The sequence below is a fragment of the Bombina bombina genome, chromosome 5 (assembly GCF_027579735.1).
Source record: "Bombina bombina isolate aBomBom1 chromosome 5, aBomBom1.pri, whole genome shotgun sequence".
Classification (NCBI taxonomy): Eukaryota; Metazoa; Chordata; class Amphibia; order Anura; family Bombinatoridae; genus Bombina; species Bombina bombina.
Window position 1 is genome coordinate 1058033895 of NC_069503.1, and position 72089 is coordinate 1058105983.

Below are 72089 nucleotides of genomic sequence, written 5' to 3' on the forward strand. Positions count from 1 at the left end.
AAATCCTAAAATAGCTATAATATAATTATAATTTATATTGTAGCTATATTAGGGTTTATTTTACAGGTAAGTATTTAGCTTTAAATAGGAATAATTTATTTAATAAGAGTTAATTTATTTCGTTAGATTTAAATTATATTTAACTTAGGGGGGTGTTAGTGTTAGGGTTAGACTTAGCTTTAGGGGTTAATCAATTTATTACAGTAGCGGCGAGATTCGGTCAGCAGATTAGGGGTTAATAATTGAAGTTAGGTGTCGGCGATATTAGGGAGGGCAGATTAGGGGTTAATACTATTTATTATAGGGTTATTGAGGTGGGAGTGAGGCGGATTAGGGGTTAATAACTTTATTATAGTAGCGGTGCGGTCCGCTGGGCAGATTAGGGGTTAATAAGTGTAGGCAGGTGGAGGCGACGTTGAGGAGGGCAGATTAGGGGTTAATAAATATAATATAGGGGTCGGCAGTGTTAGGGGCAGCAGATTAGGGGTACATAGCTATAATGTAGGTGGCGGTGGTGTATGGAACGGCAGATTAGGGGTTAATAATAATATGCAGGGGTCAGCGATAGCGGGGGCGGCAGATTAGGGGTTAATAAATATAATATAGGGGTCGGTGGTGTTCGGGGCAGCAGATTAGGGGTACATAGGGATAACGTAGTTGGCGGCAGTGTACGGAGCAGAAGATTAGGGGTTAAAAAATTTAAATATAGTGGCGGCGATGTGGGGGGACCTCGGTTTAGGGGTACATAGGTAGTTTATGGGTGTTAGTGTACTTTAAAGCACAGTAGTTAAGAGCTTTATAAACCGGCTCACTTCAGCCACGACTCTACCGGCGTTAGAAAGATCCCATTGAAAAGATAGGATTCGCAATTGACGTAAGGGGATCTGCGGTATGGAAAAGTCGTGGCTGGAAAATGAGCGTTAGACCCTTTAATGACTGGCTCCAAATACCAGCGGTAGCCCAAAACCAGTGTTAGGAGCCTCTAACGCTGGTTTTGACGGCTACCGCCCAACTCTAAATCTAGGCCTAAGATAGCTACAATATAACTAATAGTTACATTGTAGCTATCTCAGGGTTTATTTTTATTTTACAGGCAAATTTGTATTTATTTTAACTAGGTACAATAGTTATGAAATAGTTATTAACTATTTAATAACTACCTATTTAAAATAAAGACAAATTTACCTGTAAAATAAACCCTAACCTAAGTTAAAATTACACCTAACACTACACTATCATTAAATTAATTTCCTAATTTCCTTAAATTAAATACAATTAAATTAAATAAACTAAAGTACGAAAAAAACCCCCACTAAATTACAAAAAAATAATAAAATAATTTTTTTAAACTAATTACACTTAATCTAATCCCCCTAATAAAATAAAAAAAGCCCCCCAAAATAATAAAAATCCCTACCCTATACTAAATTACAAATATCCCTTAAAAGGGCCTTTTGCGGGGCATTACCCCAAAGTAATCAGTTCTTTTACCTGTAAAAAAAAATACAATACCCCCCAACATTAAAACCCACCACCAACACACCCAACCCTCCTTAATAAAACCTAACACTAACCCCCTGAACATCATCCTACCTTGAGATGTCTTCACCCAACCGGGCAGAAGTGGTCATCCAGAGGGGCAGAAGTCTTCATCCGATCCAGGCAGAAGAGGACCTCCAGACAGGCAGAAGTCTTCATCCAGGTGGCATCTTCTATCTTCATCCATCCCGAGCGGAGCGGGTCCATCTTCAAGCCAGCCGACACGGAGCATCCTCTTCCAACGACATCCAAATGAAGAATGAAGGTTCCTTTAAATGACATCATCCAAGATGGCATCCCTTGAATTCCGATTGGCTGATAGGATTCTATCAGCCAATCAGAATTTAGGTAGGAAAAATCCTATTGACTGATGCAATCAGCCAATAGGATTGAAGTTCAATCCTATTGGCTGATCAAATCAGCCAATAGAATTGAGCTTGCATTCTATTGGCTGTTCCAATCAGCCAATAGAATGCAAGCTCAATCCTATTGGCTGATTGCATCAGCCAATAGGATTTTTCCTACCTTAATTCCGATTGGCTGATAGAATCCTATCAGCCAATCGGAATTCAAGGGACGCCATCTTGGATGATGTCATTTAAAGGAACCTTCATTCTTCATTTGGATATCGTTGGAAGAGGATGCTCCGCGTCGGCTTGCTTGAAGATGGACCTGCTCCGCTCCGGATGGATGAAGACAGAAGATGTTATACATTTGCAAGAGCACTAGCTAGCAGCACTATTTCCTGCCATGTAGTGCTCCAGATGCCTACCTAGGTAATGCTTCAACACAGAATATCATGAAAACAAAGCAAATTTAATAATAAAAGTAAATTGGAAACTTTTTTTAAATAGTATGTTCTGTCTGAATTACAAAAGAAAATGTTTGGGTTTCATATCCATTTAATGAGACTATAATCAAAGGAAGGGCAGGACTACACATTAAATGACACTAGATAGTAGTATAGTCAGAGCATGGTATATAGTGGAGGGGAAATGGATAACATTATGGTGTTAACAAAATCTAAAAAATCATTTCAAGGCTTTTCTGTTGTCTTAAAATAGATAAATATGTAAGCTGATTAAAAAGGCTATCTGAATGCATTAACTTAGCTTGCTGCAATTGATATTCAGTGGTTAAATTCCACCTTCCACTTGCCTTATTTGGAGTAAGTAGCCAATCCAGACGTATGACTGGAGTATACTAGTCTGCAGGGGCGGAACTACCATTGGTGCAGTAGGTGCAGTGGCACCGGGACCCAAATGCTGGAGGGGGCCCATAGCAGTAAGTCTACACATACGCATGTGCAAAAAGTGTAGTTTCCTAATACAGGGAAGCATTGTATTAGTGCAGGTTCTATCTATCAACAAAATCATAATACAGAACATCATGTATATTATTATTATTATTATTGCTTACTATTGAGTTACCTTTTGGGGGACCAAAACAATTTTTGCACTAGGTCCCTCTGTTGAGTAGGTCGGCTACTGCTAGTCTCTGCATTGTGCATTTTCAGTTCTCAGAAATGGAAACCCACCAAACTTACAGGAAAGGGGAGAAAATAAATAATGACATTGTATTGCCAAGTTTTTTTATGCATCATTAAAAATTTTAAATGAAAATTTCAAAGTGTTTTATGTCTTTTTTAAATTGACATAAAACCCCAAAAAATATTTCATGAATCGGATAGAACTTACAGTTTTTAGTAACTTTCCAGTGTACTTCTATTATAAAATATTCTTTTATTTTCTTGTTATCCTTTGTTGAAAAGCATGAAGGTAAGTTTAGGATTGTGCACATGTCTGCAGCACTATATGGCAGTAGTTTTGCAACAATGTTATACATTAGCAAGAGCACTAGATGGCAGCACTATTTCCAGTCATGTAGTACTAATGTTATACATTAGCAAGAGCACTAGATGGCAGCACTATTTCCTGTCATGTAGTACTAATGTTATACATTAGCAAGAGCACTAGATGGCAGCACTATTTCCTGTCATGTAGTACTAATGTTATACATTAGCAAGAGCACTAGATGGCAGCACTATTTCCTGTCATGTAGTACCAATCTTATACATTAGCAAGAGCACTAGATGGCAGCACTATTTCCTGTTATGTAGTACTAATGTTATACATTAGCAAAAGCACTATATGGCAGCACTATTTCCTGTCATGTAGTACTAATGTTATACATTAGCAAGTGCACTAGAGGGCAGCACTATTTCCTGTTATGTAGTACTAATGCTATACATTAGCAAGAGCACTAGAGGGCTGCACTATTTCCTGTCATGTAGTACTAATGTTATACATTAGCAAGAGCACTAGAGGGCTGCCCTATTTCCTGTCATGTAGTTCTAATGTTATACATTAGCAAGAGCACTAGATGGCAGCACTACTTCCTGTCATGTAGTACTAATGTTATACATTAGCAAGAACACTAGAGGGCTGCACTATTTCCTGTCATGTAGTACTAATGTTATACATTAGCAAGAGCACTAGATGGCAGCACTATTTCCTGTCATGTAGTTCTAATGTTATACATTAGCAAGTGCACTAGATGGCAGCACTATTTCCTGTCATGTAGTACTAATGTTATACATTAGCAAGTGCACTAGATGGCAGCACTATTTCCAGTCATGTAGTGCCCCAGACATGTGGACGCTACCTACCTAGGTATCTTTTCAACAAAGAATACAATTTTCTTTCATGATTTGGATAGAACATACAATTTTAAAGTGATTGTAAACTGTAATGAATTAAAGCCCAGTATCTAAAAATAATTTTAAAAACATGGGCACTTTAATTTATTAAACTTTACAAAGACGCTTCTTTTTCAAAATATTTACCATTTCGTTATGGTAAAGATACCGCCAATACTCCGCCTGCATCACCTTCGGTAATTTAGCATATCGATGACAAATCCGACTTCCTCCAATCGTTGCGTGCCCCACGAGCTGGACACCAAAGATGCCCCACAACGATTGGAGAAAGCAGGATTCGTCATCGATATCCTCAATACAGAAGGAGATGCGTGCGGAGTATCGGCGGTATGTTTACCGTAATGAAATGGAAAATATTTTTAAAAAGAAGCATCTTTGTAAAGTTTATTTAATTAAAGTGCCCATGGTTTTAAGATTATTTTTAAATACTGGGCTTTAATTTATTAAACATTGTATGTTCTATCCAAATCATGAAAGAAAATTTTGAGGTGTCCTATCCCTTTAATACCTCAATTCTCATACAAGGGATAAAGTTAATTAGTATCTGCTTCTTTAATACATGACTCAATTTGACTGTTCATTGTAATCACTTTACAGTTTATTCTTTTCATCAGATGCTATTTTGTGGCTCAAGCAAGCCATATCAATTACAGATTGGAGTTTCTTAATGCTGGTATTGTAAAATGATATGCAGTTCTGTGATGTAACTAAACATTTAATTTTATCGTCTTCCATGATAACTTCTTAATATGCATTTAAATACTGCATGATTATATGTTCACACATGGGATTTGAACATACATAAATATATATATATATATATATATATATATATATATATATATATATATATACTGTATATACACTAAATGCAAGGACATATAATCACATAACTGCATATAATGCATATAATAAATGTATAATTTGAATTTGGACAAAGAAATATGATTTGGCTGCAGTTTTTCCCGTTTTTATTATGTTTTGGCAGAAAATGTTAACCTTTGTTGACCTTTTGTACAAAGCTGAGCTAAACTTTACTTACATTTAGTAGAAGCTAAACTGGTGGAATGAAATACAGAGTAATAATTAAAATACACCCTTTATCACAGTCCTTTATCACAGTCCAAGCTATATAGGCAGTGCACCAACACAGACTTGGAATACGTTTTTTCTTGCAAAAGAGACTAGACTTTTTTTATACATTATATCCATGTGTTGACTTACATTTGAAAATGACATCACCACAAGCAGCATAACAAAGGAATATCAGTGTTTATTTCATTTGACTAGCAATCTGCAAGTTATGATAAACAAACATAATCAAAATACAGATGTGGTCTACTGACCCCACTCAAGTCTACAAACTTGACAAAACAATACATTTTATATTTCTTCTGTTTAAAAAAAAAAAAAAAACTTTCTAAATACCTGTCCTTGTCTGTTACTAAACAAGTTCAGCACCTTTGCCAAAAAGGTTAGCAAGTGCCTTTTTCGTGTGTGCTGCTTCAAGGAATATGAAACGCTTTTGATGGCCACAACGAGTTTTTTAAGTGTTGCAAACTTCTGTGTGAGGGTGATATTCTTGTTTTGTAATTTGCAATTTCCCTTTAAAGGGGCAGTAAACTTACTGAGCGGGTCTGGTTTTTTAGCGCATCCCGGCAGCACTGTCTAGTCACAGTGTGCCCAGTTGCGTCATTAAACTGAATGTAGCTCGCTCCTGCTACTAGACCAGAGCAACTAGACAGTGTTGCCGGGATGCGCTTAGGAAAAAACAGATACGCTCAGTAGAGAAAGGAGCAGTGTTCTGGAAAAATGAACTTTTAAATAAAAATTCTCTGCAATTCTTTAATGTACTGTATAAATCTGCCACTAAGCCAATGTTATATAATTCTGCACTATGTGCAGAATTATATAACATTAGTTTGTAAGTTTACTGCCCCTGTAATAAAGAAGATACAGGAAGTGAATTTAGAAAGCAGAAAAATTTAGTTTTTGTGTTTTTTCAGAAGATCAGCCGTATATCTCAATCTATGTGTTTTCTAACAGAGCTGACTTAGAAAGTGTAATAAATGCAAGGTTATCAGTATTAGTTACAAATGGTATCTGAAACTACACTTGACACCGAAAACTATTGGTCATTAAGACTGTCAAATTGAATAGTCTATTTAGTAGTAAGTGATCCCCTGTTTACGGGAAATACACTAACAGATCTAGGGGCCGATTTATCAAATGTCCGTCAACATTTAATATTGCACAAGCAGTTCTAGTGAACTACTTGTGGCATGCCGCCCCCTGCAGATTTGCGGCCAATAGGGGTGTCAATCAGCTAGATTGATGTCCGCAGCCTCAATGGTGGTGGACCAGTTAAGGAGTCTTAAGACCGCTGCTTCATAATGGCTGTTTCCGGGGAGCCTGAAGGCTCACGCGGAAACAGGGGCATTAGAGGCCATTCAGCCCTAGATAAATCGGCCCCCTAGACTTTACTTTTTTTATGTTTTCAATCTAAATCTGTAATTATAGCTTCTTAAACTAAGGACAGGGCAAGCAATAGAGAAGACAAGCTTATAATTACTAGAGGCGCATTAACAGTTACACGCAATCGATAATGGGTTTATCGCAGCTGTTTGCGTGCATCAAATTTTCCACTTGTATTACAAGTTGAAAATAAGCGTGATCACTTGAGAGCAATTGAAGTTAACGTATGTAGGGTTAGCATGACCTCAGAGCTATGGTTAACTGTTTCGTGAAACAAAAAAGTGTCACAAAACACAATTAAAAATACATTATATATACATATAAGGTCAATGGGATTTAACATATATATATATATATATATATATATATATATACTGTATATATATATATATATATATATATATATATGTGTGTGTGTATTTATATTATATGACATATTCAAGCTTCACATTACATGTCTATCATGTATTTTATTTGTAATTCAGCTTCAGGCTCTTCACTGGTTTCACAGCAGAAGCAGATGTTGAGTGGAATGTATTCCACTCAACATCTGTAGAATCTGTCGGACCTTTATAAATAAAGAATAATAATAATAATAATAATATTCCCTGAATAACCACAAGTCCCAAGATAAGATAACTAAACTTCCTAGAAAAGTAGCATAATTACCACAGGGCAAAGATTTCCATTAGAAAGCCAGGTTGACTGGACAACACAGACGGGTACTGGGAGAGGACTGAGCTTCAGCAGGTATTTGAATTGTTGAGCCAGAGCTGGAGTTAGTAAATGGTAGAGCTCACTCAGGAAATGGCTATTTTTGTATTCTTTATTAGTAAAAATAAAATTTGTGACATGACCAGAGCCAGTGTAATACAGCCCATCTCCTCTGCATTATCTTACAGGGTTCATGCTAAGTATAGTACCTCCTTACAAAATATCTCAGCTACATTTATAATGGGTTAGTGTTTGGTCAACCAATAAAGGGCTAGATTAAAAGTGGAGTGCTAATTTATTGCACGCCAGTAAACGGGCAAATTCTGCCGTTTATGGGTGCGCGATAAATAACCAGCCATTACAAGTGGCTGGTTAATGCTACCGCCCATAACAAGTGGCTGGTTAATGCTACCGCAAGCTCGTTGTAGCAATTAGTGCTCCTTAAATTAACCAGAGTTCCTGGGTGCTGTTATGTCCTGTCCACTGCTGCTTGGTAAGTGCTTAGCGGTTTAGGGATATTTGATTTACCGCTGCACTGTCCTGTCCACTGCTGCTTGGTCACACTGCTGCTTGGTAAGTGCTTAGCGGTTTAGGGATATTTGATTTACAGCTGCACTGAACGCATCAAGCAACCTGACACACAACCTGAGTGAATACTATATCTGTGCTCCGTTACAAAGTGGCTGTATGGAGGAATCACAGCTATTCAAATGTTGCAATTACTAGTGTGACTGGGTTTTCAAGCAATATTATATTGGCATCTTCAAAAGAAATACAAATTGCATGTTAAAAGGAATGTGCTTATATCAATGTCCACTGCTTTAGAAAGGGGATCCCCAATAGAATTATAGTTCAGTCTTGGATTCCAATTTTGGGTCTTTAATTTGGGACTTTGAGTTTTCTGGGACTATTTGCTTTATTTCTCAGATGGCATTAATTCAAGGGGCCCCTTGCAACAAAATAACATAAGTTAGTGTTGTTTTTTTGTTAAACACAATTATTGCTGCAGGTTCTTGTATTAATTATTAACAAATACAATATTACAAAAACTAAAATAAAAGTAACTATAAATGTGACACATATGTTACATTATTTCAGTTGGATCTTTCAATTCCTTAATTTTAACCACCAAGAGACAAAAAGTGAAGAAAACAGTTTAATCCTTTTTATTGTCAACAAATATACTAATTTAGTACCTTCACACTCCTGAGCTCAGACTAAGCTCAATATCTCAGATACACCAGATTATACTGTTTCAGGTAAGACTGAAACTTCAATATAGAGATATTTTTTTTAAAGATTTTAAGACAATAAAATACAAACAGCAGCAAAATATAGGGGAAGGAGCAATACTTCTGGGCAAATCTAGTTTGTGTAATGTCACCGGACTTGGCAATAGTCCAGTACATGTTCACGCAGACCAGCAAGTATCACCCTTCACAGTGTGTTGTATCACATTAATTAACATAGACAATGCAAATGACAAAACTATATTATGGGTGAGATTACAAGTGAAGTACAGTCCTGTGTAAAGAATAATGCACAACTTCGTATTACAGATGGCTACATATTTTAATCAAATCATCTTAAAGGGACATGAAACATAACATATTGGGTAAGCCAATAACAAGAGGCACATCTGTGCAACTACCAATCAGAAGTTAGATGTCAGTAGGAATGCCATCAGCTTAGCGCTAGAGCACTATCCAACATGCAAATGTTAACGATCTATTGACTATAATTAGTGATAAAAATAATGTTGGACTTGTATGTGTGCACTATTAATTGCGCTCAAGCAATGTTAATACACAATAGTTATAATATTTTTGCACTCCACTTGTAATCTTGACATAAGACTTTTAAAAACAAAGGTTCTTAGAAGGTGAGCATGCTTATCATACCATTTCAAAGGTCATATAATTCAATTTCTGTTTTCATTAGAAGAATCAGAAACTTTGAAGACATAAAGAAAATATAACTGGAAGAAATTGCTTGTGAATTAAGTATAAGTTAATGATGGGTATGGGTCAATATCCTTGTGAATAGGTTAAATCCAAACTTATTATTATTTACTATAAATCATATTGTTATATAGGAAATTAGACAGGTGCCACGGGTGAAATTTTCTGTTCACTCGAATCTTTTGTTCCGAATATTCAAAATACTTCACATTTCTAATATTCGGCGCCTGTGCTGTTCGGTATTATTCTCATTTTAAACAAATACAGGCCATTTGTGGAACATTAACATTCGTTTGAGTTAAATTAATTAATATATTACATTGTTACAAGTGTAAAAGTTCACCTGGAGCGACTAAAATACTTACCTAACGGCTAGATTACGAATTTTTGTCGGTAATGGTGTGCGGTGCTAACAAGCCTTTTTTTTCTCACCGCTCACTTAAGACAATTGGTATTACGATCTAAGAGGAACAGAATAGAGGGCACCACATAGTGCAGATCATAAACAGCTTTAAATGGAGAGGGGTAAAATAAGTGAAATCCTACTCACACAGAGTAAAGCACAGATGTGCAGTACCAGCAGTCCGGAAACCACACGTCGTCTGGTAGACCAGCAGAAGATATCACCAATGGGAGTCCTCGTCTCACCAGGGAGAGTCCAGAGATACCCAGAAATGAGTGGTCAGAATATGCCAATGGAGCAGGAGTCAGTGGGAATCCACCAGCAGGTCCAGAGGTGCAATGCAACGTGTGACAAGAGTCCAGGGAATATTTCACCAAGGACAAATATAGTGAGTCAGCAGCAGATGGAGAGTTAAAAAAGGATTAAAATTTATTATAATGATAAAAACAACAGCAATGCGTTTCTCAGTGCTACACACTGTTTCATCAGGCTATACAAACAAACTCTCAGCTGCCATATTTAAAACTAAATTAGCCCAATCATGAATCAGAAAAAAGCACACCCCAAAAAAGGAACATACCAAAATGACAATGGGAGGGGGGGGGGTTTAAACAATTCACATGAATACAAATAATATATTTGAGAGAACTAGTGTTGTGATTATATAGATATAAATAAATAAGGACCAACTTAATCAATTTCTAAAGACAACAGATCGCTAATGTGTGTATATTTGTTAATGAATTATGTCAGTGTATTAGTTTGGTTTATTGTAGTCATCAGGGAACCCTGGAGCTACCAGGTAATGGTATGTTCCATTGTTCATAGATAACGTTTAATTAGAAGCATATAGTTTTTACTCAATAATGGTACTTGTTTTGTATTGCCAATCAGCTGATACAGCCAGATTCAGGAAGACATGTACTTATTATACAGAAATAATTAACCAGTTTATACGAGTGTTTAGTAAAAGGGTGTTGCAATCAGATGGTGTCAACAAAGAGGAGGGGATTGCAAAGCAGGATCGCCATAATATGAAAGTGCCGGAAATATCATAAACACAAAATACACAGACCTCAGATTATGCTCACAGAGGCTGAAGGACCCAACGTGAGTTAAATATTTGACCGATCAGTCCCGTGATGTAATGGAACCATAACATTGTAATGTGCGAAAGGCTCCTTGTTGCCATACCTACGGGGGTATGTACAGCTCATACAGAGCTGATGATGTCAGTAAAGGGGGCGTGACGATGCACGCAATAAGTGAAACAGTATCTAAATCATTAGTACCAACTTGTCAAACAGGAAGAAGATTTAATCTCCCTTGAGTGACTAGTGTTAGGCGATATGATATAAGCAGAATACTATGTCTGCGGGTTCTGGTATGCGAGATCATGAGAAAATAAGGAAAGGGGGGAGTGTCAACGTGACGTGTATTGTGTACACAGAGGGGCGTGAGTCAACATGCCTGATATATAAAATATATAGTGATGATATACACATAAAGAGCTTAAACGTCACAATTGGGCATAATCATATGTACGTAAGTGATGTTGATATTTACACTGATGACTGTGCACAATAAGCTATATGGAGATTCAGAGTGTGGCTGGGGGTCATAAGAGGGAAGTGATAATACCCATAATAGTGAGGGTGTGTGTGAGTATTAACCAATGAGTGGAACCCTGTCTATTGAAAGGGATAAATAGAAGTGCCATAATGAATGGAAAGTGTATAAAAAGATGTGTAAGAAAGATTTCATAACTGAAATGGAGCTGTAAGTGTCAAGGAACAGAAAAGATGTGAAATAGAGGACACTATTGTGAATAGATCAGTGTCGATCTGTATATAAATGACTAAAGTAGTGAGAAGATATGAAAAGAGAATGGGATGAGGGACTTAAAGGGAGAGACCTATCGGATCATCTGTGGCATTAGTCATCAGCAAAGGGGTGGTCCCAATGTGCAATAAAGGATATAAAGATATAAATGAAAATGACGCTATGGGGATATAAGGGCATAAATCCCCATATCATATAAAGTGATAAATGCCATGGTGGATATATATAATAGATAATAGAAGATATATATATAAATACACAAGGTGGTGTATTGGAATAGTGGCAGTGAAGGAGTATTACCTATATATACAGTGGATGATATGAGGATGCCCATCAAGGGCATATAGCAGATGAAGTGAAAGGGATGGGACAAGGGGTACCTATTGGGAGAGTGGAAGTTACAATTACACCTAACACTACACTATCATTAAATTAATTACATAAAATACCTACAATTAATTACAATTAAATTAAATAAACTAAATTACAAAAAACAACAAACACTAAATTACAGAAAATAAAAAAGGAATTACAGATATTTTAAACTAATTACACCTAATCTAATCCCCCTAATAAAATAAAAAGCACCCCCAAAATAAAAAAATCCCTACCTTATACTAAATTACAAATAGCCCTTAAAAGGGCCTTTTGCGGGGCATTGCCCCAAAGAAATCAGCTCTTTTACCTGTAAATATACCCCCCTAAAATTAAAGGGACACTGAACCCAAAATTTTTCTTTTGTGATTCAGATAGAGCATGCAATTTTAAGCAACTTTCTAATTTACTCACATTATCAATTTTTCTTTGTTCTCTTGCTATCTTTATTTAAAAAAGAAGGCATCTAAGCTTTTTTTGGTTCAGACTCTGGACAGAGGTTTTTGATTGGTGGATGAATTTATCCACCAATCAGCAAGGACAACCTAGGTTGTTTACCAAAAATGGGCCGGCATCTAAACTTACATTCTTGCATTTCAAATAAAGATTCCAAGAGAATGAAGAAAATTTGATAATAGGAGTAAATTAGAAAGTTGCTTAAAATGTCATGCTCTATCTGCATCACGAAAGAAAAAATTTGGGTTCAGTGTCCCTTTAAAGCCCACCACCCACACACCCAACCCTACTCTAAAACCCACCCAATCCCCCCTTAATAAAACCTAACACTACCCCCTTGAAGATCACCCTACCTTGAGACGTCTTCACCCAGCCGGGCACAGAAGTGGACTTCCAGAGGGGCAGAAGTCTTCATCTGATCCAGCCAGAAGAGGACATCCAGACCGGCAGAAATCTTCATCCAGAACAGCCAATAGAATGCAAGCTCAATCCTATTGGCTGATTGGATCAGCCAATAGGATTGAACTTCAATTATATTAGCTGATTGCATCAGCAAATAGGATTTTTCCTACCTTAATTCCGATTGGCTGATAGGAATAAACCCTAAGATGACTATAATGTAATTATTAGTTATATTGTAGTATTTAGTTTTAAATAGGAATAATTTATTTAATTGTAGTTAGTTTATATCGTTTTATTAAATTATATTTAAGTTAGGGGGGGTTAGGGTTAGGGTTAGACTTAGGTTTAGGGGTTAATAAATTTAGTATAGTGGCGGCGACATTGGGGGCGGCAGATTAGGTGTTAATAAATGTAGGTAGGTGGGGGCGATGTTAGGGATGGCAGATTAGGGGTTAATAATATTTAACTAGTGTTTGCGAGGCGGGAGTGTGACGGTTTAGGGGTTAATACATTTATTAAAGTGGCGCAATGTCCGGTCGGCAGATTAGGGGTTAAATAATTTTATTATAGTGCTTGCAATGTGGGGGGGGCCTCGGTTTAGGGGTTAATAGGTAGTTTATGGGTGTTAGTGTACTTTTTAGGACTTTAGTTAAGAGCTTTATGTTCCGGCGTTAGCCCATAAAACTCTTAACTACTAACTTTTAAATGCGGTAGGAGTCTTGGAGGTTGAGGGTGTACCGCTCACTTTTTCCAGCGATCGTAATACCGGCGTTAGGCAAATCCCATTAAAAAGATAGGATGCGCAATTGACGTAAGGGGATTTGCGGTATGCTAAAATCACGGAAAAAAAGTGAGCGGTACACCTGTACTTGCCAGACTCGTAATACCAGCGGGCATTAAAAAGCAGCATTAGGACCCCTTAACGCTGCTTTTTAAGCCTAACGCAAGACTCGTAATCTAGGCGTAAGTGTGCTGAAAAGCTGCGCAAACCCACTCCTCTTCTTCACAGAGCCCTGGCCTTTCATTAAAGTACCTTCTTTTTTTGTGCCGATCCTGGGACCCACTGCTTTAACCTTCCTGTGAGAGCGGCCGGGGCTCTGTGAAGAAGAGGAACGGGTTAGCACGGCTCTCCAGTGCGCTTAGGTAAGTATTTTTTAATTATTTAAAGGAAACCAATTAATACTGCCAAATTCGTCATTATTCTTTCATTGAGGCATATTTAACAAATGTCTGTCGAACCTGATCCGACAGTGCAGATCAAGTCCGACAGACATCGCTGAATGCGGAGAGCAATACGCTCTCCATATTCAGCATTGCACCAGCAGCTCACAAGAGCCAATGGGCCGCCAGCAGGGGGTGTCAATCAACCCGATCGGGTTGAATTCCGGCGATTCCTGTCCACCTGCGTCTTTGTGACCGCTGCTTCATAACTGCAGTTTCTGCGAGTCTGAAGACTCGCTAGAAACATGGGACCTCAAGCTCCATTCAGAGCTTGATAGATAGGCCCCATTCTCTTTACATTTCATGATGCATTCATTCGGATATTCGACATGTTAAAACTAGACGAATATTTGCGTTTCCTTAACAAATATGCATTCATTACTAAACAAATGCACGTCTATATGAAATAGTATAAAAGTGCTCATATGAGAAAAAAAAATCACTTTGACCTTAACTATGCAGTCCTGAAACCTTACCACCATTTAACCCTAACCAAAATATCTGCACATTAACCCTACCCACAAACCTTCTTATAAATAATCTTCAGAAATTTGCTTTTATCACTTTGCTTCCAGGCAGATTCTGTTGCTTCTTTTCTCATAACACTCTTCTATACACCCATTAGACTTAGTTCCTTTCCCTTCCCATGTCCTTTCTCTACATATTTGTCTTGTTAAATAATTGTCCTATTATTCACAGTCAATGATACTCCCCACAGAAGGGACACTAAACCCAAACATTTTCTTCCATGATTCAGATAGAGAATACAAATTTAAACAGCATTCCAATTTACTTCTATTATTGATTTTGCTTAATTTTTTAGATATCCTTTGGGTGAGCCAATCACACAAGGCTTCTATGTGCATCAACCAATCAGCAGCTACTGAGCCTATCTAGATATGCTTTTCAGCAAAGAATATTAAGAGAATAAAACTAATTAGATTATAGAAGCAAATTAGAAAGTTGTTTAAAAAGGCATACTCTTTCTAAATCATGAAAGAAAAAATATGGGTTTCATGTCCCTTTAATACCTCTATCAATAATTACATTCTACTTTTGATCACCACTATTGATGTTGATGTGAATCTCTTTGACAATAAAGGGCTTCATTTCAATCAGTGGGAATGTGCAAACAAAAACATCATATAGTTGCAAGAGAGTCTGGAGGGAGGGGCAAGAGGAAGCAAATGCACCAATTGGATTTTTGATATTTATATTCACTAATAAATACAATTTTTAATATTATATTCAACAAGCAACTCTGTCTTCTTGCACATTTTGACACTGATATTTTTGGTGGTGCATCTTATGTTCCCCTCTCCCCAAAGAAACATTTCTGCAGACTCACGTGTGTGGCAGAACAGGTGTTTGTTTTTATCAATTTAAAAAATTCTAATCATTGTTAAGTTTCAAATTTCTATACATTTTATTTCCTGTAAATAAAATTATATTTTCACATAAATTAGGTTGACATTCATGGTGTATTTCTAGGAATGTCACATTATGGAATAAGTTGCAATGAATCAAAAACATATGGAACAGAGAGAATAAAATACAGACAGGACATAGTGGCTAACCAACAATCATCATTGCGGGAATAGCCTGACCTAAAATTTGTGAAAGAGGAGAGACTAGTGATGGAGGGTATTTGAGTTGTGTGCATTGCTGATTAAACATTCATTACATGCATGGCAGGTGTCCTTTTTTAAGCACCTAATTCTCTTTAGGTGCCCTGAGTGACACACGTCTCCCAGGATGATGAGAACTCCTAAACCACCATAAAAGTACAGCCTTCCAGAGTAGATGGAAAGGAAATTAACCATTAAAATTGCCCTCTCAGAACCACCAAAAAACGTTCAATATGTAGAGTCATTATGCTGGGAAGCCCTTCTTTTGGATGAAAACTCCCAAAAGCCAGAAAATGAATACAGGCAGTGTCCTTGTAAAGTACTATTAAAAAAACAAAGGAGAGAATTTTACCAAAAATACTAGACTACATATAAGCCCACCAATACATTTTACCTTTTACCATCCCCAATATAAGGAATAGAAGTATATATCACAGAACTTGCTTGTACATTCAAATGTATACAAAGCAGGGCAGAGCTTAAAGAAGGTAAATAAAGATAAGATAAAGAAATTAAACTTAATTTTTATTGTCCTTAGTAAAATATATTGGCCTAATTTAAAAGTGGAATGGTATTTTGCCCACAATCTTGTAATTCCAGTCTGTACATTTAGAAATTACATTTTTGTGAGAATGAAATGACCCATTAATTTCAATGGTAGAAATCAAGTGTCAGAAAAGCCTCTGCATTTTTTATACAAGATATTATCTCGTACTGTTTCCCGACCAAATCCAAATTAAAAACATGTTTTTTCAATAAACAGAAAAATGTGTATTAAACAGCTTTACAGCATGCAAATGACACAACATACACACATGTACTGTATACCCATAGGGCCAGATTTCAAGGGGCACACTAAATTTAGGGTTACCACTCGTATTACAGGTTAAAAGTAGATTATTAGGTTGCAAGCAAAACCCAATGCGCTCTAGCTCAAGAATTCAGATATCGCGACAATTTTAACTTAATTTCCCCTTGACTTTAATGTATTGCATTTTAAGGGGAAAAAACCAAAAAACATTTATCGCTTGTGCACTAACCTGACACCTTGTTAAAGCTACAGTGCTAACATTTTAAGGTAGTTAAGAATATTTTATATTCCAATGTTCTTCACATAGAAGAACATTTTATTTTTATTTTTAAATATATATTTCTTTTTAATCTGATTTATATATATATATATATATATATATATATATATATATATATATATATATATATATGCAGTCAGAAATGAAGTGCACTCACCGGGTCTTTGTTCAAAATTTTAATGCCAAATTGTGAACGTTTTCATGGGGGTTAGCCCCCTCCTCAGACATACAGCAAGTAAAGACAAACAGACTTACCCCAAACACCAGCCACCATTAAAAACAAAACTGCTGTGTCCCGCGATTTCCCGGGTAGAGGCACCACCCACATGTGACTTCATCATCCCAGGCAATGCGAGATTACGGCTGTGATAACAAAATGAGAAAAACAAAAAATCTTACAACAGTTCAGGAATAAATGTATACATCCCGCAATAGCACATAACTTCCATAGCTACTATCTAGTGCCAAGTATAGCTTGTTAAGGAGCTTCCTCCAGCCTAGAGGTGTTTACAATCTAAAGATCCCACATTGGTTACCATGGCAACCGCAATAACAACTGGTAGACTGCTCACCAATAGAAGGTAGTCGTATTCTTTCTTGACTCATCAGCTGTCAAAATAAAGACAAATAGGCTTAACTACAGTATACAATAGTTGTCACTCCCTTGTTACCATAGTAAGAGGACTAGCAATAATAAGGCTGCAAACCAGTAGGTAGAAAAAGGAAAACAATATACAGAGGTGCAAGATGGAAAAAACACACAATATTCTGTACAAATGAACTAAGAACTGATACTCTCCTTTAGACCGCAGCCTTCTTGCAGTCTCTCCCTTGTGACTGTGTATAGATAGATAGTAGTAGTAAATGGCGCTGGTCTATTGAATGATTTCCTCTAGTAAGTGAAGAGAAAAAAGGCTTGATGCAGATATTAAAGCCAATTAATATGGGTGCAGTATACTCACTCCATAAGATGAATCTTTACAGCTGAAAGGGAACGTAGCGTCAGATGGCAAGAGTCCACAGGTTCCTGGAGTCAAATACTGAATTTTCAGGTTTATCCAAAAGTGGACTATAAATGACAAAAGTATCCAGTGTATAATTGAAAAAAATGTAGTAACTTACTCCAGAAATAAGGAGATTCCAGCAAAGCACAGCAAAACAAGATCTTGACAATCTTTCAACAAAGGATAAAAGGTTTTATTTTCTCAACGCGTCTCAACGTATTACATGTCTTTCTCAAGAGCATACATTAAAATAAGTAAAACAGGTAAGTAAAACCAATACTTTTTTTCTAAAAAGTTTTTTTCTAACTTTGACCCCCAAAATCTGTTACACATCTACAACCACCAAAAAACACCTGTCACGCTCGGCTGCTGGGAAGCTCTGCAGTCCTCTCTGTGTGCTTGATTGACAGGTGTCTGAGCCACCCCTTCCTAATGATGTCACAACCAGGCTTTCTATTCTGGGCTTCCTGTTTCTCCAGTGCCGGTTTGTTTGTTTAACTTTGTGGCTTCTGTTAGGAATTCGCTTTGGAATCTCTCTAACTGCTGCTTTTCTGTTGCCAATCTCTTCAAGGACTTACTATGCTGGATTAACCTTCAACCTCCTGATTACCTGTCTCCAAACAATGCAAGTACTGTTTGTTTTGTGAAACTTTCAAACTGCCTGTTTACCTGCTGCAAATTCTGACTACTCTGTGTACTGCAAAACTATTCAAATACTGTTATTTCTGTGAAACCTTCAATCTGCATGTTTACCTGTTTCCAAACTCTGCAAATACAATTATTCAGTGTAAACCTTCAAACTGCTTGATATCCTGTTGCCAATCTCAACAAGTACTGATTAATCTGTGTTAACCTTCAAACTACCAGATTACCTGTTGCTATCTCTGCAAGTTCTGACAACACAGTGTTAACCTTCAAACTACCTGATTACATGTTGTTAACTCTGCAAGTTCTGACTACACAGTGTTAACCCTCAAACTGCCTGATTACCTGTTGCATACTCTGCAAAGACTGTCTACACAGTGTTAACCCTCAAACTGCCTGATTACCTGTTGCACACTCGGCAAAGACTGTCTTCACAGTGTTAACCCTCAAACTGCCTGATTACCTGTTGCATACTCTGCAAAGACTGTCTACACAGTGTTAACCCTTAAACTGCCTCATAACAAATTACCTACTCCTGCATTATTAACTGTTTCCTGTTTTACCCTTCTTCTGTCTGAGTATAAGTGGACAATCCCTGCTCTCCTGATTCTGTGGAAGACATTTCCTGAAACCAGTTCCTTATTCAGAAGTCTATCTGGCTGATATCTTGAATTACTTTGGCACAGGCTAACCCTGCTCCATATTGTGAGTACATTGTTTTTTGGAGGTTGTCGTGGGGTCACGTCCGGGATTAAACTCAGAGTGCAAGGGTGTTGTTTAAGTTCGCCCTAGCATTTGGGTCTTCTTCTGGACATTTCCTAACCTGACAGTACAAACGGCCCATAATATGGACCCTGATGAGTTATCCAGGGCTGTGGCTCTACAAGGGCAACTTCTAGCAAATCATTCTGCTCATTTGCAATCTTTGGATTCCAAGCTTGACCAGATTACTGCTCTGCTACATAACCTCTCCGCTCCTTCTCAAGCTACGGCGACTCCTGCTGCCACTGATTCTAGCACCAATGCTGTCTTTAATCCACCTCAAACTGTTGGACAGAATAAACCACAAATCCCACTTCCAGATAAATATGACGGTAATCCTGAAGAATGCCGTGGATTCCTTAATCAGTGTCGTTTACACTTCAGAAACAATCCTCACGTTTTGTCCAATTCTACTTCCAAAATCACCTTTATTATTTCCCTCATGAAGGGTAAGGCTCTAGCCTGGGTGTCCCCTCTTTTAGAGAAGAATGATTCGTTACTACAGGATATGGATTTATTTGTGTCCATTTTTTCTTCTGTTTTTGACAAGCCTGGGAGGTCTGCAGCTGCTGAGGCAGGATTGTTGGATCTGAGACAGGGATCCCTTTCGGTAGCTCAATATGCTATTGAATTCAGGACTTTAGCCGCAGAAACTGATTGGAACCATGGAGCCTTACGGACAGCCTTTCGCAAAGGACTTTGCGAACGCCTTAAGGATGAACTTGTATTTCGGGAACTCCCCGATTCATTGGAGGGTCTTATCAATTTATGTATTACTCTTGACGCCCGGCATTCTGAACGTCTTCAGGAGAGAGATAGGAATCGGAGATCCTTTGTTAAATCTTCTTTTCGTCCTCCTATTCAAACCTCAAGTCTTTCTAATAATAATTCCGAATCTCCTGAGTCTGTGGAACCCATGGAAGTAGGAGCTATTAAATTGTCAGAAGCTGAACGCCATAGAAGGCGTACTCTTGGGTTATGTCTGTATTGTGGTACCAAAGGACATTTACTGAAGGACTGTCCTATCCGGCCAGTAAAAGCCAAGGCTTAACTTTTGATAGAGGGACAGAGTTAAGCCAGAATCCCATGTCTTCCCTCAATTCTAAACTTTTTGTTCCTGTAACTATCTCTTTTGGAAACACCAAGTTTCAAGCTCAAGCTCTCATTGATTCTGGATCTGCTGGAGTATTCATTGATTCAAACTTTGCTGACTCTCTCAGGATTCCTCTTCAAGCCAAGAAACAATTAATTAAGGTAACTACTGTCAGTGGACAGCCTGTAGGTACTGGTATCATACAACATTCTACCATTCCTCTTCTTTTGACTGTCGGCATACTTCATTCTGAAATTATTCGTTTTGATGTCATCTCTTCTCCCCACATACCATTGATTCTGGGGTTACCTTGGTTGCAGCTTCATGATCCAGTTTTCTCATGGTCTAAAGGAGAATGTATTTCCTGGGGAACTACCTGTTTCAAACATTGCCTGCAAAATCCCTCTAAACCATCTTGTCCTGTCGTAGCTATGGTGGAAGTTCCTGAATCATTGCCTAATTACTATCATGCCTTTTGTGATGTGTTTTCTAAAAAGAGGCTGAGACGTTACCTCCACACCGGATATTTGACTGTCCTATTGAATTGTATTCAGGGGCTCCTCTACCTAAGGGAAGGACCTATCCCCTCTCTCGTCAAGAAAATGTCTCTCTTGAGGAATACATAAAGGACAACTTAGCCAGAGGATTTAATCGTCCTTCCTCTTCACCTGTGGGTGCTGTTTTTTTCTTCATTGGGAAAAAAGATGGAGGTCTTCGTCCCTGTATTGATTATCAAGCCTTGAATCAGATTACTGTCAAAAACAGCTATCCTCTGCCGCTCATTTCTGAGTTATTCGATCGTCTTCAAGGTGCTTCTATTTTTTCCAAGTTAGATCTCCGTGGGGCCTACAATCTGGTCAGAATCCGTAAAGGAGACGAATGGAAGACGGCATTTAACACTAAATTTGGTCACTACGAGTATCTAGTAATGCCATTCGGATTGTGCAATGCCCCAGCAGTATTTCAGCACTTTGTTAACAAAATCTTCAGAGATTATCTAAATCAATTTGTTATCATTTACCTCGATGACATTCTGATCTATTCAAAAACATTACAGGAACATGTACATCATGTAAGACTGGTACTTCAGAGGTTACGAGACAATTCCCTGTTCGCTAAATTGGAGAAATGCTCTTTTCATCAGAGTTCCATCCCCTTTTGTGGTATATTATTTCTGAATCAGGTTTTGAGATGGATCCTGCTAAACTGTCGGCTATCAAGGACTGGCCCAGACCAACTACTCTCAAATCCCTGCAGAGGTTTCTTGGCTTTGCCAATTACTATAGAAAGTTTATAAAGAACTTTGCTGACATCACGTCTCCACTCACTTCTCTTACTAAGAAAGGGCAAAATTGTAAGAACTGGTCCTCTTAGGCAGTACAGGAAAACGCTAAAATCAGCATTTTCTTCTGCACCTCTCCTCAGTCATCCAATTCCTGATCTCCAGTTTATTTTGGAGGTTGACACTTCTTTTATAGCAGCTGGAGCTGTTCTCTCCCAACGTGATCCGACTACCAGCAAGATACATCCTGTGGCGTTCTTTTCAAAAAAATTCAATCCTGCCGAGTTAAATTATGATGTGGGCAATAAGGAGCTTTTGGCTATAAAATTAGCTTTGGATGAATGGAGGCATTGGTTAGAGGGTACCAGTCAACCTTTTTTCATTCTGACAGATCACAAGAATCTTTTATACCTCCAAACAGCTACACGTCTCAATCCTCGTCAGGCTCGGTGGGCCTTGTTCTTCTCCAGTTTTAATTTTGTACTTTCCTATGTTCCTGGTTCAAAAAATTCCAAGGCAGATGCTTTATCTAGACAGTTCCAATCTTCTGAACCTTCTCCATTGGATTCAGAACCTATACTACGTCCAGTCAAAGTTTTGGCTCAACTATCCTCTTTTCCAGTACAGGCTTTACATGCTGCTCAAGTCCGGGTACCATCTTCTTGCAAACTACCTTCTGGTATCCTGTATGTACCCAAAGGATTACGTCTTAAGCTTCTACGTTGGGCTCATGACAACATTTCAGCAGGTCATCCTGGAATAACCAATACATTGTGGAAACTGAAGCAGCATGTTTGGTGGTCCACTATGAGGAGGGATGTTAAGGATTATATTGCTGCTTGTAGTTCTTGTGCTTCGAACAAACAATCTTCTCATCGACCGAAGAGGGTGGTCTATTGCACCCTCTTCCTATTCCTCATTACTTATCCATGGACTTTGTTACAGATCTTCCTGTTTCTGCTGGAAATACAACCATTTGGGTAGTGGTGGATCGGTTCTCCAAGTCTGCTCATTTCATACCTCTTCCAGGCTTGCCTTCAACTCAAAGACTTTCTGAACTCTTTGTTCTACATATATCTCGTTTACATGGTTTTCCCACTGACATAGTCTCAGATCGTGGAGTCCAATTTGTTTCCAAATTTTGGAGATCTTTTTGTAAGCACTTCGGAATCAACATATCACTTTCTACTGCACACCATCCTCAATCCAACGGACAGACTGAGCGTGTAAATCGAGCCTTGGAATCTTTTCTTAGACATTATGTAGACCATCACCACTCCAACTGGTCTCAGTTATTGCCTTTGGCAGAATTAGCTCACAACTCATGTTATAACGCCTCATTACAGACCTCTCCCTTTAAGGCAGCTTATGGATTTGAACCTAGAACCTTTCCTATGATTACCAGTTCTACTGAAGTCCCTGGAGCAGATCGTATAGTAAAAAATCTCAGTAATTACTGGCAACTCATTCGTCAAAATCTACTCTCTTCTTCCTTAAGACATAAGAAATATGCTGATCGCAGAAGGTGCAAGGCTCCTTTACTTTGTACTGGAGACAGAGTATTTTTTTCCACCAGATTAATACGTCTAAAACAACCTTGTACCAAGTTGGGTCCTAAGTACATTGGACCTTTTCAAATTGTTTCCAGAGTTTGTTCTTCTGCATACCACCTGGCCTTACCCAAGACTCTCAAGATCCATCCAGTGTTTCATGTCTCCCTACTCAAGCCAGTCATCTACAATCGGTACTCTATCAAGAGTAAACCACCTCCTCCACTTTCCGTAGAGGGAACTTGTGAGTTTGAAGTCAGCCAGATTCTCGATTCCAAGCTACGGGGCAATCGGCTATACTACCTGGTCCATTGGAAGGGTTATCCTATCTCTGAACGATCTTGGGAACCGGCCTCTCATGTTCATGCTCCAGCTCTTGTCAAGTCTTTTCACAAGAAATACCCTGCCAGGCCCGGTCAGGTCAGGAGGGGGCACTGTCACGCTCGGCTGCTGGGAAGCTCTGCAGTCCTCTCTGTGTGCTTGATTGACAGGTGTCTGAGCCACCCCTTCCTGATGATGTTACAACCAGGATTTTTATTCCGGGCTTCCTGTTTCTCCAGTGCCCATTTGTTTGTTTAACTTTGTGGCTTCTGTTAGGAATTCGCTTTGGAATCTCTCTAACTGCTGCTTTTCTGTTGCCAATCTCTTCAAGGACTTACTATGCTGGATTAACCTTCAACCTCCTGATTACCTGTCTCCAAACAATGCAAGTACTGTTTGTTTTGTGAAACTTTCAAACTGCCTGTTTACCTGCTGCAAATTCTGACTACTCTGTGTACTGCCAAACTATTCAAATACTGTTATTTCTGTGAAACCTTCAATCTGCATGTTTACCTGTTTCCAAACTCTGCAAATACAATTATTCAGTGTAAACCTTCAAACTGCTTGATATCCTATTGCCAATCTCAACCTCAAACTGCCTGATTACCTGTTGCATACTCGGCAAAGACTGTCTTCACAGTGTTAACCCTCAAACTGCCTGATTACCTGTTGCATACTCTGCAAAGACTGTCTACACAGTGTTAACCCTCAAACTGCCTCGTAACGTTTTACCCTTCTTCTGTCTGAGTATAAGTGGACAATCCCTGCTCTCCTGATTCTGTGGAAGACATTTCCTGAAACCAGTTCCTTATTCAGAAGTCTATCTGGCTGATATCTTGAATTACTTTGGCACAGGCTAACCCTGCTCCATATTGTGAGTACATTGTTTTTTGGAGGTTGTCGTGGGGTCACGTCCTGGATTAAACTCAGAGTGCAAGGGTGTTGTTTAAGTTCGCCCTAGCATTTGGGTCTTCTTCTGGACATTTCCTAACCTGACAACACCCATTTTAAATAGTTCCTAAATTTTGTCCTGAGTTTAGAAATACCCAATGTTTACATGTTCTTAGCTTTTTTTGCAAGTTATAGGGCAATAAGTACAAGTAATACTTTGCTATTTCCAAACATTTTTTTTTTTTTCAAAATTAGCGATAGTTACATTTGAACACTGATATCTGTCAGGAATCCCTGAATAACCCTTCACATGTATATATTTTTTTTTTAGTGGACAACCCAAAGTTTTTATTCTAGGTCCATTTCGGTATATTTCATGCCACCATTTCACCGCCAAATGCGATCAAATAAAAAAAATCGTTAACTTTTTCACAATTTTAGGTTTCTCACTGAAATTATTTACAAACAGTTAGTGCAATTATCTGGGATCCCCTTTGTTCAGAAATAGCAGACATATATGGCTTTGGCATTGCTTTTTGGTAATTAGAAGGCCACTAAATGCCGCTATGCACCACACTTGTATTATGTCCAGCACTTAAGGGGTCAATTAGGTAGCTTGTAGGGTTAATTTTATCTTTAGTGTAGAGATCAGCCTCCCCCCTGACACATCCCACCCCTGATCTCTCCCTAACTCCCCTCAAACAGATCTCTTCCCTCCCCCACCTCACAATTGTCACCGCCATCTTAAAGGGACAGTATACTGTAAAATAGTTTTCCCCTTAATGTGTTTACAATTGCTTTTTTTACCAACTGCAGAGTAAAAAATGTACGAAAATTAGCTTTTTAAGGTTTATTTCTGTATATTAAAGCTCTGATTTTGTGTTTTGAAGCCACAACCTAATAAAATGGGTTGAGCTTGTAGGTATAATCAGATCTCATTACTTTATCACATTGTGATCATATACCTGCTTCTTTATCTTATATCTGTCCATAAAACAATCACCAGTACTTGGAGAGAACAATGGAAAATTAACATTTTATTACCTTATCTCTGCTATAGCCCACTGGTAGTGTCATTTCTTCTGCTGGCTGTGTTTAAAAAGCTTATCTATAGCTTGGACCTGCGGCCACAAACTTTCAGAATAGGTGGGGATACCACATGCTAAATCAACTATTTCAAATGCCAATATAAGGGTAAAGGAGCTACTTGTAAACAATTTAATACACTCCAGCAGGTAAAGTGGATCATTGGGAACAAATTAAAGGGTAGAACATTTTTGAGTAAACTGTCCCTTTAAGTACTGGCAGAAAGTCTCCCAGTATTAAAATAAAAGGCTTTTTTGTATTTTATAGATATACTGTAGTGTTGGATCCCCCCTTAGCCCCCAACGTCCCTGATCCCCCAAACAGCTTTTTAACCCTCCCCCCTCTACCTAGTTGCAGCCATCTTGGGTACTGGCAGCTGTCTGCCAGTACCCAGTTTGTTAAAAAAGCCTTTTTTTTGTAAATAAATAAATAAAACCCCAATTTTCTGTAGTGTAGTTGCCCCCCTCAATACCCTACCCCCTCCCTTCCCAGATCCCTTTCCAAACATTTATTCCCCCCTCTCCCTTCATCCTTTACACATCTCTGTAGTGTAGCAACCCCAGTCCCACCCACTCCTGCATGCTCCCACCCACCTTAGCGCGCTCCTGTGCACCCGCCCCCCCACTACCGGCACCATCATCCGGGCTGAGAGGAAGTAGACCAGCGATGGGCCGCCCACCCGCCTCCCTGCTATGGCTCCTACCCACCAACAATCGGCACCATCGCGGGCCAATGAAGAGAGGGCTACAGAGTGGCTCTCTCTGCATCAGTGTCTAAAAAAGGGTATTGCAGGATGCCTCAATATCGAGGCATTACTGCAATGCCCTGAAAGCGTCTGGAAACAATCAGGATCGCTTCCAGCGCTTGAAACCCCAGAGGACGTGTCAGGCACGTCCTTGGTCATTAACTGACACACTTTGTAGGACATGCCTGACACGTCCTTGGTCATTACGAGGTTAAATACAAATGGTTCAGCACACCTTACAAAATTATTTTATTTATATTACTTCTTAGGGGTGCAGGCAACCAACCAAATAATCACACAAAATAGAATATTGACGCACATCCACTTCTATATTATCAAAATATTTTAAATATTGCAAAAAATCACCTAAGCTCATATTTTAAAATTGGGATCTTAGTCACACAATATGGCCATATATTGCTTAAGCCATTCACCAACTTACAAGGTGTCCCAACGTTGACTGGTCCTAACACTGCAATGCGCTGCCTTTCTGGGCTAAAACATTCCTGCTTTAACTATACATTTAAGAATGAGCCTCTCTGGCTTCATACACACTTCCAATGTACTATAATGAGAGCACCTGAGCAACTGGGTGGGGTACTATAAACCATGAATATTGTTAGTTCCAACCCCACCCAGTTGCTTGGAGTGAATGGAACCAGTGGAATGAAAATATATATATACTGCAGCTTTTAAAAAATATATAATCTAGTTTTGTAGCATAGCATGAACATTAATTTTACCATAAATAATTTTGAATCTGCTTTGATATTTAAAACTGACTAATTAATAGATATACATGCTGTTACTTTGTAGGACTAAATGCAGCAACAATAAGATTAAAAACATTTGTTTGATTCTCCTAACCTGAATTTCCAGGAAAAGTAAAAAAGCTGGAAAAATTTCACATGGCACAAATTATTAAGATTGGAATTAGGAAATCACAGTTAGGAGCCTATTAACTTGCAAAGAACTTTAGAAGAAGTAGTCACATAATGAGAGTGCTTTTGCATAATCAGTTAATCAAATGTAACTACATACGGCAGAATCTATTGTGGAATAGCATAAGATCTACCACTATGTTTTGAATGCTTGTAATTAGATACAAATCTCAATTTATACAAATGCATTACTTAATGTATGCTAAAAGAGAAGTCAGTCAAAACAAACCAGAGCAGTAACACTTCTAGTCTTCTTGGCAAGATATACCACAAGTCTGTAATTTAGCAATCATGTGTTTTTATTTAGTTCTCTGGCACAATTTAAACATAAAACATAAGCATTAGTTCTAGTGTATTACTTCTATGCTTCTTATTGATTAGAGGGACATAAAACACCCTGAGATATAAGATGTTTAGTTCTGCTTAATGAAAAAAACTTGAGGATTTTCTAATTCTCAGAACTTGAAATGTGCACTACCAACTTATCAAGGATAACCCTGCTACATATATGTCCCTAATTGCCTTTAACCGATAAATACTGCAAGACAATGTGCTTTTTACTAACATTATGGTTATGGCTAGTCTTGTTGTCTGCAGACTAAAGCCCTGATTTGCTCCTACATATAAGGCAAATAGTGGGTGGAGTTTGGCTATTAAAAAATAATTGCAGTAAAAAATGATATTAATATGTTTCAAAAACATTTAGACTCGGCTGATATGATATTCTATAGCAACACAACAGAAATGTCTTGTAATTATAAGGTGTTTATTGTCCCTTTAAATATTTAGTTGAAACGGTTTTTATTGTCACACAAAATATGAAATATAAAATTATAGGTCACATTTTCCCTTAGTATGTAACATATCTCCTCCCATTTATTTATAGTATATAAAATTCCGTCAATTCAATTATAGATACATACCTTACTATTTCAATACAATTTGTGCGACTAACAATATCTCTTAACAGAAAACACAACCAAAGTTTAGGGGCCAGGACGAAGGGAACAGCAAAAAGAAACGTACAAGATCATTTTTCCCTTCCTCCCCATCCCACCCCGAATTTTATTTTGTGCATGTTTTATTCCCTCCCCTCAAACCTCCCACTAACAAAAAAACAACTTTACCTTAAAACTTCAACCAACCTGTCTGTCACGTCCCTCCACTATCAATGGATCCAGGAGAGGGGCCCCCCACCAGCTGTCTGTAGATCATTTCAATATCCCTGCTGTCATGAGCCTCAAATGTCAGATTGTGATTCTTTTCTACTAATTACTTGTCCCATAATTAGTTTGATCTTCCCTATTTTCTTTCTCTGCTAGTGGCCTGACAAGATCCAATAGTTCCATATCTTTAGAAATTGGTCATGTGTAGTCTGCATGAAGGCTATCGTCTCAGACATTCTGTATGTAAGTTGAATTTTATCCCTGACCTCCCCCCATGAGGGTACCCCTGTTTTCCAGTGTCTTGCTACGCATATTCTGGTAGCTATGCATAAGATTCGAATAAACGTATTAGTAGCTGCATTAAACTGTGTGAACCTGTCATTTAATAAAGCTTGTGGAGTCGACAGGGAAATATTTTCAGACAGTACCTCGCTTAGCAGCTCAGAAAGTCCATTCCACACTTGTTTGACTTGTGGGCAATCCCACCACATATGAATATAAGTCCCCGTTACAGCACACCCTCTATAACAAAATTTGTTGCTATTTAGAGTATAATATGATGTAATGACAGGGGTAAGATACCATCTGAAGGATGTTTTAATACTGTTTTCTCTAAAATCTGCGCTAGTAAGCCCTTTACTAGATGTGTATAAAATTGTTTCCCAGTCTTCTATAGTGTGAGCTATATTCAGTTCCTCTTCCCATTTCTCCATCAAAGAGGACTTGGAGGTGGTTCTGGCCTTCTGTAATGTTAAATATATCGCAGAGATTAGTTTTTTAGTTCGCTGTGATGTGTTGCAAAAGTGTTCTAGGGTTGTCAGTCTAGTGACCGAGTTAACTGTCCTAAATTTGGTGACAACAGATGCCACTTGTAGATATAAGAACCACTGCAACTTCTCAGGTTTAATTTTTTCTTGAATTTGTTGGAATTATTATTATATAGAAAGTCTGCTACTCTATATAGCAATTTATTTTCCCATTTCCCTATTTGCATATGGAAAGCTGCATTTAAAAGGGTCCGCAATGGTCTAACCACCGATTAATTGGCATTAAATGTAAAGATCTGGACAACGAGGTCCACATCTGCATCATCTCTATCGTAAGTCTTGAGGTATAAGTGCCTCTAAGAGGCTGCGTCAGCTGTCCCCATAATATGTCTTCCGGGTTTCTATAATCTGCCATCAATGTCTCCACCCTCACCCACACCAAGTCCTCCGGATTCTTACTCATCAGGGTGGTTTGTGCTAACCTAGCCGCTTGATAATATTGGATTAAATTTGGTACTCCCACCCCCCCTAGTTGTCTATGTTGTTGGAGAATCTGAGAAGGGATTCTGGCCTTTTTAGAACCTCTTAGAAAGCCTATCAGGTCCATTTGTATTTTTTTTAAGTCAGTCAGGGGAACCCTAACGGGTAGGGCTCTAAAGAGATATAGTATTCTGGGGAGAATATTCATTTTAATTGCCGATAGTCGACCATACCAGGAGAAACCTCCTTTTTTCCATTTATTTATGTCTTTTCTAATCGATGCGTATAGGGGGTATAGTTTAGTCTGTAAAGATCTGCCGTGTTACTTGATACTTTAATCCCTAAATACTTAATCGCTGTGGTGGCCCATGAAAATTCAAAGTACACTTCTATAAGCTTTTTAGTGTGGTCAGGAAGAGCAATAGGGATCGCTTCACATTTTTCTAAATTTACTTTATAGCCCGATACATCGGAAAATTCTTGTAGTCTCTGATACAAGTTGGGTAGAGACAGCAGTGGCTTGGTTAGTGTGAGAAGCACATCATCTGCGAATAAGGACACTTTAAATTCATGGTCTTTGAGAACCACTCCATGTATATCTGGGGAAAGTCAAATTATTGCTGCTAATGGCTCTATACAAATCGCAAACAGAAGTGGTGAGAGTGGGCATCCCTGCCGTGTACCGTTCAGGATTTCTATAGATTTTGATTGGTAGCCTGCTGCTCTAACATTAGCTGTTGGATTTGAGTAGATGCTTTTAATGGCCTGCACAAACTCTCTGTGAAAACCTAATCTATCTAGAACCTCCAACATGAAATGCCAGTCAATTCTGTCAAATGCCTTCTCTGCATCCAGCGAGAGGACCAGAGAAGGCGTTCTCTTTTTGTTGAGGTAGTCAATCAGGGAGATCGTGCGCCTCGTATTATCTGGGGCTTCTCTATCTTGAATAAAGCCTACCTGATCAGGGTGGATCAGATTTGGCAATTGCACTTTAAGTCTGTTTGCTAGTATTTTGGTAAAAATTTTGATATCCTGATTTATTAGCGAAATGGGTCGGTAATTTTGACAGAGCTTTGGGTTTCTTCCTGGTTTTGGTATAACTACTATTTTGGCTTGTAAAATTTCTTTAGGGATTTCTTTACCTTGTAAAATATCGTTACATAATGAAACTACATGTGGGATTAACACTGATCTATATAATTGGTAGTATTCGCCTGGAAATCCGTCTGGACCCGCCGCCTTACCTGGCTTGAGTTCTTTAATAGCATTAAGAACCTCCCTGGTTGTAACCTCAGCATTTAGCTCTTTACTGCTCTCTTTATCTAGGGGAGTGAGTTTGGCTTTGTCTAAAAACTTTGTCAGGAGCTGATGCGTGTGTGCGTTTGGTGTTGTTTTTTTTACCATCATATTACTTAGCATAGTATTGGGCAAAGCTATCAGCGATTTCTTGGGGGTTTGAGGTACAGGATCCATCGCTTTTCTGTAAAAACGGGATAGTGAAAGATTTTGTCTTCTCCCTCAATTTGTGGGCCAAATACCTATCCGGTTTATTAGAATATAAAAAATATTGTGATTTTAGTCTATGGGCAGATCTTATTGAGGTTTCGTTCATTACTGTTGCTAGTTCTTGTCTTTTAGACTGTAATTGTGTATATGTTGTTGTTGATAAGTTTTGCTGATGTAACCTGGAAAGATTGTCTATTTGTTTTTGCAAGGTGTCTGTTTGGAGTCTATTGACTCTGGTGAATGCTGCTTTCTCTTTAATGAGTAAACCCCTAATATAAGGCTTATGTGCCGCCCAAATATTAATCGGATTAGAGGTCGTCCCTACATTGAAGTCCCAGTATTCTGTTAAAGCTTTAGAAATGGATTCACGTGTCTTAGTAGCTTTTAGGACGTATGGATCATAAGTCCAGGATCTAGTCGTACTAGTTTGGAAAATCTTTTAATATCTATTTGAACTATGGAGTGGTCTGACCATGCACATGAATGGATTTTAGCCGAAGACAGGTCAGGAATTAGAGTCTGGCTTACATAAATGTAATCCAATTTTGAATAAGACCTGTGTGCGCATGAGTAGTATGTATAATCATTGGTTCTCCCGTATAGGGTATCCCAAGAGTCTAGAACATTGTGTTCAAGGAAGATTTCTTTTATTTTTTTAATTGTGGAGCTGTGTCTTTCTTGTTTTTGAGTTAATGGGAGTCTATTTTTACTTTGGTGTGCGTACATTGAAACATTGAAGTCCCCACCCAGGATTATTCTAGAGTGTGACCATTGAGTTAATAGGTAAGATAGATGGGGGAAAAAACTGCTTGTGATTCGTTTGGTGCATAGACATTGCACAAGACTATTTGTTTGTCATGCAGTCTCCCCTGAAGTATCAGAAACCTACCCTCCGGATCCCTAATTGTTTCTTCTATCACAAACCCCACCAATTGATGTATTAATATTGATACCCCCCTCTTTTTTATCCGTTATAGAGTGGAAGTGTTGAGTATATCCTTTAGACCAGTATTTTGGTATTGCTTCCCTAGTGAAGTGCGTATCTTGCAGGAATATGATATTCGCTTTTAATTTAGTGTATTGGCTTAGTGCCGTCCTATGTTTAAGGTCTGTATTTAGGCCCCTAACGTTATGTGAAAGTAGTCTTAAACTGTTAGCCATTACTCACTGTTGTGTGGGTGGAGAGCCCCCTCCGGATCCGCTATCTCTTCATTCGGCATATCTGCCTTTACATATTGATAGTTTAGCTTTCTGTTGGTATCTGGTTCAAATTGGCCGAGTAGATGACGTGACAGAACATAAATAGAAACAAAAACAGGAACAATTACATTAATGAACAAATCAAGTAATATCTCAACAATGATATTAGGCATAAGGAAAAAATACCTATTTATATCATGCTGAGAAAACATACAAAAAATAAGAAAGAAAAAAATATAACTTCCACCCCTCCCCCCCATTGAAAAAATAGACTATGGTCTAACAGTAAAATCCCATAGTGCTATAACTGTATGTGCTTATACTATAATTTCTTTAAGAAAAGGGAGAAAAGAACAACAAAGCAAAAAAAAAAGTAAAATGGAGAAAGAAGTTTTTCTCTTCCCCCTTCCCTTCCTTTGGCATCGAGCAATATAACTATTGTTATTAACTGAGCATTATTTGCTACATTCCTCTTTTTCATAGCTTCCTAGTCTCTGAACCTATGGCTTCCCATAATGTTTCCCCACCTCTGTGTATCACAATACTACTGGGTATAGAGAAAGACTGAGTACATATTTCTACTTAAACCAACTACTGATAGAGAATGTCAAGGTTTGGTCTTTCTTTTTGGAACTCTGGACCACTTTTGTCTCTGTGGTTGAGCTGAGCTCAACTGTCCCTGGGATGGATCTTCTCCTGTCTTCATCTGTGGCATTTCTGTGGGCTCTAGTTGTAGCTTCCGGCATATATCAGGAATCTCTGACAATTCTTTTAGATTTAGAGTTCTGCCATTGTGTAGAATAAACAGGCTAAAAGGGAAGCCCCAGCGATATCTAATTTGGTGTTTTCTTAGGAGTGCAGTCAAAGGCCTTAGATAGCTTCTTCTTTGGAGAGTCCGAATACAGAGATCTTGATAAAATTGAATTACCATGCCCTGGAACTTGAAGGTGGGGTGTTTTCGGGCTGCTGAGAGAATGTCTTCTTTTTCTGGAAATCTAAGGAATTTCACAATAACATCTCTGGGAGGTGCATCTTCTTTTGGCTTAGCCCTTAATGCTCTGTGAGCCCTTTCCAGTTGAAATTTCTCTTCTCCCACTTCACCAGTGATAGCTTGAAATAATTGGTGGAGATAGACAGGCAATTCTTCCATTAAGACAGCTTCTGGAATCCCCTTTAAACGCAAATTACATCTGCGACTCCTGTTTTCGAGATCTTCAAGCTTGTCTTGCATGCCTATGACTTCCTGTTGCTGTGAGGAGAGCTTTTGTGTTAAGTTAGCTAGCTCTTCAGCCGTAGATTCTCACTCTCTTCTAAGGTAGCCACCCTGGAGCCTAATTCTGTAATATCTTGTTTTATGTCCGCCAGACTGCTTGTAACTGTATTTTGAAAGGTGTCTATTTTCTCCCAGAGCTTGTCAAAGTTTTGATTGATATCTTGCTTGGATACTAGAGCTTTGAGATCTGCTCTCATAGCAGGGATAGCATCTTCTTCTGTAAACTGTGAGTCTGTTTCAGAGTCATTGTCTTCTTCTATCACCATATTAACAGAATCTGGCACTTTCTCCCCTTTCGCAGGTTTGAAGGACAAATGTGCAGCTGATGACTTGGTCCCTTGAGTAGGTTTATTTTGTTTTCTAGACGCCATCCTATAATTAGGTTGTCTGTCGACTTTTAAATCTCAGGTGGTGTGTCAAGAAATAGTTGGTGGGATATGTCAGCTACAAGTACCCTTGTACCTCAGAGTATAGAGAGCATGTGAGTTAGCAGATAACAGTTGAGGATTTTAATATAGATAATTTGTTAACGTAGATTATTCATTTATGCATACATCTTCTCTTAGCTGCTTAGTTTGCAATCCAGACAGTATCAGGGGTCTTTTATTTAAATTCTTCCTATTCTTTGAAGTTATATATCAGGATTATATTTGAATAGGCAGCTCCGGATTTATAGTGCTGTGGTTAGAGACCCTTTCTTAATTTACATAGTATTAGTGGTTGCTCCGGTTTGCAGTTGTAGTAAAGACATTAGTGTGATATTTGAAACATTTTTTGCAAACTTGCTATCTCTATTTCTCAGTCTTAGTGAGCTGTATCCGATTCAACATCCGATAGGAGCATTATATTGTGTTGCCTCTTCATATTTTAATTGCTGTCCTACCGGTGCTGTTTCTATTTTTAGGTGTATGTAGCTTAGGGCCTTTATATGTGCGCAGAGTTATTGCACCATCTGGGAGTCCTTATAGCGTGTGTTAACGTAGGCCTTGGTCAGTGGTACTTAAACGTTTTTTCAGCCTCTGTATGCCTCTAATTAATCGCCATATCTGCTGGCCGTGTTTTTCCCTTGTTAAAACATTAGTCCCCTCACATACCCTCTTACCGCATCTTCCATATAGACTTTCTAAGCTTCTGTTCAAAGGAGCTCGTTATTAGAACTTTTTCTTTTCCAGCCTTAAAGTTTACTTTTAAGCTCTATTTGTTGTCCGGTTCGGCATTGTCTCAGTAGTTTTCCCACAGAGCAGGAGGTTTTCTTCCAGTATAGCTGTTATGTACAGCGCTGTTATGTCCGGAGTTAGCTACTCCACGTGTGCAAAATGGCGATCGGCACTACATATCTGCAAAAGCCTCCGTAGTCAGACTTCACTTGCAATGCGTAATTTCACCTTAAATTGTCCTCCGGTGTGTACACTCTTCAGTCCTGAGTATTTAGGGACATAATCCAGCTAAAAATGCCATTAGATGCCTTCTCACAACACAGTTTAGCACGGAGCACAATTGCTAAGCTGCCATCTCCTTTCAGCTCCAGGCTCCGCCCCCCAGGAAAGATGTCCCCTTTAAATATTTAAAGGGTCATAATAAACATGCTCCTAATAAAACGTGTACCGAACATATTTATTGGGCTAGATTAAAACATGCTCCTGAGGTGGTTTTCCAGGAGCTTAGATGAAAGAAAAAAACATGTTCTAAATTCATTGAGCCTCACTCACCTTTTTTTCACTGAAATCTCATGAGAACTTACTTAAAATGCATAGGAAAATAACAGACAGATGCACACTCCCTAGCTTGTCCTGGGACTAGCATCCTGACTGGCTGTTTAAAGTCTCTTTAAAGTGGGGTGTGAATACTTATGAAATTTGAGGTAAAATATCTTCCTTTTTTACATAGAGATGTGTAGGTGGTATTTTCTAGTCAGCTTTTTACAGCTATACTGCATCACTTTCATGTGTTTCAACATTTGGGTATCATGTCCTTTTAAAGATTTATAAAACCCCACATTTTTCTTTAAAATTCAGATAGAGCACATAACTTTTAACATCTTTCCAACCTACTTCTATTATCAAATTTGCTTTGTTCTCTTAGTATCCTTTCTTGAAAAGCATACCTAGGTAATCTCAGGAGCTGGGAGCTAGCTGCTGATTGGTGGCTGCACATATATGCCGCTTTTCATTGTTTTACTGATGTGTTCAGCTAGCTCCCAGTAGTACATTGCTGATCCTTCAATAAAGGATACAAGAACATGAAGAAAATATGTATGCTCTATCTTAATCATTACATATTAGACACACTGGAGTTGCAGGTGTTATATTAATCACTGCAAATAGTCAAATGGTTCAATTTTAACCAATGTAGTTTTTCTTGCTCATCACGGTTTTCCTTTTTTTTCTCATTTTATTGAATTATGATGGTCAGGGGACCCTTATAAACAATTCTGGTGTTTACCATCAAGCACTACAAGGGCTAGGAATAACACAGAAGCCAGGAATTAAGTCAAACAGTATAAGAATAAATGTTCATGTGTAACTCTGTTTGGTAAGTGAATCAACTCCCAGCATAGTCCTTTTCCACATTTTGTAAATTATTTTCTGCAATTTAATTCCTCTACTCAATAAGCTGAAAGTCTGTTTTTATTTTTAAATTCAGTTATTATAGTATGTGATGTTGTGATGTTCAAGTCTTGTCAAGAAAAGTTATAATTCCTAAGTTGATTAATGTTATAACTTCAACCTCCCTCCAAATAATTTCATCTATTTATTTAAAGTATATCACATTCTGACCTGGTCTAACTTTTTTCACCTTTTAAAGCCCCATCTATTCCTATTTTCTTCTTTTAAAACTCTCAGGAGTTAATTATTCTACCGTTTCTCTCTAAATTTAGCGTTTATTTTACCCCCTGGCTCTCCAACTTAATTTCTTAGAGATTGTAACATGCCTGTCAAGAATATTCAGTCACTGATGCACTCTTCCACAGTCCACCTCACAAATCCCCCTTTCCTGTTTTTGACCTTCATCTCCTCCCCTTCAACATCACATCAGTCTTTACCCTCCTTCCAACTAACACCCACCAAAATTCCACAAAAACATAAACATCATTACATCTGTAGCATCTCTCAACCTATATCAAACCCCCAGTGTTCTCTATCTCCTCTCTTACCTGTCAAGTCCAATTGATCCTTCACTACGGATTCACTAGAGCTCTCACATCACACACTCATGCTAAACCTTGGCACAAAGCTGAGTGACACTGGAGAAAATCTCACTTCACAGGTGACTTTCTTTATTTCAAGTTCAACTTCCACTACTGCTGATTTGCCCTCAAGCTCTCTAAGCAGGATACCTTTTCAAATCCTTCTACTCATTCCTCAAACCCAAAACATCTGTTCACTAATTTTAATTCCCTTTTCTGACACCCACCCATACTTTCTATTAAAGGGACAGTTTACCCTAAAATGTTCTCCCCTTTATTTTTTTCCAAATTATCTATTTTACCTGCTGGAGAGTATTACATTGTTTACAAGTAGCTCATTTACCCTTATTTCAATATTTGAAATAGCTGATTGAGCCTGTGGTATGGTATCCAACCTAAAGTGAAAAATTTTGGACTTAAGCCCAGGCTATAGTCAGGCTATGTAAAGACAGCCAGCAGAAGAATTTACACTCCCGGTGAGGAGTAGAAGAGATAACTAATACAATTATAATTTTCCATTGATCTCTCTAAGTAGTGGGGTTTGGTTTACAAACAGAAACAAGATAAGGAAGCAAGTGTGTGTACACAAAATGATAACATAATGAGATCTCATTTTACATGCTAGGTCAACTCATTTCAATAGGCTGTGGTTTCAAAGCACAAAACCAGCTATTTCATATCCACAAATAAACATGAAAATGCAATTTCTCATACATTCTATACTCTGCAGCCGGTATAACAAGTCATTGGAAATACATTAAGGGGAAAACAATTTTAGTGTATGCTGTCCCTTTTACACCTCACTCTCAGCTCAAGATATTACAAACCACATTATACCCTTAGATCACCCTCCCATCTCACAACCTGTCCCCTGGATCCCTGTATCACCTCACTACTGACCTCCCACTCAACAACTCTTACTCCTGTCCTCACAGACATACATTCAATCTCTTCCTCAATTAAACAGACACAAGCAAAGGAAGGATTTTAAAAAAATCACTATCACTTTGTTTAAAACATTAGATTTAAAAAACAAAAGATGAAAAAATAAAATTACATAAGACTTCAAAATGAAGACTAGTCACTTATTATCTCATCAAGTTTTATTAGTATCGTCTCTCACTCGTTCAGAAGCTGAAAAACATAAAAGGGAAGACAGGCAGTTTGTGTGTATTGGTGAGCATGCTAAGGGCTAGATTTATCAAGCCCCTACGGCAGCAAGTTCTCACAAGAACTTGCTCGCCGTTATTTATCAAGCAGCGGTCACTAGACCGCTGCTTCCCTAAGCTCTTCGCCACCTCTAAGGTGGCGAAATTCAATCTCCCCGGTCGAGTCCGACCGAGGAGATTGACAGCTCCTGCCCGCGTGTGATTGGCTGTGCGCGGGCAGGGGGCGGGATTGCACGCGAGCGCAAAATTGCGCTCGTGTACAACGTTAATTACCTACGGGTAATTTCTCCCCGCCACAGGTGAGCTGAGGCATACAGGGGCGCGTATACGTGCCCCTGTACGCCTCAGCTATGATAAATCTAGCCCTAAATGTCCAACATTCATTAAATAAACTAAGGGCCCAATAATATAAACCTCACAATTCCCGGCATGGTTTCTCTCGCCAACCCTCACAGGGGCTGCCCTTGTGGAATTATTGTAAAAAAGGGGCAGTCCCTGCGAGTGGAGAGCAGTCTCTTAGTAAAAGTAATGGAGCTTGCTGGAAAAGGGCCTCTTTACACCATGGTACAATATTAGCAGTGAGCAGAGAGCGCAATTTAAAACTTAAATCCTGCAGCCAAAATAAATCACATTACGCTGCTTTCTGCGTATAACATCTTAAAATCGCCTATATTTTCGTATGCATGTGTTTGTCTATTAGGGTTATAAGTATTTTGTGTGTTTTGAGAAATCAAAGTTTGCAAGAAAAAACTGTTACATCTGTAGTGCAAAAATCTTTACAGAATTACTCTGGGTTTAGAGAGACAATTTCATATACGCCCATGGTCAGCCCATTTTATTAAAAAACAACAAATACGCTTTGTATTATGTAGTTTAAGTACAATTCTTTTGGTTTTTGTTTGCAATTTCAGTGTACTTAAATTTCAGCTTACGCCGTGCCTAGTTAATATGATTTATTCCTGTGTAATTTACATACACATTTTACATTTTTGATAAAATATTTTTTTTTGGTGAACAATTATGCAACTTAACAATACAATTTTTCCCTGCTTATATTTGTGTGAATGATCCAATAATTAGTTTTCTATGATGTTTAAAATAAAAATGTTATTGTGCAGTATACGCTCCTTAGCGAGACACCCTGTTTTCAAGGTAAAAAGTGGCTTTTGATCATTCCACCAGGGAAAGAAAAGAATTATATCACAACATACCTAGGTGCTCAAAGGCAAACGGCAATGTGCAGCCATCCTGGGGTGTAAACCCTTTCTGACCATTTATGACTAAATCACCCTAGGGTATAAATCCACTCGCTAATTTTAATTTAAACGCATGCATGAGAGCTATATTTGGGAGTAATCAGCATGCAAATGATACTGAAACTAGGGGGACAATATCATGGAAACAAAGGATGATGTGTCAATTGATAAAGAAGGGGACCAAATATATCTTTCCAATATCTCATCTCTACCTAAAGCTAAATCCCTCTAAAACTGAGATCCTTCTTTTTCCTCATTTTTCCAACATCCCTACCCAAATATTTATACCTGATTACAATAGCAACCTCTATGCCTATTGCACTGGGGTAACACCTTCACTCACTCCTGCCATAGAGTCCTTGGCCAATTTATGCCGCTTCAACCTTAAATTTTTTTTTAAAATTTGCCACTTTCTCACACCAGACAGAACAACGTTTGTAGTTCACTTTCTCATCATATACCACCTTGACTATTACAACTCTATCCTCTCTGGTCTCCCAAGCTGTCTTTGCTCCAGTTGACAAGGCAGGACCCTCTTCCCATGTATCTGGTCTAGTATAACTTCCTGTAAATGTGTATATTGCTGGAGAATATATATTTCCCCATATTATTAGTACAGTATTTCAGATAAACATAGTTAATATATAAATAGTGGTGCAGGCACTCTAATCAAAATGATTACATATTTACAAAAGAGAGAAAATCGATTATCAATTAAATATAGAGAATTCCGCTTTCTTTCAATAAGAAAAAAGCTTTATTAGCAACGAAAAGGTCTGTGTCCAGCTAAGCTAGCAAACTGCAAACGTAAAACCGTTATAAAAAGTAAAACACGTGGTACCACTTTAAAAAAACCTTTATGTGCAAAACAAACATGTATAATAGAAGGTACATAAACTATCCTCTTGTCTAACCCCTAAAGTAATAACATATAGTTAAAGTCGACTCTGTAACATGGCCACTGATCCAATCAGACACAGCATATGCGCATAATCACTAATCACATCTGTCTTCAGCTCTGGAGCAGAAGTGCATTGCTGCTCCAGAGCTGAATTTAACTTTGTGTTTAACCCCTTTCATTACATAAAATTGTGCAAGTAGCAGAGCAATTATAAAATGCTCTAGCACATTAGAAAATTGTATTACTGATCTGTTATATCAGTGTCATGTGGATACCAAGATATCATGACCTTTTTACATCAGTAATTTTGTTACCTGCTTGTTCTACTTTCAAATCTTTCTTTTGTAATATGCATGTGTAAAGTATAAGATGATTATTTACTGCATAGCTTAGAGTGTTCGGCTGTACTTTAATGTGCTTTTGAATGAATTTACAGGGTTTTTTATTATACATATGCGCACCATGTAAATTTGGTTCCAAATATCCAAATATCGTAATTAAGTGAGTCACACAAATCTTTTGGTTTCCAAGTGCACACAAAAGTTATCTTTACACTAATCTGTAGTCTACTAAGTGTGCAATAGCAGTATGTCTCAATATACAATGTACATACTGTAAATAAAAAATACTTTATTGCTAAAAAATGCTAACCATCATCTGAATCTTCAGTGAGTCTAATCTTTTGCTGGTGGTGTGTGTGTGTATATATATATATATATCAGGGGGGGTATTATGGCCTAGGCCAACAAGGTCAGTGCCTAGGGCAGCAGATTTGGGAGGGGCAGCACATCTGTCCTATCCTCTCTCTAAAAGACAGCACACAGTACAGTGAGCGATAAAGTGCAGGCTTTTACAGAGAATACAAGGCACATGCGCTGATAGGTCGCTCTTTATAGGCAGTGCTCCTTTAAACCATTACTTCATTTAGAGCCGCCAGCATTTTTGCAGTGGAAGAGTTCTTGGTGAGAATCTTGCCCGGGAATATGCTTACAAGGTGAGGTTGGAGGAGAAGACCTTGTGCCAATATGCTGCCTCCCCTTGTCAGCTGTGGTGGGTCTGCAAGTGCAGTGCTTATTGCAGGTCTTAGTAACTAACAGACTGGATGCCTCTGTGCACTGCTTAGATCAGCTTGTGATGTCTAATCATAAACTCTCAGGGATAATGTATGTTAGATACTAATAGCTAGCTTTCTCTGCATTCATGAACCCACGGAGTAAATAGTAAACTGACACCTAAAAAGTTTCATTACGTGAATGATGATAATTAATGTATGTTGATTGTTTCAAAGTGTATTTTTCTTTCCCTCCCTCCCTCCCTTTCTCCCTTCATTCCCTTTCTCCCTCCCTTCCTCCCTCAACTCACTCCCTCCCTCAACTCCCTCCCTTCCTTCTTTCCCTCCCTCCCTTCCTTCTCTCAACTCCCTCCCTTGCTCTCTTCTTTCACTTCTTTTCCCCCACCACTTTTCTCTTCTCTCTCTCTCCCTCCCTTCCTGCTTTCCTTTCCCTCCCTTTTCTCCCCTCCCCTTCTTTTCTCTCCCTTCTCTCAGGGAGAAAATGGTATGAGATGCATGCAATTCAACCCACCTGTATGCAAGTGTTTTGCTAGCCCATTTTCTTTTTAATTGTTATGAAAAAACAAACAAAACAAAAACATTTTACACAGTGACCCAAAAAAATATTAAAGGGACACTTAACCCAAATTTTTTCTTTCGTGATTCAGATAGAGCATGAAATTTTAAGCAACTTTCTAATTTACTCATATCATCAAATTTTCTTTATTCTCTTGGTATCTTTATTTGAAATGCAAGAATGTAAGTTTAGATGCCGGCCCATTTTTGGTGAACAACCTGGGATATCCTTGCTGATTGGTGGATAAATTCATCCTCCAATAAAAAAGTGCTGTCCAGAGGTCTGAACCAAGAAAAAAGCTTAGATGTCTTCTTTTTCGAATAAATATAGCAAGAGAACGAAGAAAAATTGATAATAGGAGTAAATTAGAAAGTTGCTTAAAATTGCATGCTCTATCTGAATTACGAAAGAATAAAAATGTGGGTTCAGTGTCCCTTTAAGTGGAAAAAAGTCCTTAAATCTTTGAGGGGAGGGCAGCAGAATTTTGAGTGCCCAGGGCAGCACAAAACATAAATACGCCACTGATATATATATATATATATATATATATATATATATATATATATATATATATACAGTGTATATATATATATATATATATATATATATATATATATATATATATATATATATATATATATATATATATAGGTGTATATAAGTGTATTCATATGTTTATATGTGTATTCATGTGTATTTATATGTATATATATATGTGTATTCATGTGTCATTGGGGGTATAAAGTATAAAACCAATTTTTTAAAACAACAAGTTTAAGCAAATTATAACCTTATAATGTGTTTATATGTGTATATATGTGTATGTATGTGTATTTATAAATTTATATGTGTATATATGTGTATTTATGTGTATTTATGTGTTTAGATGTGTATATATGTGTATATATGTGTATGTATGTGTATTTATAAATTTATATGTGTAATCATGTGTATTTATATGTGTATATATGTGTAATCATGTGTATGTATATGTGTATACATGTGTATTTATGTGTATTTATGTGTTTAGATGTGTATATATGTGTATTCATGTGTATTTATATGTGTATATATGTGTATTTATGTGTATTTATGTGTTTAGATGTGTATATATGTGTATATATGTGTATGTAGGTGTATTTATAAATTTATATGTGTATATATGTGTAATCATGTGTATTTATATGTGTATATATGTGTAATCATGTGTATTTATATGTGTATACATGTGTATTTATGTGTTTAGATGTGTATATATGTTGAAAAAATGGCAATGATAGACTTGCTGATATCTGGAAAGTTCAATAAAGTGAAGTGCATTAAAATAAGGTACGCCTATATATCTGAGAATTTGTGAATATGGGACTAACTTATTTTAACACTGACTAAATCTTACAATGGTCGGCATATCTGCCAGTTATTGTACATTAATATGAATTACCAATCATCACTATTAGTGTTTAAATTATTACTACCTTTTATCTTGTTGGAATTTTTTTCGAGATTTAGCTGTTGAACAAAATAAGGTTTATCATCACATTTTATTTTAAGCAGTGTACATTTATTGTCAACATTAGAGAAAACAGAACATGAGACTTTTTCTTATCAAGAGCAGAGGTTTGACAGAACTCAGAGGCAGAGAAGGAAATGATGAGTGACACCAGGCAGATCAGAGACAGAAATGCTCTGGAAATCCCAGTAGAGATAAAGATCATTTAGCACTTTAGCACTTTTAGAGTTTTTATATTGCTCCTTTATCAGTAAAATAGATTATTTGGCACCACTAGACTAGATTTATAACACTAAAAGGGGAGCAAAAGTGTAAGGTGATGAGAACTGTCTTACTTAAAGGGACATAATACTCATATGCTAAATCACTTGAAACTGATGCAGTATAACTGTAAAAAGCTGACAGGAAAATATCACCTGAGCATCTCTATGTAAAAAAGGAAGATATTTTACCTCACAATTTCCTCAGCTCAGCAGAGTAAGTTCTGTGTAAAAAGTTATACTCAGCTGCTCCCAGCTGCAGGTAAAAAAATAAAAAAAAATGAAGAAATGAACAGCAGCCAATCAGCATCAGCAGTGCTGAGGTCATGAACTCTTACTGTGATCTTATGAGATTTCATAGTAAGCTTCCTTTACCTGATTGGTGAAATAATATGAGAGTGCACGATGCTAGTCCCTTCAGATGTCCCAGGACAAACACACTAAAATGCTGCTTAGAAATCCTTTACAATGGGAGGTGGCTACTGAGGAACTTTTGAGGTAAAATATCTTTCTTTTTTACATAGAGATGTTCAGGTGATATTTTCTAATCAGCTTTTTACAGCTATGCTGCATCACTTTCAAGTGTTTAAACATTTGGGTATTATGGCCCTTTAACATACTGCCCACCCCTCTACACATGACATACACAGGACATTTATCATTATGTATCTTGCTGGCTTTGATTCATGATATAAATAACTTTATATTGTATACTAGACACACACATCATAATAAGGATATCCAATATGGTCAAGAAAATGTAACATAACTTTGCAATTCATTTATGTGTTTCATGGTCAATAATGAGGAGTCGTGGCAAAACAAAATGTATAGTAGCGCATCAGTGCTATAATGGGAAACCTCGTAGCACAAGATAGTTTTCACTTGACATACAAAAAGGAAGACATGCTTTCAATAGTTTAACCCTTTTACAGCAATGCTTCTATTGCAGATGACAACCAAGTGTCATCATCCTGGGGGTGGGGGGGCTTTAAGATCTTATCACTCCCACCCAAGTATTGGGCACAACAAGTGGCCCAGCATTGTTGGAGGAATCTGGATATGCCAATTACATCACCACGCATCAAGCCCCGGAATCTCTGAAGTGCAGGGCAGCTGCACAGGACTTAAAAGGACATGAAACCCAAATTTTTTCTTTCATGATTCAGATAGATAATACAATTCTTTTATCTAATTTGTTTAATTCTCTTGGTATCATTTGTTGAAGGAGCAGCAATGCACTACTGGTTTCTAACTGAACAAATGGGTGAGCCAATGACAATCAGTATATATATGCAGCCACCAATCAGCAGCTAGAACCTAGGTTCTTTGCTGCTCCTGAGCTTTACTAGATAAACCTTTCAGCAAAAGATAACAAGAAAAGCAAGCAAATTAAATAATAGAAGTAAATTGGAAAGTTGTTTAAAATTGTATTCTCTTTCTAAATCATGAAATACATTATTTGGGTTTCATGTCCCTTTAAGGGAACCAGATGGGGGGTAAGTATTTAAACCCCTCGGTCTTATCTTCCTTAATTCCTAGAAACAACCCCCAACAACCACCGTTCGAAATGTAATCACTTGCTTTTTTTTTAAACGGCCTCGGGGGTATAAAGTATAAAAACAATTTTTAAAACAACAAGTTTAAGCAAATTATAACCTTATAACAGGCAATCATAAAGGCCTAGAGATAAAAAGGGAAGTGCAGGACAATATTATATTCCACACAGCAATTGGCTGCACACTCTAGTGACCTATTTATAACTGTCCCTAATTGGCCACAGCAGAGAAAGTAACCTAAGTTACAACATGGCAGCTCCCATTGTTTTATAGACATTAAGGGGTAGATTTAACAAGTGTTGGGCGGACATGATTCGCTGTTGAGAATCATGTCCCCCGGCATCACTAAATTCCGACAGCATACGCTGTCGGCATTTAACATTGCAAAAACATTTCTTGTGAAATGCTTGTGCAATGTCACCCCCTGCACATTTGCGGGCTATCAGCCACTAGCAGGGGGTGTCAATCATCCTGATCTTATCAGATCTTATCAGATTGCAGTCCGCCACCTAAAAGGTGGCAAACAAGTTAAGGAGCAGCAGTCTTACGACCGCTGCTTCTTAACTTATGTTTCCGGCAAGCCGGAAACTTCGGACGTTGAAAGCAGCCTCCACTGCTTGTTAAATCTACCCCCAAAACTTTACTTATTTTGTCAATATTTAAACAGCTAATGAAACTTTAAAAATTACATCTACGGGTGGCGTGTCCTAGCAGCGAACCTGAACGGTCGCACTCTCCATGAGCTCCGGTAGATTGATCATTAATCCGCCGATTATTGTCTATATTTTACAGCTGAAGTACAACTTTGACCATAACGATATTATTTTGCTTTATAGTTAGCATAATATTGTCTACTGGCTGTATTTGTGAAACTAGAGCCCAGGATTGGATCAAATAGCCCTGAAGCGGCAGCTTGAAACAGGCAACGTTCCCCCCTCGGCACGCCAAGGTAACTGACCACAACAGGACAAGGCATCTCTATATATCACAGCATTATATTCAAGACCTAGCATCAATCTACAGAGACATGGATGCTGAGACCATGTGGCAATGACATGATGCGCACTTCCAGAAACTTGAGACTCTGATGCAGAAGTTGATGGACAAAGCTCTATCGGAACATATGATACAACTTCTATGCCATAAACAAGCTTCTATAACACCGCCTATCCAGTCTCCAGAAATCATGCAAATGACACGCAACCCATGGGAGGCAATGTGTCAGATAATCAACGCTAGTGCACAACCGGAATTCGTGATAACCCAACATGACACAAAGAATGCAACAACTATACCCATGGGTGTGTCGCTGACAGCTATTACCCTGTAAGTGATCAACCACGGAGAAGGCCCAACTGCATAGACGCAATATCTACCTTACCGCCTTATCCGTGGCATGGCATAGAACCTCCGGAGGTGTCATGCGGCTCCTATGCGGTATCATCTAAGCTGGCGTCTGCATCGAGTAAAGCAGTGATGAACAACTCAATGGGAACTCCAGAAACAGTACCTCGGACAGGAGGTCAGTTATTGGTGGGTGTGGGCTTGTGAGAGTTTGTGGGGTGCTCCTGGGAGTCTACAGCCACTAAATTGAAATACCCCAAGCCTGTGATTACTGCTGAGCTGGATGCACATAAAGAGAGCTGTAAGGGATCTGAGGCCACATTTCGATTGACCGGTAACTCGCACTTGATGAACACTCTGAATGGAGCACCAGATGAGGATAGCTCAGGATACTATTTCCCTCTGGACTATTGTGACACATTGACTCTAGGAACTTTTCTAACTTTCATCTACGCATTATAAATCCTGGGGACATTAATGTAATAATAACTTGAAATATCCAACTACTACCTTAGGAGGTCTTGAATCACAAAAGCGGAACATTTAATGGTACCTAGAATAACAAGTTTGTTTCTTCACAGTTTAGCGTTTAAATGTTATTTCCTATTATGTTTGTATATACTTGAAGAGTTCCTTACCCTGTCATAATTTTTAATCGCCATCCTGAAGCTAAGGGCTTGGCAACACTTTGTAATACTACTCATATTAAAATGCCTGTGTGGTGGGCAGGTTTCCTACCATAACCAATACATATAACAATGCAAGATTGATGGACTATAAGATCTATTCCCTGTGGCTGGTGGCCGCAGCCACAGGGGATGGAAAAGCAGTTGAGAGCTTTACAAGAAGGAGCCTACTGAGCAATATTGTCCTTGCTTATAATTATTTCAGTACTAATGTTCAGGTCCCTAGTCCTTATACCTAAAGTGTTTTTCCCTTTCCTTAGAGCACTCACTTGTACACTCAATATATTAAATGATTTACATATACAATACTCATGCAGCAGACATGTCTCTTGGCTCTTAGAGAGATGCAGGTCAGGACAGGTAGCTATTTTTTCCTGTTGCTATATTTACTTTGTACAGTCCAGTTGTGGTCCCTAACAAGAATACTTCATTATACTTGCATTGCATAACTAAGTTCTTTTTTGTTTTACTTTTATAAATTCCCTACCTTTATGTTTTAGATTTTAGCATGGAGGACCCAAGAGTGGTCTGTGTCAATTATAGGGATAAAAATTGCTATTCAGGATTTACAAACATGATTTTTTTTATAGTTTAAAAAAAAAAAACCACCTACTTGTGTATTTAAAAGTTGGCACTATCTGCATTCCTATAAAACATGTCAATTGTATTGTTTATTTCCTCAATAAAAATAACAAATAAAAAAATACATCTACATTCTCATTTTCAGACTAATCTTTTCAATATTAAATTGAAATTTCAACTCAACCATTTTCAAATCAAGCTCACAATGTGCTTTCTTTCATATTTCTTGCACGCTGACGTAAACAAAACATAAATATGTTATGGAAAGAACTGTTTAGCAGTATCCTAATGAAAACCTTCTGACTGATGCTAAACTACAAATTATTTATGTTCTATTTGTATGTAATGTTACTTGTCATGAAATATTTTCCTTTGTAAAATTAAACGTGAATAAATTCGTCCTTCATGCACTTTGAAGCTCATCAGCAAATAATATAATTGGTTTTGTAAGTGATTGCTGTAAAATACTTACTCCGGTGAGTCTTGATTATTACGTATGTCTCTCAAAAAATATTTTTTACAGTACTACATAGAGTATGCATAAAGGTAGTACCACAAAAAAAGTCTTACCTAGGCTACGGGTGTTACACTTTTATGATAGTATTCCCCCGTAATAAAATAATTATGTGATGTAACAATCAGGGAGGGGCCATACAATATGGCTAAACCCCTGATTGGTTGAAGGATTGTTTTTATACTGTATGGTTTATCACTCTCTGACAAAGCACTTTAGGGTGCAAAACGTTTAAGTGTCTCATGTTTATGTTGCACACTTAACTAATAAAGAAGCTGTTTATGAAAAGGACCTACTGGCTTTACCTCTAATTCTTTTTATTTATATGTATAAAGGTAGTAGAATAAGAATTTAAAATGCAATGTCATTAACAAACAGATTGTTTTTCTTAGAGAAGTCGAGGAGCACATCCTTTGAGTATGTTTATCTTATATAATTTGATATAAAATAGTTCCTGCACTGATCAAGCTATCGCTGTGAAGAATGTTGCAGGGTTAAAATTCAGAAATCAGCAAGATGCAATCTATGCTTTCTAATGCAGTGTAAAAATAATCATTTTCAGAGGTAAATTAAATTAAAAGAGTGCAAAATAAATATGTTTTAATATATACAGGGACCAAGGGAGAACATGCTGTCATCTAAGATGTCATCACAGAAAATGCAGCATGTCTCCAGAACCCATGGGACACATGCAGGAACTGTTAGCGCTTTTGATTTGCAGCGCTGCTCCCCATCAGGCTGTTCTCTTCAAACAGCTCTGTGCTCTCGCCGCACTTTGTAAGTTTTCCTTAACCCAGTGCAGCCAGAGCAAAGTACTGTTTAAAGAGAACAGTCAAATACGGGGCAGCGTTCCCAAGTGGCAGGATATTGATTGATGACTGTCTCCCAGGCATTTTTCAACCTTGACCCCTAGCCTTTCCCAGTCTGCAAAGCTGTGACTCCTGAATATAAGACGTTCTTGGGCGCGATCCGATAAAGATCGTAGTTTGCGGCACAAGCGAGGGAACCCCCGCCGCCCGTAGTTTCAGCTCGCAACTTGAGCTATCCAATATACGGTGCCGTCAGATGCTAAAGTGCCGTAAGTCGGATAAACCAGCGATGTCCAGAAATCTGCGTAAGTACAAATTTCTGGAGTCGCCAGTGACTTACGGCACTTTAGAAACTGCCGGCGCCTACAAAACCTGACTAAGTTATGAAATCACCCGTACTGTCTAACACGCCTCCCAAACATAGCCCGACACGTATACCCCTCTATCCGCTATCCCCCCTCACTCTCCTAATAATAAATGCATTAACCCCTAAACCGCCGCTCCCAGACCCCGCCGCACCTAATAAAGTTATTAACCCCTAAACCGCCGCTCCCGTACCCCGCCGCCACCTACATTAACTACCCCCTAATGTAAGCCCCTATACCGCCGCCAGCTACATTACCTACCCCCTAATGTGAGCCCCTATACCGCCACCACCTACATTAACTACCCCCTAATGTGAGCCCCTATACTGCCGCCAGCTATATTACCTACCCCCTAATGTGAGCTCCTACCCCGCCGCCAGCTATATTAAAATTATTAACCCCTAATCTAATCCCCCTACACCGCCGCCACCTATAATAAATGTATTACCCCAAATCTAATCCCCCTACACCGCCGCCACCTATATTAAATGTATTAACCCCTAATCTAATCCCCCTACACCGCCGCCACCTATAATAAATGTATTAACCCCTAATCTACACCGCTGCCAGCTATATTAACTATATTAACCCTAATTATATTAGGGTTAATATAGTTAATATCGTTATTATATTATATATATTAACTATATTAACCCTAATTATATTAGGGTTAATATAGTTAATATCGTTATTATATTATATATATATATATATATATATATATATATATATATATATATATATATATATATTAAGTATAATAACCCTATCTAACTCTAACATCCCTAACTAAATTCTTATTAAAATAAATCTAATTAATATTAATATTATTAATTAAAATATTCCTATTTAAATCTAAATACTTACCTATAAAATAAACCCTGAGATAGCTACAATGTAATTAATAATTACATTGTAGCTATTTTAGGGTTTATATTTATTTTACAGGTAACTTGGTATTTATTTTAACTAGGTACAATAGCTATTAAATAGTTAATAACTATTTAATAGCTACCTAGTTAAAAAAATTACTAAATCCTAACCTAAGTAACAAATACACCTACACTATCAATAAATTAAATAAACTACAAATATCTAAACTAAAATACAATTAAATAAACTAAACTAAATTACAAAAAAAAAACCACTAAATGACAAAAAATAAAAAAAGATTACAAGAATTTTAAGCTAATTACACCTATTCTAAGCCCCCTAATAAAATAACAAAGCCCCCCAAAATAAAAAAAATTCCCTACCCTAATCTAAATTTAAAAAGTTAACAGCTCTATTACCTTACCAGCCCTTAAAAGGGCTTTTTGCGGGACATGCCCCAAAGAAATCAGCTCCTTTGCCTGTAAAAAAAAACACAATACCACCCCCCAACATTACAACCCACCACCCACATACCCCTACTCTAAACCAAACCCCCCTTAAATAAACCCAACACTACCCCAATGAAGACCTCCCTACCTTGTCTTCACCCAGCCGGGCAGAACTCTTCATCCGATCCGGGCGATGTCTTCAATCAAGTGGCAGAGAAGAAGTCTTCCATCCGGGCGATGTCTTCAATCAAGCGGCAGAGAAGAGGTCCTCCATCGGGGCAAAGTTTTCTTCCAAGCTGCATCTTCAATCTTCTTACTTAGCTCCTCCGACGCGGAACATCCATCTGGCATGACGACTTCCCGACGAATGAGGTTCCTTTAAATGACGTCATCCAAGATGGCGTCCGTCGAATTCCGATTGGCTGATAGGATTCTATCAGCCAATCAGAATTAAGGTAGAAAAATCTGATTGGCTGATTGAATCAATTCAAATTCAATCCGATTGGCTGATTGGTTGACGTCATTTAAAGGAACCTCATTCGTCGGGAAGTCGTCATGCCGGATGGATGTTCCGCATCGGAGGAGCGAAGAAAGAAGATTGAAGATGCCGCTTAGAAGAAAACTTCGCCCCGATGGAGGACCTCTTCTTTGCCGCTTGATTGAAGACATCGCCCGGATGGAAGACTTCTTCTCTGCCGCTTGATTGAAGACATCGCCCGGATCGGATGAAGAGTTCTGCCCGGCTGGGTGAAGACAAGATAGGGAGATCTTCAGGGGGGTAGTATTAGGTTTTTTTAAGGGGGGTTTGGGTGGGTTTAAAATAGGGGTATGTGGGTGGTGGGTTGTAATGTTGGGGGGTGGTATTGTGTTTTTTTTTACAGACAAAAGAGCTGATTTCTTTGGGGCATGCCCCGCAAAAGGCCCTTTTAAGGGCTGGTAAGGTAATAGAGCTGTTAACTTTTTTAATTTACAATAGGGTAGGGAAATTTTTTTATTTTGGGGGGCTTTATTATTTTATTAGGGGGCTTAGAATAGGTGTAATTAGCTTAAAAATCTTGTAATCTTTTTTAATTTTTGTAATTTAGTGTTTGTTTGTTTTTTGTAATTTAGTTTAGTTTATTTAATTGTAGTTTAGTTTAGATATTTGTAGTTTATTTAATTTATTGATAGTGTAGGTGTATTTGTAACTTAGGTTAGGATTTATTTTACAGGTAAATTGGTAATTATTTTAACTAGGTAGCTATTAAAAAGTTATTAACTATTTAATAGCTATTGTACCGAGTTAAAATAAATACCAAGTTACCTGTAAAATAAATATAAACCCTAAAATAGCTACAATGTAATTATTAATTATATTGTAGCTATCTAAGGCCTAGATTTAGAGTTTGGCGGTAGCCGTGAAAACCAGCGTTAGAGGCTCCTAACGCTGGTTTTAGGCTACCGCCGGTATTTGGAGTCAGTCAGGAAAGGGTCTAACGCTCACTTTTCAGCCGCGACTTTTCCATACCGCAGATCCCCTTACGTCAATTGCATATCCTATCTTTTCAATGGGATCTTTCTAACTCCGGTATTTAGAGTCGTGTCTGAAGTGAGCGTTAGAATTCTAACGACAAAACTCCAGCCGCAGAAAAAAGTCAGTAGTTAAGAGCTTTCTGGGCTAACGCCGGTTTATAAAGCTCTTAACTACTGTGCTCTAAAGTACACTAACACCCATAAACTACCTATGTACCCCTAAACCGAGGTCCCCCCACATCGCCGCCACTCGATTCAATTTTTTTAACCCCTAATCTGCCGACCGCCACCTACGTTATACTTATGTACCCCTAATCTGCTGCCCCTAACACCGCCGACCCCTATATTATATTTATTAACCCCTAACCTGCCCTCCACAACGTCGCCGCCAGCTACCTACAATGATTAACCCCTAATCTGCCGACCGCAAAGAGCCGCCACCTACATTATAGCTATGTACCCCTAATCTGCTGCCCCTAACACCGCCGACCCCTATATTATATTTATTAACCCCTAATCTGCCCCCCTCAACGTCGCCTCCACCTGCCTACACTTATTAACCCCTAATCTGCCGAGCGGATCTCACCGCTATTATAATAAAGTTATTAACCCCTAATCCGCCTCACTCCCGCCTCAATAACCCTATAATAAATAGTATTAACCCCTAATCTGCCCTCCCTAACATCGCCGACACCTAACTTCAGTTATTAACCCCTAATCTGCCGACCGAATCTCGCCGCTATTCTAATAAATGTATTAACCCCTAAAGCTAAGTCTAACCCTAACACTAACACCCCCCTAAGTTAAATATAATTTAAATCTAACGAAATAAATTAACTCTTATTAAATAAATTATTCCTATTTAAAACTAAATACTTACCTGTAAAATAAACCCTAATATAGCTACAATATAAATTATAATTATATTATAGCTATTTTAGGATTTATATTTATTTTACAGGTAACTTTGTATTTATTTTAACCAGGTACAATAGCTATTAAATAGTTCAGCAGATTAGGGGTTAATAAGTGTAGGCAGGTGGAGGCGACGTTGTGGGGGGCAGATTAGGGGTTAATAAATATAATATAGGGGTCGGCGGTGTTAGGGACAGCAGATTAGGGGTACATAGGGATAATGTAAGTAGCGGCGGTTTACGGAGCGGCAGATTAGGGGTTAATAATAATATGCAGGGGTCAGCGATAGCGGGGGAGACAGATTAGGGGTTAATAAGTGTAAGGTTAGGGGTCTTTAGACTCGGGGTACATGTTAGAGTGTTAGGTGCAGACGTAGGAAGTGTTTCCCCATAGCAAACAATGGGGCTGCGTTAGGAGCTGAACGCGGCTTTTTTGCAGGTGTTAGGTTTTTTTTCAGCTCAAACAGCCCCATTGTTTCCTATGGGGGAATCGTGCACGAGCATGTTTTTTAAGCTGGCCGCGTCCGTAAGCAACTCTGGTATCGAGAGTTGAAGTTGCGTTAAATATGCTCTACGCTCCTTTTTTGGAGCCTAACGCAGCCATTCTGTGGACTCTCAATACCAGAGTTATTTAAAAGGTGCGGCCAGAAAAAAGCCAGCGTTAGCTACGCGGGTCGTTACCGACAAAACTCTTAATGTAGCCGTTAGGGTTTATTTTATAGGTAAGTATTTAGATTTAAATAGGAATATTTTAATTAATAATATTAATATTAATTAGATTTATTTTAATAATAATTTAGTTAGGGATGTTAGATAGGGTTATTATACTTAATATATATATATATATAAAATATAATAACGATATTAACTATATTAACCCAAATATAATTAGGGTTAATATAGTTAATATATATAATATAATAACTATATTAACTATATTAACCCTAATATAATTAGGGTTAATATAGTTAATATAGCTGGCAGCGGTGTAGGGGGATTAGATTAGGGGTTAATCTATTTAATATAGGTGGCGGCGGTGTAGGGGGATTTGATTAGGGGTTAATACATTTATTATAGGTGGCGGCGGTGTAGGGGGATTAGATTAGGGGGTAATACATTTATTATAGGTGGCGGCGGTGTAGGGGGATTTAGATTATAGGCAAAAGAGATGATTTCTTTGTGACAATGCCCCGCAAAAAGCCCTTTTAAGGGCTGGTAAAAGAGCTGAATTATTTGGGGCATGCCCCGCAAAAAGCCCTTTTAAGGGCTTGCAATAGAGCTGTTATTTTGGGGCAATGTCACGCAAAAGGCCCTTTTAAGGGCTGGTAAAAGAGGTGATTACTTTAGGGGGATTAGATTAGGGGTTAATGTATTTAATATAGCTGGCGGCGGTGTAGGGGGATTAGATTAGGGGTTAATTAATTTAATATAGCTGGCAGATGTGTAGGGGATTAGATTAGGGGTTAATTAATTTAATATAGCTGGCGGCGGTGTAGGGGGATTAGATTAGGGGTTAATACATTTAATATAGCTGGCGGCGGGGTAGGAGCTCACATTAGGGGGTAGTTTAATGTAGCTGGCGGCGGTGTAAGGGGCTTACATTAGGGGGTAGTTTAATGTAGCTGGCGGCGGTGTAAGGGGCTCACATTAGGGGGTAGTTTAATATAGCTTGCGGCGGGGTAGGAGCTCACATTAGGGGGTATTAATGTAGCTGGTGACGGTGTAGGGGGATCACATTAGGGGGTTATACTTTTAATGTAGGTGGCGGCGGGGTCCGGGAGCGGCGGTTTAGGGGTTAAATACTTTATTAGGGATTGCGGCGGGGGATCGCGGTTGACAGGTAGATAGACATTGCGCATGCGTTAGGTGTTAGGTTTTATTTATCAGTTCATGGTTGAGAGGTAGATAGACATTGCGCATGCGTTAGGTTTTAGGTTTTATTTAGCAGCTAGTTTAGGGAGTTACGGGGCTACAATAGACAGCGTAAGGCTTACTACGGCTGCATTTTGTGGCGAGGTGAAAATGGAGTAAGATTTCTCCATTTTCGCCACGTAAGTCCTTACGCTGTATATTGGATACCAAACTGCGCGGGTTTGGTATACCTGCCTATGGCCCAAAAAACTACGGGCAAAGGCAGAAATATACGAGCGTAACTTCTAGGTTACGCCGTATATAGGATACCAAACCCGCGCAAATTTTGGTGTCGCCAGCTTCTGCCGGCGATGCTGTATATCGGATCGAGGCTCTTGTGTGCAATGCACCTTTTTATTACTACATTTAATTTAACCTTATAAATATGTGATGTTAGACCAAGAGCAAAGGAAACACTTTATTTTAAGAGACATTTTTAAAAACTTAACAAAATGTCTTTTTTTATCTGCAGATAATTTGCAATGCAACGTTCAACTGTTATAAAACTTATATATAAAAAATATATATTATAAAACTTTTAAAATTGCTTTATTCTCAAGTTAAACAACACATTGCAATTGATATGGTGCTTTAAAGGGACAGTCTACACCAGAATTTTTATTGTTTTAAAAGCTAGATAATCCCTTTATTACCCATTTCCTAGTTTTGCATAACCAACACAGTTATAATAATATACTTTTAACCTCTGTGATTATCTTGTATCTAAGCCTCTGCAAACTGACCCTTTTTTCAGTTCTTTTGACAGACTTGCAGTCTAGCCAATCAGTGCCTGCTCCCAGATAACTTCTCGTGCACGAGCACAGTGTTATCTATATGAAATATGTGAACTAACACCCTCTAGTGGTGAAAAACTGTTAAAATGCAATCTGAAAAGAGGTGGGCTTCAAGGTCAAGAAATTAGCAAATGAACCTCCTAGGTTAAGCTTTCAACTAAGAATACCAAGAGAACAAAGCAAAATTGGTGATAAAAGTAAATTGGAAAATTGTTTAAAATTACATGCCCTATCTGAATCACGGAAGTTTATTTTGGCCTAGACTGTCCCTTTTATGCAACTGCCTGATTTAACATTGAATTTAATTTTAAAATGACCAGTAGAATTTTTTTTACTAAAAAAAAACATTCTCATCACAGAAAGTGAAAAAAGTTCTGCCTCTGGGTATAGAGCTAACTTTTTATGGTGAACTTAAAGGGACAGTATACACCAGAATATTTATTGTTTTTAAAGTGTTACACTCATATATACACTATATATATAATAATAAAAAACATTCACATAAATATTACAAATAAATAATTATAAGGGTTCAAATGTGTATGGTATATGGCAATGTATTTGAATGGAAAGGGCTATAATGGATATGTCCATACATATACATGTCTAAATATGTGTATGTATCTATGTCTGTGTATACATGTGTATTTATGTTTATATATATTTATATACATACATGTATACACATATCAACACATATATACATATGTAAAGGAATTGGTGTAAGCGCAACCAGGGGTGGAACTACCATTGGTGCAGCGGCCCCAGGGCCCAAAGAGCAGGAGGGGCCAAAAACAGGCAGCTTATACATAGGCATACCCAGAATGTGTACAATCCTAATTTAGGGAAGCCTTTTATTAGTGCATCTATCAATTCTCAAAATCATTATACAGAGCAGAATGCATTTTATTACTTTTGCTTTTTACTGAGTTACCTGTGGGGGCCCAAAAAAAAGATTGCACCTGTGCCCTCTGTTGAGATAGTCCGCTACTGAAAGCAACACCTATATGGTATACCAAGTCCTTAAATAAATATAGAACAGTTGTTCAGACTAAGGTCTGTAGGTTCCTGAGTATGTCCCCAAAGTGTGTATGCAAGTCCTCAGAACCTGTGTACTTACTAGAGATTACCTAAATCAGGTATGAGGTAAGTGCCGCTTATAACTGATGTTCTGGGTAGTTATCCTGTAGGGTTACGCTATATTCTAGTAGTCCCCTTCAATGCCTATTGGAGTATGGGCCTCCTTTGATTTTCATGTGACAGATGTAATAGATAGTGTAATACCATTTTAATGCAGCATGAACAAATTCCCCAAATCAAGAACCGTACTCACACAGTACAACCTCAATAAACAGTAAAAACTACATTTCTGTTAATTATTAAATTTGTGTGAAAAATACAAACAATTGGTCCCTTTAACAAAAATGAACAAATGCACAAGACAAGAAATTGAATTTACTCATTTATGCTGTTAAACACCTTATTCTTAAAGTGTGAAAAGATTTTCGCTTTAAAACGTTTAAATTTACACTATTCAATAATTATTTAGCAATGTCATTAATAGCTGATCGAGTCCAGTGCTAGCTAATTGGTATGTAAGTTTATCTTTTTTTTTTAGCTAAACCTGACCCTATTAAGAAATATATATTTTAAAAAAATAATCTGCTGGTTTATAGCAGTAGGACTAGCCAGTAGCTAGAAACTGCTTTAATTAACTTTAATCTGCTGTACAGCTGTTTGCTTTCTAAAAGGGACATGAAACCCAAAAAAATTATTTCATGATTCAGATAAAAAATACAATTTAAACAACATTCCAATTTATTTCTATTATTTAATTTGCTTCATTCTATCGGAATCCTTTGATGAAAAAATAGCAATGCACATTGATGAGCCAATCACACGAGGCATCTATGTGCAGCCACCACAATCAGCAGCTACTGAGCCTATTTAGAAATGCTTTTCAACAAACGATATCAAGAGAATGAAGCAAATTAGATAATAGAAGTAAAATGGAAAGTTGTTTAAAATTGCATGCTCGTTCTAAATAATGAAAGAAAAAATTGGGTTTCATGTCCCTTAAAGTGAAGGTCAATTTTGACGAATTAGTGCCCGGTTTTTAATAATCCTATTAAAAACAAGGGCACTTTAATTCATCAAAATTGACATTTGAAGCGTTTTCTTCAAAAACTTACCTTTTAATCCTGAAAGCTGCTCCATCGATTCCCCCGGCCGTCGGAAGCCTCTGCTTACGTCAGAAATTACTAATCCGGCTTCCTCCAATCATGGCGTTCCCCCAGGGGGATCATGGCCTGAGGGAACGCCGTGATTGGATAAAGCCGGATTCATCATTTTTGGAAGAGGGCTTGCGAAAAAAGGTACGTTTTTGAAGAAAACGCTTGAAATGTCAATTTTGATGAATTAAAGTGCCCTTGTTTTTAATAGGATTATTAAAAATCGGGCACGAATTCGTCAAAATTGACTTTCACTTTAATAAAGTACCACATAAGAAATTGTGGGTGAATGTTTTTTCATCAACAAATGAATTCCGAATGACCCCATGAGTGAATATTGGAAAAAAAAACTAAAGTGTTTTTTTTTTTTTCATGAAGAACAATTCATGTAAAGAAATTTGTCTGTGTGTAATTTAATACTAAAAATGATGGCAGATTTCAGACTTATCAGTACTATATTCCACATCACCATTGTTTGCACACTTTAGTGACAAATGCAGAACTACCTCTAATAAACATGGCAGTACCAATTACTTTATAGAGGCTAAAAATTACACATATTTAAACAACTAATTATAAAAGTACTTCTGTATGCTATTCTCAGACTAATCTTAGCTTTGAATACATAACTCTGTCTAGCATTTATTTGGTATTTAATGTATCCTTGATGTAAAAGCAACACACACCAATACAAATTTGTTCAGAAATTGTTCCAGAGAGGATTACATCATTTAAATGTATAAAACATACAGAAGGTAAAGAAATTCAATAGTACAGTTTTCCTTGTGAAAAGGCATCCTAAACCCAGACATTTTTGGGTGGAGATAGGTTAGTGTCATTTCTATTATATTAATGAAATATATGAGAATGTAAGAACACATTAAAATTAAACATAACATTTAAAAGTATAATAAATCATAACGTGAATAAAAAAGTTTTTTTCTTTTGATGTTCTAGACTTTGGCAAATACTTTCATGAAGTTTTGCCAACTTTAGCGTTGTTTTTACAACTTTCACCATATTTGTTCCTTAGACTGAACATTTTATCTCATACAGTGCATGGGAAACTGGGAGCTGTTATATGAAATAAATGCATACTGTGGTTTGGAATTTCAAATACTGTGTAGCAATGAAACCTCAACTATGCATCACTCTTGTAGGCAAATCTACTGTAATCTTAGTTTCCATAAAAAAATGTTTTCCCTAAATAGAGCTGTGTAAAGAAAAATCTAAAATTCAGTCAACATATTGGGGCATATGTATCAAGCTCCGAATGGAGCTTGATGCTCCGTGTTTTTGGCGAGCCTGCAGGCTCGCCAGAAACAGCAGTTATGAAGCAGCGGTCACAAAGACTCTCTGAGCAGGCGGACAGACATCGCCGGAAATCAACCCGATCGAGTACGATCGGGTTGATTGACACCCCCCTGCTGGCGGCCTATTGGCCGCGAGTCTGCAGGGGGCGGCGTTGCACCAGCAGCTCTTGTGAGCTGCTGGTGCAATGCTGAATACGGCGAGCGTATTGCTTGCCGTATTCAGCGAGGTCTGGCGGACCTGATCCGCAGTGTTGGATCAGGTCCGCCAGCCCTTGATAAATAGGGGCCTTTGTGTTCTCATATATTAGGCATGTGCATTAGATTCATACGTGATAGTCCGAATGCCGAAGAAGGCGGAACTTCTGTGAAATTATATTTGCACTCCACCTAGTAATGCATGCATTGCGTTCATGAGAGCGTGCTTGCATAGGTTCCAATGGAAGCCTCGTTCTCATGCTGTGAGACACGGCATGAGAACCTAGCACAGCAAAGGGGGTAAGTCATGCAGCGATGGGCAGCAAATGTTAAATATATATGTATATGAATATATACAAAAAGAGAAAAAAAGCCGGATACGGTCTTGAGTTAAATTAAAACGTCCAATTTATTGGTCAATGTTAAAAATTGACAGTACTCAAACGAAAAAAGTCTAACATGTTTCGGCACACGGCCTTACTCATAGACATAATTTTCTTAGTGAAAACCGCCAGTATTTAAAAGCAGTAGTGAGTAACTATTGGTTGTCATTAATTGCTAACAGGTAACAAGTGATAATATACTTAAACAATAAGAGAACCCAACTAACAATGCTGTTGGATAAAAACATGATTGCTGCACAGATATATGGATTTAACATATATAGGTGGCATATAAATCCCAACAAAATTAATATTTAATGAAAATATACCATATATGTGGCAGCTAGTTTACATTCAATTGAATCAACAAGTATATATATATAAGTGAATAAATCTATACAGACAGATTACAATATACAAAAATAAACCATGTAAAGACTATATTGGTTCGCTGAAGCAATTTGGAAAATCACATACTTGTGATCATGCATACAATATTAATACATAAGCCTAAAACAATTTTAAATGGCTACTGTATATATGGGCTTTTGGAAAAACACCTCTGTTTCATACAATTTTTGTATATATTAATGATAGTCTCAAATATATTTAAATCTGTTGTTAATAACAATGTTAATAATAATTGAGCACAAAAAGGCAAATGAATTTAAGAAGATTGTGTTATAGAAGTACAAATACTCCTATTGGTGATGTGAACACATACAGGAGAAATAATAATTTGGTGCTTGGTGAATATCATTGATTCAAAACGATTAATTACAAGGTGAACCTTGTGTTCTTAGAAAATATGTTTTAACAGCACCAATTCTCCTGTTAATGTAAACACCAACAGACACTAATTGCTTATTAAAGAAATTATTCAAATTTGGATATGAGTTACTCAAAAGTGTGCTCAGGGGAAAACTTTGTAATTGGTTTAATATAAATGGAATAGTGGGGTGGGGGTTTAGTACATTATGTTGTGGGCATATATAAACCCCTCACAAATTGAATACTATTTGTGGTTGTCCTAAACAAATTATCAGATTGATACATGATCATATAATGTCTGGTGAATTATTCCCAAAAATTTATAATGTCATTGATGGAATTATATCCATCAGGGATACGCGATTTTAAAGTGAAGATCCAAAAAGCTTCTTTTTTCAAGAGAGCCTTGTTTCGATCGCCACCTCTATTTTGTGCCTGTATGTGGTCAATGACCATCCATCTAAAGGTTGTGTTACTGCTAGCATGTATCTGAATGAAATGCTTAGCCATATCAGATACAGGATCTGATCGTTTAATATCCGATAGATGTTGACGGATGCGTTCTCTAACCTCCCTTGAAGTGCATCCCACATATTGTTTTGGGGTGCATGTGCACCAAATCACATATACTGCAAATTTTGTGCGACAATTCACGCAACCTTTTACTGCATATGTCTTATTTGTGGTGGCGGAGGAAAAGACATTGCCTCTTTGAATAAAGCTGCAAGGGATGCATGCATTGTAACCACACTTGTACATGCCCCTAGTTTGCAGCCACGAGCTTGTTGTGGTTTTATCCTTAGGTAAAGCACTGGGGGAAATAATATTTCCTATAGTGCAACCTTTCCTGTAGGAAAACCTACATCCTTTGTCGATGAAAGGAACCAATCCCTCATCTGCCTTAAGCATAGGTAAATGTTTACGAATGATCTTACAGATGTTATCATAGTCAGATGAATATTGAGTAACAAAGGTAACCCGATCACTAGTGGGATTGGTCCTTTTGGGTTTATTTGTCAACAAAGTTTTCCTGTCCAAACTATCCACTTCATTTTTTGCCTTTTGAATGGCTGTGTTTTGGTAACCTCTACTCCTGAGTCTGTGAGTAAGGTCTTCACTTTGTATAGCACAATCTTGTTTGTCAGAACAATTCCTTTTTATTCTAATATACTGTCCCTTTGCTATGGCATAGGGAACATTTAGTGGGTGGTTGCTTCTACCATGTAGGAGTGTATTGCCTGATATAGGCTTTCTAAAAATTTGTGTTTTTACATTGTTAGTACCGACCGGATTGCTTAGCTGAACATCTAGAAAATTTATAGATGTTTTGTTTGTTTCAAAAGTGAATTTGAGACCCCATTCATTTTCATTTAGATATCCAATGAACTCTTCAATGAGTGTGGGCTGACCAATCCAGATCAACAGTAGATCGTCTATAAAGCGATTGTAGCTTTTGATATACCGAAGGAAAGGATTCTGTTCCCCATATATCATGCTAAGTTCGAACCAACCCATTACTAAATTTGCATATGAGGGCGCAAATTTCGCCCCCATTGCTGTTCCTTGCAACTGGAGATAAAAGGAATCATCAAATTTAAAATAATTATGTGTTAATAAAAATTGCAACACATCCAAGATAAATTGAATAAATTCTTTAGTATAATTTGTTTTATTTTCCAAATAGAATTTAACAGCAAGGATCCCCATAGTATGGGGGATAGATGAGTATAAAGCTACAACGTCTACTGTTAGCCAAGAAAATTCTTCTTGCCATATAAAGCCATCAAAAATTTGAAGCACATGTTTGGTATCTTTCAAAAAGCTTGGTAAGGAAACAACAAGTGGCTGCAATATGCTGTCCAGCCATTCCGATAGTGGTTCGCAAAGCGAACCAATACCAGACACAATCGGTCTACCTTTTACATTCACAGTGCTTTTGTGCACCTTGGGCAAAACATGTATAATAGGGGTAATGGGATTGTCAACGGACAAAAAATCAAAAGTTTTGTCGTCAATGTGGCCAAACATGAGGCCATCATCCAAAAGGGAGATGAGGTCCTTTTTAAATTTGTGTACAGGATCACAAGGTAAAACCTTGTAATCAGTAGGATTATTAAGCTGCCTCATAATCTCCCCTTTATATGATTTTAAGTCCCAGATGACAACACTTCCACCTTTATCGGCGTTCTTGATCACCAAATCTGAGTTTGACTTTAATGAAGTCAAAGCAGTTCTCTCTTGTTTGGTGAGATTGGGTTTACTTTTTAAGGGTTTTTTGGCAAGATCAATCAGGTCTTTCTCAATTCTTTTTTGGAAAGCAACCAATGTGTCCCCCCTTGTTTGTAAAGGATAAAACGTAGATTTTGGTTTAAACCCAATATGGGCATTGCATGTGCCCAAATTTAGTTCAGCATTCTCTTCATTCAATGACATAAGAGCCTGGATATCCCTGACTTCAGAAAAATCAAAACTCAGAGTATTTGGAATATTCTCAGATGAACTACCATAATGGTCAGTTCTGTTATCAATCTGTTCACCAATCTCTTGTGAGAGATAAAAATGTTTTTTCAATGTAAGTGCTCGAATGAATTTATTTATATCTACCAAGGTTTGGAACAAATTAAACCTAGTGGTAGGGACATAACCTAGTCCATAACCGAGTACTTTGATCTCATCCTTATTCAATTTGTAATTGGTGAGATTGATGACATCATAAGTGGAGTCAATAGACTCATCCATTAGATTCAAAACATTTCCATTTGAAATACATGTATCACCCATCAAATCTGATATTTGTTTTGACCCCTCACTCTCCTTGTTGTATACCTGGGTTGTTGTCTTAAATTTGGATTTCCCCTTGTATTTGCCCCTCGCCCTCGATTTACATGGTTCATTGGGGTAATCTGAAAAACCTGATCCAGTATATTACTGTCGGTTTGTTCTTTCTGTGAACCTGTCTGTTCTAATGCAGTTTGATATTTATTTGACGTTGTGGGATGCTCAACTTCCTTTGAAGTAAAGGATACAGTTTTTAATGTCTGATCCTTGGAGTTTTTTAGTATAGATTTAGGTTGTGCCCCCTGAGCCTGATAGGCTTCATTGTCAGGATTACTATGATCTGAGTTGCTGGCATCACCTGAATCTGAACCACTCCAAGTGTCTTTTTTATTTTGATTTACTCTGTTGGACCTCCATCTACGTTTGCGTTCCCTAGAGCGATTTCTATTTTGTCTTTGCCAAATATAAACCTTATTTTGACTATAATCCATTTGATCTCTCATGTATTTTTCGTGTTTTGATTGCACTAACTCCTTTTTTAGTTGCGCTATACTGTCATTTAAAATATTGTCCAGTTCTTTATAGTTTTTTTCTAACGTGTTTAAATCCAATTCTTGTTGTAAGAGAATGATTTGATCTCTGACCGCTCGAAGTTGGGCATCTTTGTATTCAATGATAAGTCCCATCAATTTGAAAGAGCAGTCAGAGAGAGAATCATTCCATTTTTTAATGAAAGCCTGATCATCTACAGAGAAAGTGGGAAATTTCTTAATTCTAAGGCCCCTGGGAACCATTTGTAACCTTATATAGCGATCCAGGGTCCATTTGTCCCATTTTAACCTCAATTCCCTTTTCATTAAATTTTCCATAGATTGGAATTTGTCACTTAAAGGGTTCACACTGTAATTTTCACAAAAAATATTTTCGAAATCTTTTTCTAATTGATCTAAATTGTCAATAGTGGTGAGTGAGTAGAATTGTTGGTCCATGTCAAAGCCTGATGCTGCTTCCATATTTGAAAGCTGAGGATGGAGCTTCACTCGGAAGTGGCTGTATATATCAAGAAATGGTGTCAACAATTGAACTCATTCAGATGGAGATTAATATGCAAATAACAAACAACAAGTGTATATATGTGCTGCTATATTATAAATTTTAAAGTACTAAAGTATCCTATTGCAAATTAGAAAATGTTCACATTAATGTTTATAGTGGAGAATTAAAGAGCAAAAAATACTTGTTTTCTTTCTAAAAGCTGGGAACAGTTATACCTGTGTTTTAGAAAATAAACAAAATGAAACTCTGTGTTAAAGCAATAGGAACACACACCTATTTTCTAATAGGACAAATAGGAAACAGGTGAGTTGTATAGTAACTTTTCAATAATGCTAAAAAAAAAAAAAAAAAAAAATGGAAGAAAAAATGAATATGCACACTTGTATGTCTGTGTACTTGTGAAAACTAGAGCCAGAACAGAAAATATCACAAATGTGTACGCAAATAAACTTATATACCTATGTGAAAGTTGAAGCAAAACCAAAAAATGTTATAACAGTACTTTTAGATATTTTTCAAATACAATGAATAAAACCAGACAAACGAAAAAAGAGATGGAGTTGGTGGTTAGAGCAAAAAATTGGATAGCATCTACGATTAAATAACCATATTGATTCAAAAAACAGTATGTGGTTGGAGTTCTCCTTATTGGATATAGACCTCTGGACTGAAAAAAATATATATGAATATATATGTATGCAAAACGAACATAAAGTCCAAAGTCCCAGCTGCTAGGAAAAAGTATGCAGAAAATCAACACAAAAAACAGTCATAGATGTAAGACAAGCTTCCCTTCCGCTTGTAATGGTAGAAAACACAGAGAAAAACATCAAGGCTGAATTGTGGTTTCCTGCCGTGACAAACAGTCACTCTGAAGACCTCAATGAAGTATGCCTGAGCTCGGTGGGGAAATGGAAAGACATCGTGGATCAACAGGGGTAAGGATTCACAGGATTCTTTACAGCAGATAAATGAATGGAGGGTTTAACTTATGATTCTCCGGTAACTTTACCATGCGGCACGGCCACCGCTGCACCTCTGGAAGACCGGTGAATTCTTGCAATATCCACTCCTTGCGTCCGCTCTCTGGCGTGGCTGCACTTCCTGTCACGCCCCTTAGTCGATACCAGCCAATCCGTGCTCGTCTGTGACGTAGCTCCACCGCTCGGCCAATCCTTCTAGGGCAACTTCGAAAATCCCAGTCCGGGGAACAAATGGAAATATCCCTGATATTTACCAGGAATCAGAAAGTTCGCTACAAGACCTGGCTTTTGCAAGGGTTAACGAAACAGATACAAAAAGAGAAAAAAAGCCGGATACGGTCTTGAGTTAAATTAAAACGTCCAATTTATTGGTCAATGTTAAAAATTGACAGTACTCAAACGAAAAAAGTCTAACATGTTTCGGCACACGGCCTTACTCATAGACATAATTTTCTTAGTGAAAACCGCCAGTATTTAAAAGCAGTAGTGAGTAACTATTGGTTGTCATTAATTGCTAACAGGTAACAAGTGATAATATACTTAAACAATAAGAGAACCCAACTAACAATGCTGTTGGATAAAAACATGATTGCTGCACAGATATATGGATTTAACATATATAGGTGGCATATAAATCCCAACAAAATTAATATTTAATGAAAATATACCATATATGTGGCAGCTAGTTTACATTCAATTGAATCAACAAGTATATATATATAAGTGAATAAATCTATACAGACAGATTACAATATACAAAAATAAACCATGTAAAGACTATATTGGTTCGCTGAAGCAATTTGGAAAATCACATACTTGTGATCATGCATACAATATTAATACATAAGCCTAAAACAATTTTAAATGGCTACTGTATATATGGGCTTTTGGAAAAACACCTCTGTTTCATACAATTTTTGTATATATTAATGATAGTCTCAAATATATTTAAATCTGTTGTTAATAACAATGTTAATAATAATTGAGCACAAAAAGGCAAATGAATTTAAGAAGATTGTGTTATAGAAGTACAAATACTCCTATTGGTGATGTGAACACATACAGGAGAAATAATAATTTGGTGCTTGGTGAATATCATTGATTCAAAACGATTAATTACAAGGTGAACCTTGTGTTCTTAGAAAATATGTTTTAACAGCACCAATTCTCCTGTTAATGTAAACACCAACAGACACTAATTGCTTATTAAAGAAATTATTCAAATTTGGATATGAGTTACTCAAAAGTGTGCTCAGGGGAAAACTTTGTAATTGGTTTAATATAAATGGAATAGTGGGGTGGGGGTTTAGTACATTATGTTGTGGGCATATATAAACCCCTCACAAATTGAATACTATTTGTGGTTGTCCTAAACAAATTATCAGATTGATACATGATCATATAATGTCTGGTGAATTATTCCCAAAAATTTATAATGTCATTGATGGAATTATATCCATCAGGGATACGCGATTTTAAAGTGAAGATCCAAAAAGCTTCTTTTTTCAAGAGAGCCTTGTTTCGATCGCCACCTCATATGCAAATTTAGTAATGGGTTGGTTCGAACTTAGCATGATATATGGGGAACAGAATCCTTTCCTTCGGTATATCAAAAGCTACAATCGCTTTATAGACGATCTACTGTTGATCTGGATTGGTCAGCCCACACTCATTGAAGAGTTCATTGGATATCTAAATGAAAATGAATGGGGTCTCAAATTCACTTTTGAAACAAACAAAACATCTATAAATTTTCTAGATGTTCAGCTAAGCAATCCGGTCGGTACTAACAATGTAAAAACACAAATTTTTAGAAAGCCTATATCAGGCAATACACTCCTACATGGTAGAAGCAACCACCCACTAAATGTTCCCTATGCCATAGCAAAGGGACAGTATATTAGAATAAAAAGGAATTGTTCTGACAAACAAGATTGTGCTATACAAAGTGAAGACCTTACTCACAGACTCAGGAGTAGAGGTTACCAAAACACAGCCATTCAAAAGGCAAAAAATGAAGTGGATAGTTTGGACAGGAAAACTTTGTTGACAAATAAACCCAAAAGGACCAATCCCACTAGTGATCGGGTTACCTTTGTTACTCAATATTCATCTGACTATGATAACATCTGTAAGATCATTCGTAAACATTTACCTATGCTTAAGGCAGATGAGGGATTGGTTCCTTTCATCGACAAAGGATGTAGGTTTTCCTACAGGAAAGGTTGCACTATAGGAAATATTATTTCCCCCAGTGCTTTACCTAAGGATAAAACCACAACAAGCTCGTGGCTGCAAACTAGGGGCATGTACAAGTGTGGTTACAATGCATGCATCCCTTGCAGCTTTATTCAAAGAGGCAATGTCTTTTCCTCCGCCACCACAAATAAGACATATGCAGTAAAAGGTTGCGTGAATTGTCGCACAAAATTTGCAGTATATGTGATTTGGTGCACATGCACCACAAAACAATATGTGGGATGCACTTCAAGGGAGGTTAGAGAACGCATCCGTCAACATCTATCGGATATTAAACGATCAGATCCTGTATCTGATATGGCTAAGCATTTCATTCAGATACATGCTAGCAGTAACACAACCTTTAGATGGATGGTCATTGACCACATACAGGCACAAAATAGAGGTGGCGATCGAAACAAGGCTCTCTTGAAAAAAGAAGCTTTTTGGATCTTCACTTTAAAATCGCGTATCCCTGATGGATATAATTCCATCAATGACATTATAAATTTTTGGGAATAATTCACCAGACATTATATGATCATGTATCAATCTGATAATTTGTTTAGGACAACCACAAATAGTATTCAATTTGTGAGGGGTTTATATATGCCCACAACATAATGTACTAAACCCCCACCCCACTATTCCATTTATATTAAACCAATTACAAAGTTTTCCCCTGAGCACACTTTTGAGTAACTCATATCCAAATTTGAATAATTTCTTTAATAAGCAATTAGTGTCTGTTGGTGTTTACATTAACAGGAGAATTGGTGCTGTTAAAACATATTTTCTAAGAACACAAGGTTCACCTTGTAATTAATCGTTTTGAATCAATGATATTCACCAAGCACCAAATTATTATTTCTCCTGTATGTGTTCACATCACCAATAGGAGTATTTGTACTTCTATAACACAATCTTCTTAAATTCATTTGCCTTTTTGTGCTCAATTATTATTAACATTGTTATTAACAACAGATTTAAATATATTTGAGACTATCATTAATATATACAAAAATTGTATGAAACAGAGGTGTTTTTCCAAAAGCCCATATATACAGTAGCCATTTAAAATTGTTTTAGGCTTATGTATTAATATTGTATGCATGATCACAAGTATGTGATTTTCCAAATTGCTTCAGCGAACCAATATAGTCTTTACATGGTTTATTTTTGTATATTGTAATCTGTCTGTATAGATTTATTCACTTATATATATATACTTGTTGATTCAATTGAATGTAAACTAGCTGCCACATATATGGTATATTTTCATTAAATATTAATTTTGTTGGGATTTATATGCCACCTATATATGTTAAATCCATATATCTGTGCAGCAATCATGTTTTTATCCAACAGCATTGTTAGTTGGGTTCTCTTATTGTTTAAGTATATTATCACTTGTTACCTGTTAGCAATTAATGACAACCAATAGTTACTCACTACTGCTTTTAAATACTGGCGGTTTTCACTAAGAAAATTATGTCTATGAGTAAGGCCGTGTGCCGAAACATGTTAGACTTTTTTCGTTTGAGTACTGTCAATTTTTAACATTGACCAATAAATTGGACGTTTTAATTTAACTCAAGACCGTATCCGGCTTTTTTTCTCTTTTTGTATCTGTTTCGTTAACCCTTGCAAAAGCCAGGTCTTGTAGCGAACTTTCTGATTCCTGGTAAATATCAGGGATATTTCCATTTGTTCCCCGGACTGGGATTTTCGAAGTTGCCCTAGAAGGATTGGCCGAGCGGTGGAGCTACGTCACAGACGAGCACGGATTGGCTGGTATCGACTAAGGGGCGTGACAGGAAGTGCAGCCACGCCAGAGAGCGGACGCAAGGAGTGGATATTGCAAGAATTCACCGGTCTTCCAGAGGTGCAGCGGTGGCCGTGCCGCATGGTAAAGTTACCGGAGAATCATAAGTTAAACCCTCCATTCATTTATCTGCTGTAAAGAATCCTGTGAATCCTTACCCCTGTTGATCCACGATGTCTTTCCATTTCCCCACCGAGCTCAGGCATACTTCATTGAGGTCTTCAGAGTGACTGTTTGTCACGGCAGGAAACCACAATTCAGCCTTGATGTTTTTCTCTGTGTTTTCTATATGAATATATACATATATATTTATGTGTTTATATGTGTAAATATACTTATTAACACATAACTATATAAGCATATACATATTTTTACAGAAAACTCAAAGTTCCCATAGACCTCAATGCAAAGGCACTTTTCAGTGCAATTTTTTTCTAACACCCCACTCCCGCTAACTTTACCCCCAAAATACTGCCTAGTGCAGTTGTTTTATTAAAAAATAAAAATGCTACAATTTTATTTCAATAATATTCACTACACTGTATTTTGGAAGCATTTGGGGGACATTTATAAAATTAAAAAGAGATCTGATCTCTGGTTAATATATATTATTTAGGGACACTCCAATAGCATTCTATCACTAAATAAAATAGATTTTGTTATAAGCACAAAAATGGAGCCACAATTAGAAGTTTGCAATTTAGTAGCAGCTTTACTGGATAAAGTAGTTTATGCATATTGCTTTCTTTAACAATATTTATTGCCTGAAAAGATACTACCCCCAGTGAATGACTGTACCTCATACATGGATGGCGTCCTTCAATTATCTCAGGAGGTTTCCTTAAATCATATCTAGCCATCTTTTTTTATTGAGCTCTTCTGCCCAACAGAGGATTTCTTTTAAGAATATGAGTTTTACCTTTGGACATTGTTCAGGCCCATCAATTATGTAAGAAGGTTCCATTAACTCATATCCAGCCATTTCATTTTCTTGAGCTCTTCAGATATCCCAATTCCACTCTCCTGTTTTTATGAAAATTCTTCTTTATATTGACCTTCTGAATCATTGATGCTCATGTAACTAAATTATCTATAATACCGACACTGAGACTTCCTGAGGGAGGGGCGCTGCAGAAGTGGAGCACGCCCGAGTTCACCTGTGTGTGAACACCTGAAGAACAGATTCCCCGCCACAGCCTTATTGTGGGGTTGAAACTGATACTCCACCGGAGGGACTAATTTGGCGATTGGAAGTCCGGTATATACCTAAAGGCTGGTTGGGACTAGCCCCAAACATTGAAGCTAGAACGGCAGTGCTATATCGGCCAACAGAGCAAGGCAATAATCTGCAAAGCACCGGAGCAGCAGTAATTAAAAATAAAACCTAAAGACTCTCAAAACTATACAAAGGAAAGTACTTACAGCAAAGGACGACTCCAGAGGGAACCAGACCCAAACGAGAGGTGTCCTGTTTGAGACAGGATCGCAGATGGACATCGGTGGAGCTGTGTGAGGTGTCCGGAGTGTGCCTTGGATTCACAAGGTGGTGCCGGAGAGGAGCGGCTAAAGAACAAATGGTTGGCAAATCGGTCCCACCTGGTTGGGAGAGAGAAGCCAACCGTCTGTGACAGCAGAACCCGGCACTTCCTTACCCCCTTCTCTAAGTCGGCGCAGCGGAGTGGCGTCATATCTAAGGTGCGCAGCATCGGAACAGCCTCAGTGTGTGAGGAAGAGCAAACAACAAAAAAAGCAGAGGCTCGAGGAAAGGCTCACACGACCGCGGGAGAGAAGGCTCATAGACAGCTCAGAATACAACGCCGTGAAGATGGTGGGGGGTAAGTATTGACATTAAAGCAGAAGAGAAAAAAGAGAGGACATAATATACAGTAAAAAAGAAAAAGACTGTTAGCGTTTACACTCTGAAGGTCTCGATAGCACTAGGGGTCTGGCTCCCAAAGACATCATTGCAGGAGTTAAAACAAAAACTCAAACAATGGAATATCATAAATACAAAACAAGAGTAAATGCATACTAGTGTCCTTGCTGCTATATATTACTAGCTTCAATGTTCGTTAACAAGCCCTAGAAAACATCAAGGCCTAAGGAGAGAATAACTTTTTACAATATAATAAGCATTCATCATTTTTTACCGGGCAAAGAGTTAACTATAATGAAGGCTACAATCAATGCATACAGCGAACTTGGGGGAACCTAAAATACAGTGGAGATTATTAAACTAATTTGTGAAGCCTAAGAGGCAAACTGTGGAAGTATCCTGGAACATTTGTTTAAGAGTTATTACAATAACGTGTCTGAGCGAGAGAAAGGACTGTACAGCGTTACAATATAATCTAAGCAATTTTCTATGCACTTTTTAAAGGAGCAATATAAAAACAAATGCTGTGATGTGATAGATATTACTGTGAAATCAATATCTGTACTGCATGTAGAGTTAGGTATATAAGTCTATAAGCTGTGTGGGTATTGCAGAATTTATATATAGAAGTGTATTGTATGATATATTAAAATGTAAAAGAAGCTAGGGCCTAGACAGT